This window comes from Salvia splendens, chromosome 3 (genome assembly GCF_004379255.2).
Source record: "Salvia splendens isolate huo1 chromosome 3, SspV2, whole genome shotgun sequence".
Lineage (NCBI taxonomy): Eukaryota > Viridiplantae > Streptophyta > Magnoliopsida > Lamiales > Lamiaceae > Salvia > Salvia splendens.
This window is the reverse complement of record NC_056034.1, coordinates 9,034,099-9,105,185: the sequence shown is the minus strand read 5'-3', so window position 1 is coordinate 9,105,185 and position 71,087 is coordinate 9,034,099. Positions and strand designations below refer to the sequence as shown.

The 71,087-nt window shown below is 39.5% G+C and overlaps 6 protein-coding genes across 8 annotated transcripts; all 6 read left to right on the top strand.

Annotated features, from left to right (window-relative positions):
- The first annotated feature begins 34,190 nt into the window (after positions 1 to 34,190).
- LOC121794765 lies at positions 34,191 to 38,142 on the top strand. The gene is made up of 7 exons (XM_042193095.1): positions 34,191 to 34,475; positions 34,784 to 34,914; positions 35,216 to 35,253; positions 35,350 to 36,089; positions 36,743 to 36,823; positions 37,144 to 37,206; positions 37,876 to 38,142. The coding sequence occupies exons 1-7, from the start codon at positions 34,422 to 34,424 to the stop codon at positions 37,930 to 37,932; spliced, it is 1,164 nt and encodes a 387-aa protein (XP_042049029.1). The 5' UTR covers positions 34,191 to 34,421; the 3' UTR covers positions 37,933 to 38,142.
- Positions 38,143 to 43,588: 5,446 nt separating this feature from the next.
- Positions 43,589 to 44,281, top strand: LOC121796526 (zinc finger protein GIS2-like). The gene has a single exon (XM_042195359.1). The coding sequence runs from the start codon at positions 43,589 to 43,591 to the stop codon at positions 44,279 to 44,281; it is 693 nt and encodes a 230-aa protein (XP_042051293.1).
- A 2,185-nt stretch (positions 44,282 to 46,466) lies between these two features.
- LOC121794763 (chaperone protein dnaJ 16-like) lies at positions 46,467 to 50,779 on the top strand. Its single transcript, XM_042193094.1, has 11 exons — positions 46,467 to 46,966; positions 47,418 to 47,541; positions 47,643 to 47,725; positions 47,836 to 47,947; positions 48,033 to 48,137; positions 48,993 to 49,043; positions 49,539 to 49,628; positions 49,722 to 49,830; positions 49,924 to 50,072; positions 50,152 to 50,205; positions 50,293 to 50,779. The coding sequence occupies exons 1-11, from the start codon at positions 46,830 to 46,832 to the stop codon at positions 50,518 to 50,520; spliced, it is 1,242 nt and encodes a 413-aa protein (XP_042049028.1). The 5' UTR covers positions 46,467 to 46,829; the 3' UTR covers positions 50,521 to 50,779.
- Positions 50,780 to 51,128: 349 nt separating this feature from the next.
- LOC121793876 (peroxidase 6-like) lies at positions 51,129 to 52,478 on the top strand. Its single transcript, XM_042191901.1, has one exon. The coding sequence runs from the start codon at positions 51,305 to 51,307 to the stop codon at positions 52,301 to 52,303; it is 999 nt and encodes a 332-aa protein (XP_042047835.1). The 5' UTR covers positions 51,129 to 51,304; the 3' UTR covers positions 52,304 to 52,478.
- Positions 52,479 to 54,413: 1,935 nt separating this feature from the next.
- LOC121794762 (IAA-amino acid hydrolase ILR1-like 6) lies at positions 54,414 to 63,587 on the top strand. 3 transcript variants are annotated; one of them, XM_042193092.1, is made up of 5 exons: positions 54,414 to 54,837; positions 56,899 to 57,024; positions 57,101 to 57,394; positions 62,604 to 62,720; positions 63,078 to 63,587. In XM_042193092.1, exons 1-5 carry the CDS (start codon positions 54,460 to 54,462, stop codon positions 63,435 to 63,437), a joined length of 1,275 nt encoding a protein of 424 aa, XP_042049026.1. In that variant the 5' UTR covers positions 54,414 to 54,459; the 3' UTR covers positions 63,438 to 63,587. The 3 variants fall into 3 exon arrangements, with proteins under 3 accessions (XP_042049026.1, XP_042049025.1, XP_042049027.1); XM_042193091.1 differs by having other exon boundaries at positions 63,051 to 63,587; XM_042193093.1 differs by lacking the exon at positions 62,604 to 62,720.
- A 620-nt stretch (positions 63,588 to 64,207) lies between these two features.
- On the top strand, positions 64,208 to 68,707 carry LOC121797152 (NLR family CARD domain-containing protein 3-like). The gene is made up of 18 exons (XM_042195887.1): positions 64,208 to 64,335; positions 64,413 to 64,719; positions 65,150 to 65,359; positions 65,446 to 65,504; positions 65,604 to 65,741; positions 65,947 to 66,021; positions 66,141 to 66,224; positions 66,328 to 66,389; positions 66,564 to 66,633; positions 67,009 to 67,084; positions 67,157 to 67,287; positions 67,404 to 67,463; positions 67,591 to 67,665; positions 67,740 to 67,844; positions 67,921 to 68,016; positions 68,100 to 68,180; positions 68,267 to 68,368; positions 68,464 to 68,707. The coding sequence occupies exons 1-18, from the start codon at positions 64,294 to 64,296 to the stop codon at positions 68,530 to 68,532; spliced, it is 1,842 nt and encodes a 613-aa protein (XP_042051821.1). The 5' UTR covers positions 64,208 to 64,293; the 3' UTR covers positions 68,533 to 68,707.
- The last annotated feature ends 2,380 nt before the right edge of the window (positions 68,708 to 71,087 follow it).

Below are 71,087 nucleotides of genomic sequence, written 5' to 3'. Positions count from 1 at the left end.
CAGATTCAGTCTTAGGACAAAGGTCCTTACTCAGCATAAATGTGCAGCTAAAGGAACAGAAGCAACTTTAGCACCAAGCATATTAAACTTTTCAAGAATTTTTTGCACATAAGGTTCCTGGTGAAGAACCAGAGTAGAGGATTTCCTATCCATGTGGATATTGATCCTCAAAATCGTTTTTGCATCACCAAGATCTTTCATGTCAAAATTATCACACAAAGCATATTGCGCATGCTTAATAGACTTGATGCAAGGACCCATGATGAGCATATCATCAACATAAAGCAGCAAGAACACAGACACATTATCAAGGTTTTTCACATACAAGCAAGCATCAAAGGTACTCCTAACAAAGCCTAACTTCTGCATGCATGTATTAAACTTGATATTCCACTGCCTAGGGGACTGTTTTAAACCATACGGAACCTTTTTTAGCAAACAAACATGATTAGGAAAATTTAAATCCACAAAACCCTCATGTTGTTTCATATAGATAGGTTTATCCAAATCACCATAAAGAAAAGACAGTTTTGACATCCATCTATTTCAATTCCCAATTAAAATGAGCACATAAGGCAAGCATCACTCTCACAGTACTAAACTTAACCACATGAGCAAAAATTTCAGTATAGTCTATCCCCTCTTGCTGAGTAAAACCTTTTGCAACCAACGTTGCCTTGTACCTAAGCCCCTGATGCACTATTTATTAGTACTAAGAATACTTGCAAGTATACAAGGTAGATCTAGTATAGCTAAAGGTCAGTACCGAGATATCGAACACATGGAATAAGATTGCAACTGTCTATTATATACTAAGTGTCATATACTATTTAGAGACACAGGATTTTTGGGTTTGGATTTATAAACTAGACACAAATAAATAAACAAATAACAGAAAACATAAAAATAAATAATACAAAACAGGCTAAGGAATGCAGAATTTTAGGAACCACAATCAAAAGCTAATATCCATAGGACTTCCTTGAATTACGGTCTCTAGAGTTACTAAGCTATCACAGATGTAAAACTATATCTTCTCCCGAAGCATACAATTTCTAGATTGCTACCTAGAACCGAAGTGTCATTCCTAGAACTAAGGCAACAACTCCTAAAAGCTCCTAAGATAAATTTGTTTCATTCAAAGGCTCAAATCTCTTAATTATATTGGCAAAGACGTCAACTTCTCTTCTTTCAAATTAAACTACTCATCTCTCGAGTATTGTAGTAGAATCCACATGCATTTATAAGATGGACAATCAAACAAATGTACAAGCACAAGAGAAATTAAAATAAGTACAAGAGCTAACAAGGAAAAATAATTGAATAAATAACTCAACAATTATAGCATGTTTACCAAAAATTCTACAAAAGATGTTTACTACTCATAGACAAGTAAAAACAACAAAAAATACTAGACATGAAGAAAAACAAAACAAAACCCTAGGTTGAATGATGTAGTATTCAGCATTCTCTTTCCTGGATCCACAGAGCTCCGCTCCAATGGAAGATGGAAGAATAATAATATGTGGAATACGAGATGGAAGAAGTATAGAGATGGAGAGGGTTGTAGGCTCTGAGATGGAAGAAGGTGTAGAGATAGAGAAGGATTGAAGGCTCTGAGATCTGGAAGAAGGTGTAAAGATGGAGAAGGATTGGAGGCTCTGAGATATGGAAGAAAGTGTAAAGATGGAGAAGGATTGAAGGCTCTGAGATGAATATTATGAATTAGGTTATTGGGTATATATAGGCTTGAAAAAGATTTATAATTGGTAAAAAAGTATCCTCCAAGTATTGGGAAAGATGGTAAATTCGAATTCCTCAATTAATAGGAGAGATTTGGCAACAATTTCTTTCCTTCCTTAATTTCCGCCAGCTTTTGACTATACTGCGCGACATTCGTAGAATGACCATAACTTTCTTCACAAAACTCCGATTTAGATGTTCAAGGTACTCACGCGAAGTACTTTCGAAGATGAAGAGAATGGTATGTATTAAGCACTGATTGGACTTCAAACTTATTGGCAGATGGGCTCGAACAGAGGCTGCTACACCTTGGTCATTTTTGCACCTTTTTTCTATCAATTATCAACAAACACGTCAAAATACCAAAATATATAATATACGCAATTTAAGAACATAATTTGCATGATTGAAATTTAAAACGAGCCAAATCTACGCCTTAAAACATGCAAAATCCGTGTTTATCAGTCCCTCAATCTCATCTTTCAATTTAAACAACCACTTGCAATCAACCACAGAGGCACCAGGAGGCAAAGGCACAAGGATCCAGGTTTTATTGACAAAACAAAGAATGAATTTTCTCTTTCATAGCTTTAAACTGCATATCCCATAACTTGGATTTCTGAGCCTGCTTATAAGACTAAGGCTCATTACTATCAGATTCATACACATTAAAGACTAAAGCAATTAAATTCATGCATTGACCATTTCTGTGTTAAGAGTCTTCTTCTCCTAACGAAGAGTAATCTGCAAAACACACACGAAATACCACGAATCCGACGCCCTTCGCTATAGGGTCGGCGGTTGAAAAGATAAAACTAGCGCGGAGGTCTTCTCTGTCGGCAGTGAATAGGGTTTCAAGAGTATTACGCAAGTAATTTGGGCAAATAATTCTTCATTGATAAAAAAGACGGAACAATGAATATCCCTTTTATAATCTACGGACCCTAGGGTTGGTTCGACTTAACCTCGACATCGGGAAAGAACCAACAAAGAAAACCCGACGGGGCTTATAATTAGCCCGACTCAACGTAAGTTTAAAATAAAATAAAATAAAATATCCTTTCCAAAATAACTACCAAAAATAAAATAAAAAATACCAAAAACATAAATATTAATGCAGTAGACGATTGTGTGGCTTGAGCTGGTCTCTTGGCCTCAACTGCCATCCGATCCTCGGTGCTTCCGCGAGCTCAGACATCGCTGCTTCGGGTCCCACCGTTGACTCTTCCTCAGCTGGTGTGTTCCCCTCACCTCGCCAGCTATCACCTCTTCAACGTCCTCCGTCGTCGATGGAGGTACGTCCCTAACAACTTCCCCTCCCTTAGCAATGCCCTTGTCCTCAAGGGGATATTCGGAAAACGCTTGCGTATTTCCGCCAATGGTTTCCAAGATGGAGAGTCTGTCCCATCGGACCACCTCACCAATACATGCTCCTTTGCCTTCCCATCGTGCCATAAGATTTGAGAGTCCAAGATGAAAACGAGGTGGGCAATTGGTCTGTCGTCTTTGAACTTTGCCGACAATGGAACCGACGAATCGCCCTTCACAAAAGCACGTAACAAGCTAACATGAAACAGAAACACATTATGCACACGACTGCCTCTAGTAGGCGAAGCTTGTACGCTACTGGACCAATTTTCTGTTATCTCAAACGGTCCATAGAATTTTTTCGCCAACTTCGCAGATATTGGTTTCGCCACCGAGTGTAGACGATAAGGCTGCAATTTCAGCCACACAAAATCTCCCACTTCGAACTCAACGTGCCGCCTATGTTTATTGGCCGAGGCACTCATCCTTTGCTGCGCCTTTTCCAGATTTCGACGGAGTTCTACCAAGAGTTCGCCGCGCTGCTTGATCAACTCTGCTACATTGGGCGGAGTTTTGGCTGATGGCGAGGCTGCTACCAGGAGCGGCGGTTCTCTGCCATACAGAGCGCGAAATGGCGACGTCCCTAGGCTGGCGTGATAAAAGCAATTCAGTGCTAACTCAGCCCATGGTAGGAAATTTGACCAAGTCGAAGGTCTCTCCGCTGTGAAGGCTCGCAGATACTGCTCCAATCCCTTATTCCGTATCTCCGTCTGACCGTCAGATTGCGATTGATAAGTTGTAGAGAAGTTTAGCTTTGTGCCGCTCAGACGCGATATCTCCTCCCAAACCACATTAAAGAATACCGAATCACGATCCGACACCAACGTTCTCGGAAACCTATGATGGCGGACGACGGTATTTACAAAGAGGTGTGCTACCCGTAAGCCATCAAAATGAGTTGGCAGGGCTGCAAAGTGGGCATATTTCGACATATCCCCGAGACTGGGAGGGGCATCGGTTGAAGTAGGCCTGCCGGTTTCTGTGTTGAGTACTTAGTTGACTGACATACAACACAGGCATCCACAAAATCACTTATATCCTTCCTCATTTTCGGCCAATAAAATCCCGCCGCCAATAAACGAAAAGTGCGCTCGTGACCCGGGTGGCCAGCCATGGACGTGCAATGTTGTTCCTCCAACAGCAGCTTCTTCATAGTGGACGCGGGGCTGACAAGCACCCTGCGATTAAAATAAATTAACCCATCTGCCCATGACAAATGCGTCAGCGCCGCTCCAGACCGGATCTTCTCGCTCAACTCCAACAGACCCGGAAATGACGTTGTCTCGCTGCGTAAAACCTCCAGCAACAGCGGCACAGGGTGCTCCACTGCGGTCAGCACTGCTGTGGGTCAGATTCATCACGCCGAGATAACGCGCCGACAACCTTATTTGATATGTCCTTCTTGTATTCAATCCGGAACTTGTACCCCATTAATTTCCGCACATATAACTGCTGATCCGGGGTTTGGACTACCTGCTGCAATAATTCCTTCAAACTCTTTTTGTCAGAACGAATTACAAACTCTCTTCCCAAAAGGTATTGCCTCTATTTTTGCACAGCCTCAACGATCGCGAACAATTCTTTATGATAAGTGGAAGCGGCTCTGCGGCGCGGACTCAATTTCTGACTAAAGAATGCGATAGGGTGGCCATCCTGGAGCAACACTGCGCCAATACCAACATCAGATGCATCTGTCTCGATGCAGAAAGGCCTATTAAAGTCAGGTAATCTCAAGACCGGGGCGGTGGTCATAGCTACTTTGAGGGCTTCAAACGCTGCACTTGCTATCGAAGTCCACTCAAAAGAGTCATTTTTAAGAAAATCTGTCAGTGGTGCCGCCATCACCGCATAATTAGCCACAAAGCGGCAGTAGTACCCTGTCAAACCCAAGAATCCCCTTAATTGTTTAACATTCCTGGGCATTGGCCAAGCCGTCATGGCTTCCAATTTCGCAGGATCAGCCTTCAAAAATCCGTCTGAAATAAGGTGACCCAGATATTCGACTGGTTGCTACAGAATGAGCACTTTGCCAATTTGACAAAAAACCTGTGGGAGTGCAACAATGATAATACTTCCGCCAGGTGTGCACAATGGGACTCCAAAGACGGACTATACACCAAAATGTCGTCGAAGAATACGATGACAAACTTCCGAATGAGGGGCTAAAATATACTATTCATAGCTGCCTGAAATGTAGACGGCGTGTTGGTGAGACCAAACGGCATAGCCAGGAACTCAAAATGGCCATCGTGAGTGCGGAACGTCGTCTTAAAAATATCTGCCTCGTGCATCCTGATCTGGTGATATCCAGAGCGCAAATCTAATTTTGTGAAAAATTTGGCCGACCCTAGTTCGTCAAATAACTCATCCGCGGTAGGGATCGGAAAGTGGTCCGGTACATTTGCCAAGTTCAATGCCCGGTAATCAATGCAAAACCTGAACGAGCCATCTTTCTTCCGAATCAACAGCACAGGTGATGAAAACGGGCTCTGAATCCTCTGAATGACTCCTTGTTCCAACATCTCTTGCACTTGACGTTCTATCTCATTCTTCTGGAAGTAGGGATAGCGGTATGTTCGCACGTTAACCGGTTTTGCATTTGGGAACAGGTGAAACTTATGATCGAAAACCCGTTTGCGCGGCATTCCCTCCGGTAAGGCGAAAACCTTCTGATGTGCTTCCAGGACGGTGTGAATTTCTGGCTGTAAATCCACCGGAAAGGCTGCCTCAGCAGTCAACAATATTCATGTCTTCTGCTCTGGTTCGAACGGCACAATTTCATAGAACTCATGTGCCGGCAAGTAAGAAGCCAACAACATCAAAGAATGTAAGGATAATTGCTTCGGACCCGGCTGATTTTCCCTTAACAAAATCATCTTGTCATCACGCTGAAATTCCAATGTTTTACCCACAAAGTCCGCCGACACTTTGCCCAATGACTCCAGCCACGTCATACCTAGAATAATAACCGAACCATGAAGATCTAAAATATACAAGTCCACTAAGAATCGTTCACCCTGCCGAGTTAGCTTTGTGCGGCGGGATACGTGCGAACACAATAGGGATGCACCATTCCCGACATAGACTCGAAAGGGGCGAATAGGCGTTAAGGATAACTGTAGCCGTTCCGCGATTCGTGGATGAAGGAAGTCATGGGTGCTCCCATAATCAACAAGTATACCCACTTCCGTCGATCAAATAGTTCATGTCACCTGAAACGGTATCGAGCGGCTGTTTCCGTTTAATGAGTGTAAATGTGAAAGGTCTGCGGTAATTAAGTGCTCGTCTTGCTACTGGCACTCGGGGTCATTCTCCTGAATGTCCTCGTCGTCCTCCCCAACATAGCACAAGAGCTTGACTGCGCAGACATGACCCGGAGAGTACTTCTCGAGGCAGTGCCAACATAGGCCTTTCCTCGAACGTTCTGATTTCTCCGCCATCGAAACTCTAATATGCATCACCTTGGAACTGCCCAGGTCACGAGACAGCGAACTCCCCAAAGGTGGAAGGGCCGAACTGCCCGGCTGTGTTGCTGCAGGTTGGCGAGAATCCTGGTTCGACCATTGTCGCTTCTGGTTCGAAAAATTTTGCTGTGATCGGTGCTCTTGATTTGCTGCGAGTCGCAGAGCTAACGCCATGGCCTCTGCCAAAGACTGCGGTTGTTACAGCTCTACCTTCTCCTGAATCGGTTGTTTAAGACCTTCCACAAAAATAGGGATTAATGACGCCTCGAAAAGTCCTTCTACCCTGTTCAAATACCTCTCAAACGTGTCATGATACTCAACCACCGATCCCGTCTGTACCAACTTGGCGAGGAGGCCAATATAGCTCTTAAAACTTTAAGGGTCGAACCTGAGACGCACATCCTCCAAAAATTATGGCCATGTGATGAACGGATTGTTCTTTTGATAATTAAAAATCTTCTCCGCTGCTAGAGGGCCGAACAACATCACTGCGTAGTGCAACCTATCTTCCTCCGGCATCTGGAGATGATTAAAATAGTACTCCACGCGGGATATCCAATTTGTCACGTCGGAGCCGTCGAAGTGTGGCGCCCGCATCTTCAATCCGTTTTTAACATCTCCCCTGTAACGGTAATAATCTTGATCACGGTGTCGCGGGTTGTCCCAAGCAGTAGGACGGCGATGAGTGTTTCCTCCCTGCTGGCGCGACGCCGGAAGATCCCAGCTAGTCGTGCGGCGCTGGCGGGGTTCCCGTGATGAGCCCCCTTGCCGGCGATGTGACTCGCGCGGTTGATAATTATCACGACGCCCACATCTCGGTTGTCTCCCCATACGATTTCTGAACTGCTGTCTAGGGTTAGAACCTCGGGGTGGTAAATCAATATGTAAGAACGGTAGTCCCTATCATCCGAATAATCGTCATCCTCCGAAAATTCCTCTTCCTGTAATCGTGGAACCTCTAAATTATTGACCCGACGATCCGAATTATCCATACGCATCTCCAATTGGTCAAAACGCGACATAATATGATCAAAACCCTGCTTGAAAGGGTCGGCGGTCTCCTCCTCTTGCGGACGCCTGACGTCGCGAATTATATCCCGCGGTAGGGGTCGCAGTTGGCCGCTAATTTCCTGATTGCCGCCAACAGCCGGACGACGAGATGAGCCGATCATTAATTCCTGAACGTTACCCCCGATCAGTTGTAGACGAAATGGGTTGTTAGTTTCGTTCGAATCCATGAATATTGGATGAAAGCACCAGTTTGTTAAGAGTCTTCTTCTCCTAACGAAGAGTAATATGCAAAACACACACGAAATACCATGAATCCTGCGCCCTTCGCTATAGGGTCAGTGATTGTAAGATAAAACTAGTGCAGAGGTCTTCTCCGTCGGCAGTAAATAGTGTTTCAAGAGTATTACGCAAGTAATTTGGGCAAATAATTCTTCATTGATAAAAAAGTCGGAACAATGAATAGCCCTTTTATAATCTACGGACCCTAGGGTTGGTTCGACTTAACCTAGACATCGGGAAAGAACCAACAAAGGAAACCCGACAGGGCTTATAATTTTCCCGACTCAACGTAAGTTTAAAATAAAATAAAATAAAATATCCTTTCCAAAATAATTACCAAAAATAAAATAAAATATACCAAAAACATAAATATTAATGCCGTAGACGATTGGGTGGCTTGAGTTGGTCTCTTGGCCTCAACTGCCATCCGATCGCCGGTGTTTCCGCGGGCTCCGGCATCGCTACTTCGGGTCCCGTCATTGACTCTTCCTTAGCTGGCGTGTTCCCCTCACTCTTGCCAGCTATCACCCCTGCAACATCCTCCGTCGTCGATGGAGGTGCGCCCCTAACAATCTGACGGGAGGATTAACAACCATCCTAACTCTGTCCCTAGTCAATTGTTATTGTGTAAATCTGGATCACTATTGGATTGTGGCTCATTGTCAACATTTTCAAGGTCTTGGACCTCCTGAGGCTCAAGGGGGATAGTATCTAGGTTAACAGGGTATGAATTCTACACCTGCTCCACTTTAGTGGAAACATCACTGCCCTGAGACTCCACCTCACTTGAGGGTCTCTCCTTAGATGGCTCCACCTCACTTAGAGGTTTACCATCTGAGGATGGAGAAGCAGGGGACCCAGTAGGAATCAAACATGAGAAATCTTCTTCATTGAAGATGACATCCCTACTGACAACAACCTTGTAACCAGGTTCATCCCTAACCCAGACTCTATAACCCTTAACACCTTCAGGGTACCTAAGAAAAACACCCCTTTTAGACCTTGGATCTAATTTATCAGTTTTTGAATGAATAAAAGCACTGCTCCCAAACACCCTAAGGTGTGACAGATTGGGTTTTCTTCCAGTAAAAACATTCAGGGCACTTGCCCTTGAGTGGGACAGAAGGGGATTTATTTATCAAATAACATGCAGTGTAAAGAGCTTCACCCCAAAACTTTTTTGATAAACCACTTTTAGATAAGAAACATCTCACTTTTTCAAGAAGAGTCCTATTCATCCTCTCAGCAACTCCATTTTGCTGAGGGGTGTAAGGAGTAGTTTTAGGCCTCTTATTCCCATATTTTTGACACAAAGAGTCCATTTGAGCATTGCAAAACTCAAGGCCATTATCTGTCCTAATGGTCTTGATACTTTTTTCAGTTTGATTTTCAATTAAAACCCTCCAATTTGAAAAAGTTTGAAAACATCAGATTAGTGTTATAAAAGAAGGCTCCAAACTTTTCTTGAAAAATCATCCACAATGGACAAGAAGTAAACTGCCCCAGAGTGGGTAGTGACAGAGGCAAGGCCTCAAACATCCATATGAAGGTACTTTAAGACAGAGTGACTGATATTTTCAGTCACTGGGGTAGGGAAAGAAACCCTATGTTGCTTTCTCATCACACACGTTTCACAAAAGGGTAGCTCATTTTTGAAATCCAACTCACTCAAAATTTTAGAGTCTTCCAAATGTTTTAACCCCTTTTGACTCATATGCCCAAGTCTATTATGCCACAATAGAGTTTTATCCATTTTAACCAGATTTACATTGTGATCATAACTGGTCAGAGGCTTAGCAGTACATACATATATGTAACATTTTTTCACAGCTTTAAACAAGCACAACACACCCTTACAGATCTTTATAACACCCTGCCCCCACTTACCCTCAAAACCCTCAGATTCAAGACAAGAACAAGAAAGCAGGTTGTAACTAAGATCAGACACATATCTAACATTGTTCAAAGTCGGCAAGTAACCATTCTCAAACTTTAAAAGCACAGAACCAATGCCAAGAATTTTACACTTCTTGTCATTGGTCATAGACACAAAAGCATTTTCTATAGGTTTGAGTTTTGTAAAAGCATCTTTGAAAGGACATATGTGAAAGGTGCATCCTGAATCAATTAGCCAATCATTTTTGGTAAAGAAGCACTCAGAGGCAGAATTAACAGAAAAAACATCATGGTTCATGAAGCACACTCCATCAGAACCATCGTCATTGGCCAGATTAGCAACAGACTCTAACTGGTTGTTATTGTTGTGATTCTTACCTTTCTTGGGTCTAGTACATTCTGCTTTGTAATGACCCACCTCACCACAATTAAAACATTTTCTTTTAAACTTAGGGTCTTTGATTTTAGACCTAGATCTGCCTCTGCTTTTGCCTTTTACCATTTCCAGAAGAATTACTGACTTCCCCTCTAGATTTAGACCTCCCTCTTACATTCAAAGCCTTAGTTTGAGAAGATTTACAGTTATAGTTTTCTTTAATTTCCAATTCTTTTGATTTTAAAGAACTTATTATGAGGTCTAGAGGTGCACTATCTCTGCCAAACTTGATAACTTCCTTAACATCACTATAAGTATCAGGGATAGCATTCATGAGGGCTATGCTGGTATACTTATCAATGGTTTTGTCCCCAGACATTTTATTGTCTTGGACAAGTTTTTGAAATCTGTCAATATTATCATCTACGTCCTTTGAAAGATCCAGTTTGAATTTAAAAAGTTTTTCAAGGAGGTACATCCTGGATAACATGGAGGTTTCAGTCAATAGAGTATCCAGCTTAGTCCACATCTCAGATGCAGATTCTATGGAACCAACCTTTCTGATCACAGAATCAGAAAGGTTGAGAATTATGGTTGATCTAGCTAATTCATTCATCTCAGCCACTTTGTTAGCAGGCTCAGTATTGGGGATAGTCCCCTCTAGTGCTTTGAAAACCTTCTGCTGAATCAGAATACATTTCACCTTTTGTTTCCAAATCATAAAATCATTTTTCCCATTAAAATGGACAATACCAACAGGTTGAGTCATTTTTAAAAGAAGTTTTACACACACTAAAGAACCCAACACACAAAAGGCACATCAAGCAACTCTGCTTTCACACATAGTGGACTTAAATAAGAAACAATCAAATAGTCCACCAGAAACAGATATGCAGAGATTTTTCATGCAAGAAGCTCACAGATGCAAATTACAGCAAGCACACACACACACAGGAGAACAACTCAAAGTGATCCCAGACACACTTATCAAGTCCAGAAGAGTTCCTCCCTATCTGTCACGTGTACCCCGTCAAGAGGATTTCCCAGTTCACAATCACCCAATATATGGGGGCGCAGGGGGTCACCCAAGACACAGAGGCAAAGCTCTGAGATTCACACTTTGAGAATAAGAAAGATAGCAGAACACACAACGGAAGCAAGAAAGTTGTAAAAGCACCAAGAACATGAAAACAAACAAGAGCACAGAACCTAGACCGCGGCCAGCGGTTACTACCAGCAACAAAATTCAAGCCTAAGATCTAAGAAAGCAGTAAAAGAGGTTCAGCCAATTTACCAAAGCGATTACCCTTCGTTAAGGTGTAACCGTCCTACCTCAGAGCCTATACCGGAGGCTGAGCTTTACTCTGACGAGCCCACCTCCTTATTTAGCGACCCGGCGTGCCACGGTGATCCCCCATGGCTCTGATACCACTGTAGGGATCAGACCACCATGGGTTCACTAATTACCGGGACCTCTTTTTGTACACCGCAATTCTGATATGGCTAATCACAGAGGAACAAGCCAAGTACAAAAGAAGATTAAAAGATTACAAGTAATCTAAGTACAAATTATACAACTCAGGAACCTAGCTACAAGTCAGTCTTCTACTAGACTGAGTCCACAAGCTCCATCCGAATGTATACTTGCATACTAAGTAGAATTGTTAGTAACACTAATCATTTGATCCCTTAGGATCTAAATCAATTCAGAACAATCAAAGACAGAGTCTCAAGCATCAGGATATTGCTCAGGTCGCAACAGCGACTACACCAGGCCAAGGACCTCCCCACAGCTTCAACCGACAGTCACAAGACGAGCACCGTTGAACAAAGTGGTCAGAAACCTCAGTTTCACCGACTACCGCCAATGCAACCAACTCAACACACGGATCAACACGAATCCCTTGGAACACCGCTTCACAACACAAGAACTCTCAAGAATATCTCCAATCACAACTAGATCCAATACAAGAGTTAGACCTAACCCTAGATTTGAGAAGGACACGGAAGAAGTCGCCTAACTCAAGATCTAAACCGATGAACCTCTCTAAAACCGAGAATCATAGGTGGAACAAAGAGATCGGAGAAGATGATCGGCGAACACGGCCGGAAAATCAGAGAGAGAGAGAGTAGAGAGAAGGCGGAGAGTTATCGCAAGAGAGAGAGAGAGAGAGAATCAGATGAATGAATGAGAGAGAGAAAGGTAAGTGGTGTACATAACACACAACACAAACACACTTCTCATCCAACGGCTGAGCTCCGTGATCCGAGTGGAGATGCTACGTGGCGGCCATCGGATACACAAGGTAAGTAACAAGCCAGCCATACAACGGGCCAAACTAACCAAAGATTTTTGCCTAACTAATTAATTAAATCAGACCAGCCCAATTCAATTAATAGATAAGTCCAACACCAAAATTGGTTCACATGATATCCAACACAATGCTAGATTAAATGTTTAACCAATTAAACAAAACTGGGGGTCCTCATTTAATTAATTCTAACCCAAACAAGCAATGGACTCAACAGTTTTGTGAATTGTCTTCTATAATTGGTCATGCATGAATATATAGATGCTTCAAAGAATAAAATTAATTATTGCGTAAAGCATAAATTGCAAACGCACTATAATGTTTGCTGTTCTGTAAACGGCACTCACATATCGAATTAGGGCGACTATAGAGCACTTGGTATTAATCAATTGGCTTCAAATTGAGTTTGTAAAAAATCATGGATTAAATATGCCCGGTCAATGGATTTTGACCAAATAATAAATGTGACGAGACATTTAATTTTGTGAAATTAAATGACATAGCGTCGATCTACATTTTACGTAGGTAAATGTAGTATATTCACTTTCTCAAATCCGATTTCCGGTGAGTGAGAAATAGTGGATTAAAGTTGGGCATAATTAGCTTTTAATTAAAGCTTGGAGATGGAGCTTAGGGAATAATTAACTAGTGTTAATTATCCCACATTGGAGGATTAACACATCTTTAATGTGTATAAATTAAGTGACTTTATGTTACTTAATAATTATAGTGGACCAAGATGGGTGAAAGAGCCCACACGCGCGCACACGCGCGCGCCGCCGCCGCCCGCCCGCCCGAGCCCGAGCCCGTGCCCGTGCCCGTGCACGTGCTCGTGCTCGTGCTCGTGCTCGTGGTCGTGGTCGCGGGCGCGGGCCGCGGGCCTCGGGCCTCGGGCCTCGGGCCCGGGCCCGAGCCCGATCCCGAGCCCGAGCCCGATCCCGAGCCCGATCCCGATCCCGATCTCGATCTTGATCTTGGACTTGGACTTGGACTTGGACTTGGACTTGGACTTGGACTTGGACTTGGCAATTGGTCTTTGGGTGGTCTTTGGGCTTGGTGCTTGGCCCAAACTATTCTTTTTGGACCACCGCCGAGTCAGCAATCCAAGTGGCTTGACACGTCGTCAAGCGAGGCACAGTCACGGTTGCCACGTGAGAAATCCACACGCTCCACACACGGATGGCACACTCCTGCCACACGTCTGTAACCGACGTCGGTTACGAATTGCCATGATGACAGCCATCATGGCTGTTGACCCCCTGCAGTGGACTGAGCCTATAAATAGGCCAGCCATTCCATGCATCACTACACAATTCAAAAAGCATTCTGCATCATAAGCTCTCTCCCTCTCCCTGCATAGTTTTTTCTGTCGAAGCTCTGCCCTCTCCTCCATCCAGTTCGCCGGAGCTCTGTTGATTGCGGTGCTGCATCAATAGAGACGTAGCCGTTTTACCTTTGGGGACGACACGCCAAACCGAAGAGCACTACCGGGGCGTATCTCGTCTTGCGGGAAGAGGCCTCCTCGACTCGGCTAATCACACTGGTTTAGTAGTTTCGATTATACGTTGTATTTTTAAGTTCAGTTCTTCCTTTCCTTTCTTTTGGGTTGTATTACGCCCGGTAGTTATCTTTGTAATCCAAGAAACCAACAATCGCAAGACGAGATAACTTGCCTTTGAAGGAATTTGGACTTCTAAACTGAACTAAAACTTTCGAAATATTAAACACCTTTGCTGGAGATGTCTACCGACTCCAACACCGCCGCTGCCACCACCGCCGCCGCCATTCCCTCCACCATGGCGACCACTGGACCGGTCAACACTTCATCGATTCCCTCGATGATGCCAACTTCTGGCTTCCCAGCCGCTTCATCCACCGTCCCTTGGGTTTGGGACAACCCCTTCGGGGCGTCCACTGGTTCCACCTTTGGTGGTTCGGTTGGTTCCACTTTTAGTGGTTCCTTCGGATCCTTTAATGGATCGAGTGTTGGTGCCTTCGGGCTCAATACTAGTGTTGGATCTTTCGGGATCAACACGAATGCTGGGGCCTTCGGGTCTCATGCGGGTGCTAGTCCCTTCGGGGCTGGTACGACCATGGCGGGCTCTATGCCCAACATGAATGGTGGGGGCTCTATGCCCAACCAAGTTGTTGGCTCCTTCGGGGGCAACGGAATTGGTTCCTTCCAAGGACCAACTGCGGCACCTTTGGCACCAAGAATGATGCCACCTGCCGAGAAGCCACCAAAGTTTGGAGGATCTGACTTCAAGCGGTGGTACCAGAAGATGTTGTTCTACTTGACAACATTGGGCGTCGCCAACTTCCTCACGGAGAACGAGCCGCCCGCGCCAAGCGACCAAGAGACTAGGCTCGAAGTCATGGCGGACTATGAAGCTTGGAGAAAAGGGGATTATCTATGTAAAAACTTTATTTTAAGTGCATTAGATGATAGCCTCTATAATGTATACTCCAATGTAACCACATCTAAACAAATGTGGGAAAGCCTAGAGAAGAAATATAGCATAGACAATGCTGCAGGGACTGAACAGGTTGTAGCATCCAAGTTTATGGACTACAAGATGGTCGACTCTCGACCCATCATGGAGCAAGTCCAAGAGCTCCAAATGATCATCCACTCCTTAGTGGCTGAAGGGATGACCTTGCCCGATAAGTTCCTAAGGTGCACGATCATTGACAAGCTCCCTCCAAGTTGGAAGGACTTCAAGAGTTATCTCAAGCACAAGCGAAAGCAGATGACCCTTGAAGACTTGATCGTGAAGTTGCGCATTGAGGCCGACGTGCGCAAAAGTGATCAAAAGGCTAAGGGCTTCACCCCAAATGAAGCCAAAGCCAACCTGTTGGAGCGGGGCGGTCCCTCCAACAAACGCCCTCGCCCAAACCGTCCAAACGACAAAGGGAAGGGAAAGCAGCCTTCAAAGAAGTTTGAAGGCGACTGCTACAAATGTGGCAAACCGGGCCACTTTGCCAAAGACTGCCGCAGCAAGAAGAAGAAGCCGGCAGCCCACGTCGTTGAGAAGGAGTTCAAGGACTGGGATGAGAACGACCTCATTGCAGTGGTCACTGAAGAGGTTAACCTTGTTGATAACAAGGGAGGCTGGTACATCGACACCGGCGCTACTGCTCATGTTTGCTCCGACAGGAGCAAGTTTGCCTCCTACACTGCTGTTGAAGGGAGGAAGATCAACATGGGGAATCAAGCATCGTCAGAAGTCCTCGGCGTTGGCAACGTGATTCTCATGATGACGTCTGGCCTAACTATCACTTTGAAGGATGTGCTGCATGTCCCGGACATCCGCAAGAACCTAGTGTCAGGATCAATACTAGTTAATAAAGGGTTTAAACTTGTATTTGAGTCCGATAGGTTTGTCTTGTATAAGTTTGGAAAATCCATCGGAAAAGGTTATGTAACCGATGGGCTTTTCAAGCTTAGTGTAGCAACTCGAAGTGTTGCGAAGCCATTGGCCAATAAGAATAAAGCATCTACTTCCTCTTATTTGATTGAGTCTTCAAATTTGTGGCATTGTAGATTGGGACATGTAAATTCAAAAGCCATTAAAAGATTAGTAAATTTAGATTTACTAAAGGCTAATGAATTGGATATCCAAGATAAATGTGAAATTTGTCTTGAAGCAAAAATGACTAAGTTGCCGTTTCACTCGGTTGAACGAAGCACAAAACCCCTTGAATTAATTCACACGGATGTATGTGATTTAAAGATGTTGCAAACTAGAGGTGGTAAAAAGTACTTTATCACTTTCATAGATGATTGCACAAGATATTGCTACATTTATCTTTTAAGAAGCAAAGATGAAGCAATAGAGGCGTTCAAAAATTATAAGAACGAAGTTGAGAATCAACTTGGTTGTAAAATCAAAATGATTCGAAGCGATAGAGGAGGCGAATATGTAGCCCCGTTTGAGGAGTTATGCAACGCAAGTGGTATAATTCATCAAACAACTGCTCCATATTCACCACAATCCAATGGTGTTGCAGAACGCAAGAATCGAACTCTAAAAGAGATGATGAATGCACTGCTACTCAGTTCAGGATTACCACATAACATGTGGGGGGAAGCTGTTTTGACAGCAAACTATATCTTGAATAAAATCCCTCTCAAAGGAAAAGATGTTACTCCTTATGAGTTGTGGAAGGGAAGGAAGCCATCCTACAAATACCTCAAAGTGTGGGGGTGTTTGGCAAAGGTGATGGTTCCTCCGCCCAAAGAAGTTACAATCGGACCTAAGACGGTTGATTGCATCTTCATTGGATATGCACTTAACAGTAGTGCATATCGATTTGTTGTTCACAAGTCTGAAATATCGACTATCACAGTAGGAACAACAATTGAGTCGAGGAATGCTGTATTTCTCGAAAATACCTTTCCTTGCAAAGATAAGGAAAAAGTATCAACCAATTCTGAGACAAGAATTGAAGAAGCCACTAGTTCTAAACAAGTGGAAGAAGAAGCCACTAGTTCTAAATCAACAGATGCGGAACCTGAATCGCGCAAGCGTGCAAGGCCCGATCCAAAAGATACAGTACTAAGACGTGGTAATAGAGTCAGAACACCAAAAACTTTTGGTCCTGACTACATTGCTTTCATGTTGGATGAAGAACCAACATCGATAAAAGTAGCCTTTGCTGGCCCAGACGGGCTGCATTGGAGAGAAGCTGTTCAAAGCGAAATTGATTCAATTTTGCTAAACCACACATGGGTGTTGGTTGATTTGCCCGAAGGTGCTAAACCTTTAGGATGCAAATGGGTTCTTAAAAGAAAGTTTAAGGCCGATGGAACAGTTGATAAGTATAAAGCCCGATTAGTAGTAAAGGGTTTTAAACAAAAAGAAGGACATGACTTCTTCGATACCTATTCACCTGTAACAAGGATTACATCTATCCGGGTGCTTCTCGCTATTGCTGCATTGCACAATCTCGAGATTCATCAAATGGATGTAAAGACCGCGTTTCTGAATGGTGAACTAGAAGACGAAATCTACATGGAACAACCCGAAGGGTTTGTAGTACCTGGACAAGAGAAAAAGGTATGCAAGCTCGTGAAATCCCTATATGGATTGAAACAAGCGCCATTGCAATGGCACTTGAAGTTTGATAATGTGATGTTATCAAATGGGTTTAAAATCAACGAGTGCGACAAATGTGTCTACATCAAGAGCACTAATAACGGTCATGTTATAGTGTGTCTCTACGTTGATGATATGTTAATCTTGGGTAGCAACACTCAAGTAATTAACGATACAAAGGCCATGTTAAAGAGAAACTTTGACATGAAAGACATGGGTCTAGCCGATGTAATTCTTGGAATGAAGATTTTAAGAATGAATGATGGAATCATCTTAACACAATCACATTATGTTGAGAAGATATTGAATAAATTCAAAGCCTATGATGGCGCGCCGGTTAAGACTCCAATTGAACTCGACGTTCACTTGAGCAAAAACAAAGGCGAGCCCGTTGCACAAGAAGAGTATGCACGGGTCATCGGGTGCATTATGTACTTGACTAATTGCACTCGACCTGACATTGCTTGTGCCGTGAACAAGTTAAGTCGTTACACGAGCAATCCAAGCAAAGAGCATTGGAGAGCTCTTGTGAGGGTTTTGAGATATTTAAAACACACTCAAAATCTTGGGCTACACTTCTCGAGATACCCCCCGGTGCTTGAAGGGTACTGTGATGCCAATTGGATATCCGATAATAGAGACTCACTTTCAACAAGTGGATATGTCTTTACTATTGGGGGTGGTGCTGTATCGTGGAAATCCACAAAACAGACCTGTATAGCCCGATCAACAATGGAATCGGAGTTCATTGCCTTGGATAAGGCTGGTGAGGAAGCCGAGTGGCTTAAGAACTTCCTTGAAGACATTCCATGTTGGTCTAAGCCAGTGCCACCAGTGCTGATTCACTGCGATAGCCAAGCGGCTATTGGAAGGGCAAACAATGGTTTCTATAACGGTAAGTCTCGACATATACGTCGACGACATAACACCGTGAGACATTTGATCACAACAGGGGTGATTACAATTGACTATGTGAAGTCAATAGATAATCTAGCGGATCCGCTAACCAAAGGGTTAAACCGTGATCAAATGAATAAGTTGCTAGAGGGAATGGGTTTGAAATCCACAAACTAAAGAATTGTCATAGTGGTAACCCAACCATGATGACTGGAGATCCCAAGAACTTGGTTCAAAGGGACAACTAAGCTATGAGAGTTCATGGAAAAACACTCAAACTATATCTATTCCCTAGAGAGCAATAGAGTGTTGGAGAACTTGCCTCGTGGTAAAGGCTAAGTCTATGACTTTTAATGGTTCTTAAGGATCTCAAAGAGATGGAATTCTCAAAGAGACCAAGTATGGCAAGGTACTTGACTAAGAATCACCTACGTAAGTGCGAAGTGTGGTCGCTTCATAAAAAACGCACTTATGAATCCAAAGTGGTGTCCAAGACCGCAATGGACACAAAACGTGAGAACGGATGAGGTTGAGGTGTTTAAGTGTTAACACCATTGTCTCGGTGCACGCCGTGGGGGATTAGTTCAAAGCATCGCGCTACTAAGCCGCCTGTGTATCCGATGGTGTCGACTATGGAGGGTTCAAAGTCAACAACTACCTATCCTTATGCTTATATACCTCGCGAGGGTTGAGCTTGTGTCTGCATGCATATGCATTTGGCTATTTCCACTCATGTGGGGGATTGTAAAAAATCATGGATTAAATATGCCCGGTCAATGGATTTTGACCAAATAATAAATGTGACGAGACATTTAATTTTGTGAAATTAAATGACATAGCGTCGATCTACATTTTACGTAGGTAAATGTAGTATATTCACTTTCTCAAATCCGATTTCCGGTGAGTGAGAAATAGTGGATTAAAGTTGGGCATAATTAGCTTTTAATTAAAGCTTGGAGATGGAGCTTAGGGAATAATTAACTAGTGTTAATTATCCCACATTGGAGGATTAACACATCTTTAATGTGTATAAATTAAGTGACTTTATGTTACTTAATAATTATAGTGGACCAAGATGGGTGAAAGAGCCCACACGCGCGCACACGCGCGCGCCGCCGCCGCCCGCCCGCCCGAGCCCGAGCCCGTGCCCGTGCCCGTGCACGTGCTCGTGCTCGTGCTCGTGCTCGTGGTCGCGGGCGCGGGCCGCGGGCCTCGGGCCTCGGGCCTCGGGCCCGGGCCCGAGCCCGATCCCGAGCCCGATCCCGAGCCCGATCCCGATCTCGATCCCGATCCCGATCCCGATCTCGATCTTGATCTTGGACTTGGACTTGGACTTGGACTTGGACTTGGACTTGGACTTGGACTTGGCAATTGGTCTTTGGGTGGTCTTTGGGCTTGGTGCTTGGCCCAAACTATTCTTTTTGGACCACCGCCGAGTCAGCAATCCAAGTGGCTTGACACGTCGTCAAGCGAGGCACAGTCACGGTTGCCACGTGAGAAATCCACACGCTCCACACACGGATGGCACACTCCTGCCACACGTCTGTAACCGACGTCGGTTACGAATTGCCATGATGACAGCCATCATGGCTGTTGACCCCCTGCAGTGGACTGAGCCTATAAATAGGCCAGCCATTCCATGCATCACTACACAATTCAAAAAGCATTCTGCATCATAAGCTCTCTCCCTCTCCCTGCATAGTTTTTTCTGTCGAAGCTCTGCCCTCTCCTCCATCCAGTTCGCCGGAGCTCTGTTGATTGCGGTGCTGCATCAATAGAGACGTAGCCGTTTTACCTTTGGGGACGACACGCCAAACCGAAGAGCACTACCGGGGCGTATCTCGTCTTGCGGGAAGAGGCCTCCTCGACTCGGCTAATCACACTGGTTTAGTAGTTTCGATTATACGTTGTATTTTTAAGTTCAGTTCTTCCTTTCCTTTCTTTTGGGTTGTATTACGCCCGGTAGTTATCTTTGTAATCCCAGAAACCAACAGAGTTCTCAGCTATCTGCTAAAAGCCATATACTCCATCCGTCCCATAAAGATTGTCTCACTTTGACCTGGCATGGGTTTGAAGAAATGTAATAAAAAATCAGTTAAAAAAGTTAGTGGAATGTGAGTCCTACTTTTATTATTAGTTTTATAATAAAATGTGAGTATAAATGAGTTAGTGGAATATGAGGTCCACTATAAAAAATTGTAAAAAGTGAAATGAGACAAATTTTGTGGGACGGACCGAAATGGAAAAATGAGACAATCTTTGTGGGACGGAGGGAGTATAAGAATTGCAACTTACTTACAATTCTATAAACTTATAACTAGCCACTAGGCAAGTAATTACTTGTGTTAATGTTCATTTTATACATGAACTTTCATATATTTTGCAATGTTAGCAGGATGTTTAATTTGTAATAATATGATAACATCACCCACCACATGTTAGGTTGTATTATAATTTAATTATACATGCGCGTGGATATTGATGCATTAATTGATAAGAAAAAAAAATACTTTTGTAGCTCATCATTTCGCAATTTTAAATGTGTAGTCGGGTTTGATTAGATCTGGATGGGCTTTAACCCGACCCATATGAATCACAAATAATGGGCTTCCCGCTGCCCAAACTTTCATATGGTGCGATCCAATCGTCAATGCGTCAAGAAGACTAGAGCAGAAGCGGATATTTTTCTAAATGGGCCTATTTATGACATAGAATGAGGGCCGATATACGAAAACAGCATTCTTTTTCACAATTGTATGAGCTCAAACTTTAAAGCCCACGTTGGGGTTTTTTTGTCCAAACACTCACAACTCTTCTATATGTAAACACAAATAGCTTGAAACAATCTTAAGCTCAATAATCTTCTTAGGTGGCGTTCGGTTGGAAAGATAAATAATAGTGAGATTCAATATAGGATAAGATAAGATGGGTCTTGTCTTGGACTAAATTAGTATTACTAAATTTTATATTGATGTTTGGTTGAAGAGACTATGTCTTAGATTAAATTAGTATTACTAAATTTTATCTTTGCTTTACAAAATTATATCTTGGATAATTTTGTATGATGTTTGGCAAACAAGATTAACTACATTTATCTATTCTTCAAAAAATATTCAAAATAATTAAAATGCATAATTAATTAAAATTAAAACTAATTAATTTTAAATTATTTTTATTTCATATATTTGGAATTAGGATTAATACAAATACAGAACATAAAGCATGATTATACCACAAGCATTACTACTTATTTAATTTTCACCACCTCCTCCAACCGCATTCCCCAAACATACAGTATTTAATTTCATTTAATTGCATAATTTGTTGTTGGAAAAAGTGAAAAACAACGACAGTAATTTATTGGTTGTTTTATTGCTTAATTATTAATGCACCCATACCACAAAGGCACAAATCGGTGTTGAAAACTTGAAACCATCTATACACACATACAGAGCAATCGGCGACGCACAAATAAAAAATGGTACTTGCACACAACATTGATATCACACACACACACACACACACATATAAAATCAGAGAGAATCAGCGCCACTGAGGGGGCGCACGGTGGCGAAGGAGTAGTTGGGTGAAGTCAGAGAGAAGATATCTGAGATAAATTTTGTCGCAGGGGTTGGGGTCAGACGACTTGCCGCGGGATAAGTGTAGAAAAATGACCGTTGAGACGGGCTAAGATTGAATTGTCTCGGGCTGAGTTTTGGGGGAAAATGGAACCGAACATCGGATTAACGTAAGATTATAGAAGAAGATATGAGTTGTCTTGGGAACCGAACAGGCACTTAATGTATTGCAAATGTACCAATCACACCCCTACCAAGTAAAAGGTAAACGAAACCCCTCTTTTTCTCTCTTAAGTCTCAGCTGAGATTTGGTTGGTTACTCAACTAGGGTTTTGTTTTTTGCTTTGTAAGTTTATGCAGTGGTTTGTTTCTCTAAAATTGTGATATGTGGACTGAATAGATGGGAGATCTTATTTTCTACTCCTTGGTAAGTTTATGCAGTGGCTTGTTAAGAGAACACATGCATGAGGTCAACTTTTGATCCCAATTTATACACAATAAAAAAAAAGTAAAATATGCCATAAAATTCCAACATGCGACTAAAAATTTCATTATCCTTCCATACCAAGTTGATATAGTGAATTAGTGTACCTCACCAATAACTTCTTCACAAATGGAAATAAAAAAGGACCCACATGCATAACACCAATTCAATAAATCTAATTGCACAAAATAGACGTCTATTAATCATGGAAAGTGGCATTATATCAGCGTGAACGACTCTTTTTTTCTTCAGTATTTTTCCTTTTTATTTATATTTTTCCTTGACTAGTTCAGATTCTGCAAAAGAGTCAATAATTCATCTGCTCAATATAGTCGTCGTTTTCTATTCAAATTGAGATTCAAACATATTTTTTCTCCAAGTTCAAATTCCACAGAACACGTCTAGTAATTTGTTACTTCTCCTAAAATTTCAAAGCACACAACATTGCAGAGAAATATAAAACCCACACAGGTAAATCAGAAGGCAACAGAGGTGAACCTTTTTTTTTATTTTCACTTCCACCATTGATATTGCTTCAATTCATAAATCATACACCAAATATAAACCGATAACCATGATACTAGGTTAAGAAGATTTTTAGGTCATCCGCAACGCTGTCTCTTATCCGTCTCTTAACCGTCTCATCTCTTAACTATTCATGGGTCCCACTGTACTTTTCACTCTATCTCTTGACTAAGAGACATCACCTGCAACCCTTCATTTCTTATCCGTCTGTTAATCATCTCATCCTTTAACTATTCATTCAATTTCATTTTTTATTTTTATTTCCAACAAATTCAATTAATAAAAACACACTTCATTAAATAAAATAAAATTACAACTTAAAATCCTAAAAAAAATACATAATTAAATTCGTGGCAAAATAAATAAAAAAAGATATAATTTAAAATACAATTTTATAGAAATTATAAAAACTACTCCGCCGGCGAATCATCCCCCGAAGGCGGTGGCGGTGCACCGAATGGAGGCGGAATACCAAGTTGTCCCGCCAGATACACAATGCCGATATGATGGGCTTGATATTGGGCGGGCGTCATCCGGGAAGTGTCCGCCATCGTGGCGGTGAAGTACATGGACATTAGGAAGGTGGGCGGCCCTTGGGAACCCGCCTGGCTTGATTCGTCTCGGTCCCTTGCGTCCGACGGCGCACACGGGAGGACCCCCCTGCATCGTCTGTCGTGCCCTCAACCTCCTGCGAGGCAACCTCTTGTGCAGCGCTGCCTGAACCGCCCCCACTAGACGAGTATTGGCCACCCGCCGTGTGCTTCGTGCGTTTCGAGGTCGAGCCCGTGCTGGACTGGACACCGCCGACCCACCTTTCGACGTCTTGACGGCCTCCCAAACATCAACATGTTTGAATTCTTTGTCGTTGTCGTCGAAATAGACTCGCAAAGTCGATCTCAGAATGTCGGCTCCAGTGGCTCCGCTTTGTTAATGGGCCGCTTCATTCTTGTAGATACCGCAGAATTTTTTTACCTCTCTGTCGACTCGATCAAAATGATTTCAGAGCATCTTTAATGTGCGGCGGCGGGACCCCTTCGGCTTAATCTCGTTGTAGGCCTCGGTGACCTTTTCCTAAAAGCACTTCCGGGATTGTTGATTCCCGACGATGGGATCGTACGAGACGCTGATCCAGACGTTGTACGGAGCCATCGTGTCCTTGCGGCTGTACGGATAACGGCCTACATCCTCCTCCTCCTCGGCCGCCTCCTCCTCGGCCGCCTCCTCCTCTTCCTCCACGGCATCGAATGCCCTGGAGCTTCCACCGCCTCGTCCTCCTTCCGGATTGGGTTCATCCGGATAATCCTCCCTAATTTGGGATAATCCCTGCGAATACCTCGAGGCGGAGGGATGAGCGTATGCATCCACATCAAAATGGGGTGGTTGGTTCCCCGCCGGCGTCGACGAACCGGAACCGGAACCACCCAAGACATTGTACATGCCCCCCAGTCGCCAAACGCGTTGATGTCAAACCCGCCAGAGCCGTCAGAGTTTCCGTCGCCTGACATTTTGTGATGAAACTTGGAGAGGTTAGATGAAAATTAGAGAGGAAATGGGAAGAATATGTGTGTGTTTGTGTGTATAATGAGGACGAAATAGGATTATTTATAAAGTAAAAAAAGAAAAAATAAATAATAAAATAATAAAAAAACGGTCGAAAACGGTAACATTACCGTTTGAATTTTAATTTATTTATTAAATTTAAATTTTAAAAAAATGATTTATTGCGTCAGCGAGACGAAGCAAACTCGCGGGCCGGCGAGTGGGCGTCACGCCTAGCGCCAGCGCGCGCCAGCCGTGTCGGTGGGACGGGCGTCTCGGCGAGACCGGGACGAGACGGGACGCTGCAACGCGTCTCGCTGCCGTCTCGTCTCGGAGGGACGAGATACGATACACCCGCGAGACGCGTTGCGGGTGCTTTTAGCAAACAAGCAATGAATTAGGAGAAATTACAGATTATGAAATCTGAGAAATTTTTTATGAAAAATCCGACTAGAATATCAAATTCAGAATTGGGGAATATAGTTTTAAAAAATTGGAGAATCAAATAATGAGAATTAAATCCGACTTGGGATTATATAATATTTTAAGAAAACTTTCCATATTTAAAATTAATGAATGAATTTATATTTAAGAAAGGTCCATATTTTAAGAGTATCCACTATAGGAGGACAGCCCCAATAGCCCCGCCCCTTTTTTTATCAACAGCCTCAGTTTATTTGTCCGCGCCCACAAAAATAATTGTCCGCAGCTATAAGGTGGACACTTTCAATAGCCCCAAAATTTTTTATTTCAATTATAATTAAAATTATCGGACTATACGTAATTAGAAAAAAACAGCTATAATTAAATAAATTAAAATTAAACACTAAATTTTCGTCGTATTAAAGTAATAGTAAAATTATACAACGAAAATTTAATTTATAGAAAATCACAATGTTCTTCACGCTGCACCACCTTCACTACGTTCCCAAACTTCTTCAATCAAATCGGCCTGGAGTGTGGTATGTGATATGCTCATGCGCATATCAGTGAAACGTTGGAGTAAATATTCATTACTATGTGGTACATCCATCTGTATCGGCACGGAGGCAACATCGTGACTTGTACTTACGCCATCTTCTGGTGCCCAGCGCTCTGCCGCAAATCCTTCATCTTCTATAATCATATTGTGCAATATGATACATGTTAACATAATATTCGCGACATCATCTTTGTGTCAAACTCGTGCCGGGCACCGTATAATGACCCATCGCGCTTGGAGGACACCAAAAGCTCGCTCAACATCCTTCCTAGCAGCCTCTTGTTTTGCGCAAAATATTGTTTCTTCGGTCCAACCGGTTGGCGAACTGTCTTGACGAATACGAGCCACCGAGGATATATCCCATCTGCCAAATAGTATCCCCTACTGTACTGCGTGCCGTTGGCTACGAAGCTGATTTCGGGACCCTCCCCCGGCACTCATCATTTAATAGAGGCGATGACTGAAGAACATTGATGTCGTTGCTCGAACCTGCAACACCGAAATACGCATGCCAGATCCGCAAACGGTAGTCAGCAATGGCTTCCAGGATCATCGAGGGATGTCTGCCTTTGAAACCAGTAGTGAACTGGCCTTTCCACGCCACCGGGCAGTTTCTCCACTCCCAATGCATGCAATCGATGCTTCCTATCATTCCTGGGAAACCGTGAACCGCACCATGTATATCTAGCAGTCTCTGGCACTCATCAAGGTGGGCTTTCATAGGAACTCCCCACCAAATATTTCTCGGATCCCCTAACAAAACTGCCCGAGCACTGTTAGGCTAGTCATCTCACCCATCTGTAGGTATTCGTCGAACATATCAGCCGGTCCGGCGTAGGCAAGCTGCCGAATTGCAGCGGTGCACTTCCGAAGAGTAGACAGCCCGATTCGGCCAGTGCAATCACTTTGGAGGGTGAAGCACCGGTACCGCTCCGCCAAATTCGTCGTTATATGGTTGAAGAGTCGTTGCGACATTCTGAATCGCCGACGGAAAATCTCGGGTGGATAATGGGGGTTATCCACAAAGTAGTCCACCATTAGACGCTGGTGCGCTCCGCTATGGTCTCGTTGGATGGTCCGACGACGAGTAATCGCACTAGGGATCGCGGCCTCCGCGATCTCCGCCGCGCGCGCCGCATCCTCCTCGTCGGCCTGGTTCTGCACCTCTTGAATCAGAGAATTCCACGCCTCGTTCCACAAATCGTCCATTTTAAATACCAATGGAATCCACAAATTTTAGTGAGAGAAAGTATGAGTGAAGAATTGGAATGATGTAAAAATAATGAGTGAAATTGGGTGTATTTATAGGTAAATTAAATTAAATTTTAAAAAAAATAAAAAATAAAAAATCGTCAGCCCCGCCGCAAACCGCCCCCATTATAGGCCGGCGTGCCGGCCGCCCGGCGACCGGCGCGTCCTCGCACATTTCTCGGCGGAATCCCACTTTAGGAGTCCCGGTTTACCACTTTTGGATGTCTCACTTTAGGAATCCCAGTTAGAATATTCCATAAATGGTAATAGGCTCATATTCTACTAACTTTTTTATACTCACATTTTATTATAGAACTAATATATAAAAGTAGAACTCACTTTCCACTATCTTTTTTCACCAATTCCTTTATACGGAGTATTTCTTAAAATTCGTGCCGAACTCAAATGAGATTCTTAAAGTGGGACGGGGGAGTAGTCCCGTTGACCTTTCATTTATCTAAATAACAATGAATCCTAATTTTATTCAATGAAACTCCATGCTCGGAAATTTGATGTTAATTCTGGAGACTTTATGGTTAGAGCATCCGCAGCGGTGGCGAAAGACGCCACCGCCGTCCGCGCCGTTGGCAAGGCGCAGGACCGCCGCCGCTGCAGCCGCGCCGCTGGCACGGCGCTGCTCGATGTATCGAGCACGTCCGTGCCAGCGGACGCACACGTGGCGCGCTCCCATTCGTCAACGGCATAGCCGTTGTGTTTAAACTTTTTTTTATTTTTTTTTAAAAATCGGTATTTAATTATAAATAATGCTAAAAAATAAAAAAAAAATATTTTCCAAATCCCAAAAATATGGCCGTTTTTTTCCCGTTTTTTCTGAATTTTTTTGATTTTTTTTTATTTTTTTTTCCCCAAAATCATCTATAAATACACACATTCATCATCCATTTATCACATCAAATCATCTCTCATTCATCTCTCATTCATAATTCTCATACAAACTATCAACACATTCATCCCCCACTCAAATTCTCAAATGGATTTCACCCATATTATGAAGGAAGCGGAACGCGAAGAACAAGAATACTACGAACAACATCGTGCCGCTTACGAAGCATATGTCGCGGCGAATACCCCTGCTCCTCCTCCTCAACGAACCAGATCAAATCGACGGTACATCCATCGTGACCGGGAGGGAGCCCACGAAAGGCTCGTTGCCGACTACTTTGCCGACCAGCCGCGGTTTCCGGCAGATTACTTCAGGCGCCGTTTTCGCATGTCAAAGCGCTTGTTCATGCGAATTGTCAACACATTGTCCGCACGTGTTGAATACTTTCAAACAGGTGTAGATGCAGCCGGCCGGCAAAGTATCACGGCGTTGCAGAAGTGTACGTGTGCCATCCGACAACTCGCTACTGGGCAAACGGCCGACATGTTCGACGAGTATTTGCATATCGGTGAGTCCACTGGAATCCTATGTTTAAAGAATTTTTGCGAGGGCGTTCGTTCTGCTTTTGGGGATGAATTCCTTCGAGCACCCACCACTGATGATTGCCAACGGTTGCTTCGTCTTCACGAATCAGTCCATGGCTTTCCCGGAATGCTTGGCAGCATTGACTGCATGCATTGGAGGTGGAAGAATTGTCCGACTGCTTGGAGGGGGCAACACTTGAGCGGTCACAAAGGCGGCGGCCCAACGCTTATCCTTGAGGCGGTCGCCGACTACCGCCTATGGATTTGGCATGCATATTTCGGCGTTGCTGGATCCAACAACGACTTGAATGTGCTATATTCGTCACCACTCTTCAATGATGTGATGAATGGTGTAGCACCGGCGATCGACTTCACCATCAACGGAAATATATACCGCATGGGTTACTATCTCGCCGATGGTATCTACCCAAGGTGGTCGACGTTCGTGAAGACGCTCCACAACCCGCACGACCCGAGACGGGTTCTTTTTGCGCAGCGTCAAGAGTCAGCGCGGAAAGATGTCGAAAGAGCCTTCGGGGTCCTTCAAGCTCGATTCAACATTGTGAAGGCCCCGGCTCGGCTGTGGTACGTGAATAATATCGCCGACATCATGTTCACGTGTATTATATTACACAACATGATTATAGCCGACGAAGGGCCGAGGGCGGCTAGCTTCTACGACGAGGACGAAGCCGGAAGCTCAACAGCGAGGTCTCCCCTACGCCGAGGCGAGCATACGACGGTTGGCCAGAGGATCGAGACAAGACACACAATGCGCGATACTCGAATCCACAATCAACTACAAGAAGACCTAATCAACCACATGTGGGCGAAATTCGGCAACGAGTAGTGTCATTTTTAATTTTTAGGATTTTAATTATGTAATTTCTAATTTTTAGGATTTTAATTATGTAATTTTTAATTTTTAGGATTTTAATTATGCAATGTTTAATTTTATTTGTCATTTGTAATATTTATTGTGGGTTTTAAATGAATTTTAATATTATGGAAATGTTTTTGTGTAATTGAATTTTATATTAATTGTGCTCGTCCTTGCGGAAGAGCACAGTTGTGGGTGTTGTGCTCTTGCCAGAGAGCAGGCATGAATAGTACCGCCCGGGCCCACAACCGTGCCGCTGGCAAGAGCACGGTTGTGGATGCTCTTAAAGACGTGAAAATATAGGAGTGTAAAACAAGCCGTGTCCCTTACAGAATCCGATTGTTTGGTAGGTAGGGGTTAGGACTGTAAAAATAGGGCTTGTTAAAACTATAAGAAGAATAAAAGCGAATGTGGTGATGGCAAACAATGTGATACTAGTAACTTTTAGAGTCAAACAAAAAGGTGGAAAAAGAGGATAATTTGGAATATTTAATTGTACTGGCTACAAAGTCAAATAAAATTTGCCTTTAATCTTGACAAACCCCATTATTTTACCCATTAATTGCTCCCAATTTTCCGTTGCTCTTACTCTTTCAATGCTTTATTTGTATGTTTTTAGTTTTCCTTTTTGGATAGGACTCTGCCAATACTTTATCATATTTTTACATTTTACAATTATTACTATTATATTTGATAATGTAATTCACATTCTATTAATTTATTATTTTATTATAAAATTAATATATAAAAATTTCACTAATTTTTACCTTCTATTTTCCTTTATATTTTATAAATTTCGAGTAGGGTCAACTTGTGATAATTAATTACGGACAGAAAGAGTAGATATTATATTACTATTATTTACTGATGAATAATTTGAGCTTAAGAATAGCTCAGGCATTAATTCTATCTCGCTTCACCAATACACACATTATTTTCTGCGTTGTACAGAAAATAGTGGCATCTTCATTTAAGGGATCATTAACTCGTTCCTCGTAAAAAAAAGAATAATACTAGTTCACAACCTAGATATAAATGTGATAACTTAAAAATATTGGTTGCAACTTGCAAGGTCTAGCTAAATTCGCTTAGTCATTAGATTAGCGATGACAACGATGTGGTATAATAATTTCATACATTACGGGGGTGTTCGGTTTGCAAGATTAAATGATACGGATATAACAGACGAACAGGCCAAGGACTTACCGGAGTTGAGAGACGCTACACCAACGGACAGTTCTGACGAAGACGGCAACACGATGGATGAGCCGAGAAGGTCCTCGAGGCTGTCGAAGAAGCTGAATTGGCTCGACGATTATGTTTCACGTTAGATATAGTATTTGAGTTTTTGTTATTTTTATTATTATTTTTTGTTGGATTATTTATTTTAAACTTTTTGCGTCGAGCGTATTATAAGCTCTGTTTCGGGTTTTCTTGTTGGTTCTTTCCCGGAATGATCGAGTCGAACCAAACCTAGGGTCCGTAGAATTATAAATAGGGATTCTGTAAATTGAGATCTGAAGAATCAATACACAGAATTTTCCTAATCTTTTTTTGCACTTTTCTTCCTCGACAAGAATTCTCTCGCCCAAGCCGCCGGCTGGACAAAAACGCTAGGCGCTCGACGGAAGGTTTCCGCGAACGCTCCTATCAACTCCTCGGCGAATTGTCTTCGCCATCGCAGATACGAGAGTCATCGTATCATTAAATCTCATGATTAAATATGTATCATGTTTGGTTCATAAGATTGAACCCTTCAACTTAATCCTAGATGGATAGTCTCATGATAATTAGTCATAGCCTCCCCCCTCCAACTAAAATAATCTCACAACTTAATTCTAGATGGATAGTCTCATGATATTAGTCATGCCAACCGAACGCCGCCTACATGAATACATGCTTACACAATAATAGGATAGTACCTCTGTTTCATAAAAAGAGACACTATTTTTGTTCGTCCTATGAACATAGTTCATTTCTATTTTTAGTAGTACCTTTTTTCTTTCTAATAAATTAGTGTACCACCTTCTCCTTTTAATAATATTTCACTTATTTTTTCTTTCTAGTTTTTTCCTACTCACCAATTTCTTAGTATTAAAAATCTTTGTGTTTCAAAAGTATTTATTTTTATGGGAGGAGTATTTTATCAAAAGATAAAACACACACGTTTTGAGTACCGTATATATAAAGGAGAAACAGCACTAATAATGGTGTCCTCCAATCTCAGCATAATTTCATCATTAGTACCTCACTTCCATCATCTAAAGATGACCCCTTTTTGCCTTGTTATTTCCATTGAACCACCCACCTGTTCTTCTTCTTCAACCGCAAACATCAAGCCCCTTAAATGGAGCATAACCACACATTGGAAAATGAAGAATTTTATTAAACTTGCATAGCTTCTGATGGTTTTCTTTCAATCGAGAAGAAGAAGAAGAAGAAACCCTAGTTTCTACTTCGAAATACATGAGATAAAGGTTTTGTTTCTTCAACTTACTCTCTGGGGAATTGAAGCTTCACGGTCCGATTATTTGTTTTCAGCAAAGCAAATCTATCTATTGCGTTTGAAATCGTAATTTCTAGTGTGTCTGCGTTTACTTTGTAATTAGTTTTAGGTCTATATAAATTTGGTTGGTTTACTATGAAGATTTTCTTATTGTTGGTTGTTATTCTCTCTCTAGATGGATACCTCTATTTCTCTATATTGGTTCCATGATAGCTAGTTTTTTTTGAAATCAGAAATATTTTGTGTTTCAACAATCGGTGAAATCCAGTTGATCTTTGTTGAGACTTGAGACAAAATCTTCTGAAAACTATCTATCTATCTATTCGAATTGTTGGAATATCCTAGTTAATTAGGGTTTGATGAAATATGTATATTCGTCTTCTGTTGTTTGAGATATATATAGTCATACTTTCATATTCCTTTCCTCCTGTTGAATAAAAGGCAGATTATACTTTTTTGTTGCTACAGCTGTTTGATATCAAATGAGATCTATTATAACTTACTACTAGTTACTTAATTTCAGAAAATCTATTGGTGGAGTTCTTCGTAGATCAATTAAATTGCGTTTGCTTTCATCCATCACTAAATTGCACTATAAGGAACTAGTAATGGAGAATTAATTCAGCTGTGATTATTTTAATTTTCAACTCGCAAATAAAAATGAAAATTAATAAGAAGTACGAACGCTTCAATAAATTTTTGCAAATTTAGCTCATTTACTTCCGGTTTTCCATTTGTAAATATCATCATCAACGATTAGTTGAGAAGAATAATGTTGTAGCTTTTGGAGATAACGTTTTAGGGGTCATTAATATGTAATGCCAAATATATGGTGGATATTTCTGGCAAGAAATGATTGTGCCTGCTGATTAACCGTAAGCTGGTACTAACACTAATGATTATCAGTACTAAATCCACCCATTTATTCTTGTATATTACTGATTAATTACACAAATTGTCAACCACTTCAGACCATCCACACTTCCACACGTATTATGCATATAGATGTTTTCTTTGTTAGAGCATCCACAATAGCGCCTAGCGCACCGCCTAGCCGAGCGCCGGCGCTAGGCGGTCTATTGCAGCCGCCCAGCGATTTTCGCGAAAAAAACCGCCTAGCGCTCGGCTGTTCCGTGGCGCTAGGCGGTGCGCTAGGCGATCCGCTAGGCGCTATTGCAGCATCCGGATCGCCTAGCGCACCGCCTAGCGCGAATTTTTAATTTTTTTTTGTTTCCGAAACACTATATATACGCGACTTGCCCGTCCTCACGATGATAATGAAGCCGGTCCAAGACACGGCGTGGCCGCCCCCAACGTACGGAGTGGGGTACCTCACGATGAAGACGGGCGCCTCCAAGCATATGCCGACATGCGCCAAACGGAGGCTCATATTCGACTCCAAAAGGATTTAATTGAAGAGTTATGGGCGCGGAGGACTGCACGGCAGTAGTTTTTTTGTTAATTATGTAATTTTTTTTAATTAATGTACTTTTTAAATTTTAATAATATTATTGAATTTTCTCGTATATGTATCGTAAATTAAATTGCGTATTTTGTGTGATTGTTAATTATTTGTTTTATATAATTTTGAGTGAAGTGGCTATTGATGTGGCTGGGCTATTTATGATGTGGCTAGGCTATGGCTGAGCTATTTATGATATGACAGGAGGATTTTTAGTATTGATAATGTGGCAGGAGGAGTTTGTGGCTAGGCTATGGCTGGGCTATTGCTGGGCTATTCCTATTGTGGATAGCCTTATAGTGCCCTGTTTTTATACAATAATAATAGTGTTTATACAGTATATAAGTGAAATATAATAATATAACTAAAAGTTAATTATAACATGTAAAACTTTATAGATTAATTAAAAACAATTTTCATTTTGAAAATTTGTAATTTATTTTCGGGTTGCCTATTAATTGAACTTGACATTTTTTAGATCACCACTTTTAGTTGTTTCAGACCATTACACTCTTAATTTCACAAATTTAAAAAGTCCAAGGAAGTTTGTAGTCGATTAAGAACGATCATTTGTATTTCTAAATACACCACATGTATTTTAAAATTCATTTTCAATATTGTTCCCAACGATGGACACAAATAAAAGCTTTTCTGAAAAACAAAAAAATTGAAGTGTAATGAATAATTGTGTATTTCTTTTTCGACAGAAAATTTTATACAGCATTGCTAAGATTTGGATCTACTTTTGATTCCATATTTATGAGACCTTACAATTTACATGTCTAAATAGTGTGACATGTACAAATACAAACTTACTTTATTTTAATTTTAATTTTAATTTTAATTTTAATTTTAATTTTAATTTTAATTTTAATTTTAATTTTAATTTTAATTTTAATTTTAATTTTAATTTTAATTTTAATTTTAATTTTAATTTTAATTTTAATTTTAATTTTAATTTTAATTTTAATTTTAATTTATTTGAGTAGAACTTTGTAGTGTTTACACAAATTTAGCTAGTCCAAATCGAAGCCCATATAATAGGCCCAAACGATCTATTTCGGGTGACTCGTGGTTTTATCGCCTACTCGATTTTGGTGTATTTTCAAAATCTTATCGCACGCGCTGCAACATTCACGCGCTACCCAGATCCCTACTTTCCCATTTCCGATTCGCCATTATGAAATCTCTCGTTCACTCACAGCGAAGAAGAACCCTAAATATTAAATAATCAGCAGCATCTGTTTGATTGGGGGGTTCTGGATTCTGTTAAAAGGCGCATACGTAGTTCAGTTGCCGATTCAATCTTCCGACGAACTTGCGTAGATTTTGGAGGGTTAAATGTCGGAGGCTTCTAGGTCTCGGGTTACCATCACCCTGGGACGCAGCGGGCAGGTATTTTTGTTGTTTATTGGTTGTCTAATTTCAAGCTTTCATTAATTTTCCTTTCGAGCTGTGGAATTTGTTTGGGAAAATTGCTACTTTTGTCAATTGTGATGTTCGTGATTTACGATACGGCATTAATCTTCCGAGTCGGTTTATGTGTGTTTATTACCTTTAGAACAACTTGATTGTGCATAGTGAGATGCTAATGTAGTTTACAATTTGAAGAGAAGAAAAAGGTTTAATCGAATATGCTTCTCGGATGCTTATTTGAAGCCGTTGCATTATGTGATATTATTGTGATTCTTCCTTTGCTGTAGGTTGTGAAAAGACCCGGAAGTTCGTTGGCTAGGTCTTTCACTGATGAGCATCCACTTGTAGGAAGCAAAAGGCCTGTTCGAGAGAGGCTTGGCAGTAATGTTGATTCATCTTCCGAAGATAATCGTAAAAGGTCTGTTTCTCGTGTTTATCAACCATTCACGGTTAACGGATTATGATTCGTTGTTCTTATTAGAAATTGGCAACGAATCTTTCATAGTAAACAAGTTCACTTTGCTGGGAAAACTGGCTTCTTGGTGTGCATAGTATGCAGCCTTTGGAATGTTGTAATAATGATTGGCTACTAAAAGGGACCTCATAAATTGTCAGCATGAAAGAAGAGGTCTTAAATTATTATGACACTGAAAGCTAATAAAATAGTAAATCTTTGTTTGTTAGAAACTACCTTTAATTTTTGCAATCATGTTATGCAGGCTGCGGAGAGATGGCAGGCCTGCAGATGATTTTGATGGTAACTAGCTTGTCTTTGTATTTAAGATTCTTCAATACTCGTTTGGTTTTGGTTGGTGAATAATTTTTAAATTTGGTGATTTCAATTGAATAAAAGACATGCATCTTAGTAAGGGTGATCTTCGGTACAAAATCATGCAAAAGAAAGGACTGAAGCAAAATCAAAACGGCCAGCAGAATGGTGGGGATCTCCGCAACATTTTATCAAGGCCTGCTCAACCTTCTATGAATAGTGTAGCTGCAAGGGACAGGATGCCTGAGCCAAAAGACACTAAAATGCGTTATCCGGAACCAAGAGATGGCAGACAGCACTTTACAGAGACAATGGATGGCAGAAGTTTAACACCTGTAGCAAGGAATGCCAGCATGCATATTCCTGAATACGGGGCTGGGCATGCTCCTGATCCAAGAAAACAACACATTCTGGAAATGGGGGATGGTGGAAGAAGCTATTTTGAGGCACAGAATGCCAGACGTCCTATGCCAGGTCATAGACCTTCAACTACTGTGACCAGAATGGACTCTGGGATTACTTCTTATTCTCCCTGGACATTGGACAGTTTAAGGCGAAGATCACCTGATGAATCTTTATCAACTTCTAGAGTTCTTACTGCACCAAAGAAGGATGAAATTTTGCCGAGAAGATTTGCAGCTACCTCATATGATGATTCTAGGACAAGCACATATATGAGTAAAGATGCTTTTGATATTTCAAGGCCCATGAGTTCGTCTCTCATGACTAAAAGGGCTCCACCTGTAGGGCAGATGAAGTCCATGACACCAGTGGCCTCCTCACTTCCTCGGTCTGGGAGTTTCATGCAAAAAAGTTCATATGTGGTTAGTCTTCTTACTATTATGTTTAACCCATTAGTCTTTGTGCCATTTCTGCAGATCTACTATGTAGTTTATTTAATTGAACAAGCTTTTGCTTAGATATTATGTTGGAACTGCTGTAAGCCTGCGTTGGAATCAGACTACAAGGCACCAAGAAAGTTGAAGGGGCAATTGATGATGAAAGCCTTGGATAGTTTCTAAACCTAGAACTGGTGCTTATTAACAAGTATCAGTGTTGGTGTATGATTGCGAATATGATTCAACATGATGGTCACCCACCTGTCTGAATAGTCTGCCCTTTTGGTAACATAAACATATAAGTATGCGAGTTTTCCTCTTGGAACATACTGAGGACCAACTTCGTCATGTCTGTTGTATGGAATGAAGCCGTTTAGGGCACCTAGTTTGTTAGGTTGCTCTCTATTGTGTCGCCGCAGTGTGGTTCTTCTTGAATGGACTTAAGAATCATCTTATTCAGTTTGTGCCACTTTTGTCTTCAATTGCTATAAAATTTCTTGCCCTAAGCAGTCAGAGGTTTATCATCTCTGGTCCCTTTATTAATTGATGAAACTAACAATTTCTTAGTTTTTGAAGTTTGTTATGGTTCTCTTGCAAAGTCCATATTTCTCCTCTCATTGGCTTTTTTGTACTTGCAGGTGGATGATGAAGTTACAGTTGACAGGTTCTTGCATACATTGGGTCTTGAAAAATTTACTGTTATCTTTAAGGCTGAGGAGGTACGTAATCTTTTGTGATTTCTGTGACTTCCCTGCACATTCAGTTCCCAATGCTAGCTATCTTTTTACAGCATGGACGTGGAGTCTGTTTAAGAAACTAAAATAAGAGATACAAAGAAAGAAAATTAACCTCCTCCCCTTGGGGTATGAAAAAAAGAAATGGCTTTTTACTGGAGCTTGTAGAATATTGTTGGTGACTGTTAGAAGGGTGTATGGCTGTATGCCTGTTGGGCAGCTATAACCTGTAGGATCATTTTGTTTACCAAATCAGGAAGTATGATAATCCGGTTAATTAATTAACATTTGATACTTTCCTGCAGGTGGACATGTATTCTTTGAAGCGAATGACTGAAAGAGACCTTAAGGAGATGGGAATACCTATGGTAACCTCCCTAACCAAAAAGTGCTTTTTATGTATAACAACTTATTGGTAGTGTAATTTAGAAGTGAGTTGTGTGCTTGTTCATTATTATATCTAACTGATATTGTTTGATAGTATTTCTAGTTTTTCTTTTTTATTCTTTTTGGGTGGAGGAGGGGGGGAGGAAACACATCCTTTTTTGTTACCATGTGATGAAAAACCCACTTTTAATATATGACAATGTCTCATCGCATCTTGGATATCACTCGCCCAATGTAAAAAAAGAGCCTGGTTTATACGGTAAATCTAACATCTTAGAATTTCTATATACGTCTGTGCCGAACCTTTCCAAAATAACATGCTTTATGTAGTTCTGTGTTTGTGGTCTGCTTGAACTTTTCATTGTTCTAAATGCTCTAAATGACATTTCAGTATTCTCTAGTGCATTGATTAACCATTTTTGGGCATGTGGGGCTGCTACCATCAAGACAAATTTAGACATCCATCTATTGGGGTACCATCCGGGGTTTAGAATGACATCTTGATGCTTGATTTTTGCGTTTTAGAACTATTAACACCTTATGCATGTCCCCCTGGATACGATATCATCACAAGTCTAACTGTTAACCATCAATGCATATTCTCAGTTTGTGTTTTCAGTTTCACCTATATAAGGCTTTACTAATTGCAGGGGCCAAGGAAGAAGATCCTACTCGCATTGCAACCTCGTTTGAAGCAACCAGTATGATGCGATCATGTGAAGTGCATGGTTACTTGGAGCATCACTGCCATAATTAGTTGGAGAACTTACCTAGCAGATCCCATACTTTTGTATTTGGCTTCCAAGATACTCATTTTGTTGAGCATTGTTCATACACTGTGATACATTTTTCATCCTTTTTCCATGTAACGGATTCACTTGGGTTGATTTTGTATTTTGATACTCTCCTCTGATGCATATCCCCAGCACCATGTGAAAATGCGGTATGTGCCACAAAGCTACCCTGTTTTGCTGTTACCCAGTAGAAGGAGAACCGAGTTGTGCACTGTCCCTATATTTTGACCAAACTACAGCAACAGTAATTTCTCAGAACTAGTTGTAGTAATTGTTTTTGTAAGATTTTTAAGGGTCCCAACACAGGCACAAGAAGATTGGTGATGCAGAATCACAGCTGTATAATCACCTTTATTACATATGATTTTGATGAAGTGCGTGTGAAAGTGCGATTGAATGTTGTGAAAAAGGAGTATTGGAGAAGTGAAAGAAGCTGCTTTTAACTGTTGCTGAAAAAGAAGCTGCTTTTAACTGTTGCTAAATATTGTGTGTAAAGAGTGAGTATGGAGTTGACATCTTTGCATATCTTATCTCAAGATAGAAAGACTAGGAATCGTCACTATTTTTCTACACCTCACCTTTTTTCATTTCCATCTCTATCCGATCGTTTTGTAAAATGATGACGATTGAACTGTTGCTGCAAAGTCAGACGAGAAAAGAGTTTTCATTTAGCGCTTGAAAAAAATTGTGGGTCTGTCTAGTTAGTTACAACTACGATAAGAATCATTTAACTTAGCATTTCTCGTTTATTTTGGAAGTTAGCCATATTAGACTTTTTACGTTTGGAAATTCATGCACATTTGAACTCCACCCTTGTTTTTTCAACCATAACTCATGCCTTATTTAGGAAATATCATGGAACCTGAGGAAAACGAAAAACGGTGGTGATTATTGTTGTGTAGAAATTGCAATTAAATATTTACATGGATTTATTGTGACCAAGTGATAACATTATTTCTGTTTGAAGATGAGTACTATTTTGTTGAGTGATTGCAGTGGGTACGTACCGGCTTATGTTTCACTTGGTAACATGTTGACTAATTCGAGTGGATAGTTGATAGATTTGCACTTGTCATGCTCTATATTAAACACTGTTGTATGCACATTCTTGCATAATCCAATTACCATTAGACACACACATACACTGATACGCACATGTGTGTGTGTGTGTAAGAGAGTGAGAGATTGGATGGATTTTATATCACATTAGTACCCTCTTTATTATCAAGATTGATTGAATTAGCGAATATTATAGTATACAGGTAAGATTTATGTTTGGTTCATGAAAAGGTTTGCAATATATTGGGAAAATTTTCCTATTATTTTCAGAATAAATAAAAAGTATTATATCTCTCTAAATAATGTCGGTTCTTATTTCGGAGGATAAAATTGGAATAAGAATCAGAGGCATTAGAGCACCCACAACCGTGCTCTTGCCAGCGAGCACGGCTGTGGGCCCGGCGCCACTTTTTCTGCCTGTTCTTTAGCAAGAGCACAACACCCACAACTGTGTTCTTCCGCAAGGACGAGCACAATTCAATTTAAAATTCAATTAAACAAAAACATTTCCATAATATTAAAAATTCATTAAAAAACCTAAATAATATTACAAATGACAAATAAAATAAAAACGAACTTTGGGTTTGAGGAGGGGCCGGTAGCCACCCGGAACGCCCGAACTTTGGGTTTGAGGAGGCGCCGAATATTCCGTTTCCGGACTAGGAAACGGTTGTGAACCGAACCATTCGGGGTTCCAACCGTGGGAGCACGGGGGGTTATCGCCTTGGCCGGACATTGTTATGTTGTAGGAGTGGAAGAAAGATTGAGAATGGATATGGGAGAATGAAGATGAGAATTGTCTAGTTTGGTGTGAATTTTTGGGTGTGAAAGTAGGGGTATTTATAGTTGAAAATGTGTATTTTTGGGGGGAACAAAATAAATAAAAAATAAAAAAGTGGTAAAAAATGGATATATTTTTTTGGGAAGTGAAAAAATATTTTTTTTATTTTTAATCGGTTTTTTTAATTAAAAACCGATTTTTAATAAAAAAATTCAAAGGCAACGGCTATGCCGTTGCCCAATCGCTGCTCGCCACGTCGCCTGCTCGCTGGCACGGACGTGCTCGATGCAGCGAGCAGCGCCGTGCCAGCGGCACGAGCGCAGCAGCGGCAGAGCTCGTCCGTTCCAGCGGCACGGACGGACGGACGTCGTCCGTCCACCGTTGCAGATGCTCTTATGGTGTATAACTGTAATCACTAATGGTTCCAAAAGATTAAAATAAAAGGTAATTAAATATAACACGATCAAATTAATAGGCCTATTTTTTTTGTCTATATATAGAACTATCAATCGATATATATGTGCATCATGTGAACTGATTTTTGAGAGATAGACGTGTTAGTAAAAAAAAAAAAAAGGGGTAGAGTTTTGACAGGCAAATGGGGAAGGAATTTCAAGTGCGTTTTGCGATTTCGAACATCTCCACACAGGACAAAACCTCAAACAGTTGATTACCAATTTAACATTAATAACTAGATTATTATTTTAAATTGACGACGTCCTCATCTAAAATGTCCTTCGTTTCTTTTATTTTCTTAATTTATCACAAAAGATTCTCCTCCCATCAACTTTAATCCCTAGTTTTATTTAGTGCAGTTAAGTGTCAATCTTGGCTTTCTTAATTTCAAATTTCATCCTTGTTGATAATTAGCATTAATTTTAAACGTAATCAATAATAATAATCGTAGAAAAATTCAATACTCTGTACCTGCATTGACTCGAACACCAACTACAAAAATTAGCCAATAACTTTGCTTGATTGACGAGTGGGTAAATGGATATTCATTTAGATAACAATGCGCCAATGCAATAAAAGATAATTTGAAGTTGTTCACTTGTTCTTACATATGTAATGTATGAATATAATTTAGTAATTTCGGTATCAAGTTACTGTCATGAATGGAGAAATGTACTATATGAAAATTATATAATTAGAGATTACTACGTATTTCATAGAGGTCGTATTGAAAATAGATTGAAGTACGCTATTTTTAAAATTCTTAAATTTGGCCGATTGTATTATTCAACTTGAAGCTTACAAATAATACTACTACTACTACTACTACTTAAATACTACATAGTAGTATATATACCCATAAATCCTACTGTGTTATTTTTACTTTCAGATTTCTTCAAAATAAGATTGTTTGCTAATTAATTTAGAATAAATCCTACTGGGAGGGCATAACACTATCACTTTTATGTGATGTACCATCTACGAACACTAAAGTTAAAAGACAACCATGCACCAATTATTTGACGATATTTGATTTTAAAGTTTCAGAATGCCTATAATTAAGAATCTTGATTAATAAATCATCTTATAGTGTTTTAATTACCAAATGATATTATATTTTACATCTATCTTGGGAGGGAATAATAATTAGTTAGATCAGTTATAACAATACAATACTACTCCTACAATTTAATCTTGGTAACTTATTCACTAATTAATTACGTGAGAAGGAAATTGAGTTTGGGAAAGTAGGACAAAAAAACATACTACTATATGATGCAACTTTTCCAAAGCGATATACTTCTCTTCCAAGCGATAAGATTACATGTATAATTAACTACTTCATAAATGCTAATTATCAGCAAAGACATGATTAGTTTGATGTTTGGACGGCTTTCATCAATTAAATTCAATCGAACATATCAATGCTATATCATATCAAATCAGGATCTTCCAAAACTGACTCTTAATATTTCTATTTATTTGTTACTTCATGTTTTTTTTTTATTTTACCCAAAACGCTATGATACAATGAATATGAAAATTAGCTTCTTGGGGAGGAGGACCACAATGGCCCACCTTTTTCTATCAAATTAAGATTAGATTGAGGAAAATGAGAAGAAATCAATCAAGAGAAAATTGCCCACCCTAACCCTAGCTACCTCTCCTTAGACTTCCCTAAACCAAGAACAAATGTATTGATAGAAAATATAATTGAAACAACACTTGATTGAAGAGAATAGTGAATGAGAAAATGCAATTGCCAATATATTATTGATTATTAGATTTGATTAATCAAAAGAATTGGTGCAACCGGCCACGGAGAATATCAGTTCACTGTATATATGTAATTAATTAAATAGTGAATACTGTAATTCAAAATGATTGAGAATAGCATGCCTATTTAGAATTTCTTCTCTAAAGCCGGAGCGAAAAAAAGCAATTGGGAACAAACTAGAAAAAGGGTGAATAAACACTAAATAAACAAAGTGGGAATTTAAATTATAATTGATGAGAATGAGAAGATTTATCGGTGGAGATATAGTCCACCTTGAAGATATATTAAGAGACAATGGAATAACAACACAATCTAAATTTATTTATATACATGCCCCCAAAGCCAAACCTATGTGGGTCCAAATGTCAACAACTGTCCAACCCAAATTCATTTGATTAATACAAGATGATGACTGGATTCACCTTAAACATATGCTTTTGGGGCATAAAATATAAGGTTTTGCTTGCTCTAAGAAGATTTGCTCAGATTTGGTTGAAGACCTTAATCATTAAATTATATATAATTTTTTCTTACATCATTGCTCACTTCTTGATATTCCTTTGTTTAGCGAACTACTCTAGCTCTAACCCACTTTTTTTTTAATTAATGCATCCAAGATTATATTTGCCATTAATTTTCTTTGATTTATTTATTGCGGAATTAGAGTGTGGATTATCATGACGAACCTTCGGTTAAGTGCTGAATAATCAAAACCTACAGTGATAATCAATCAATCAATAATATTGTAATGTGTGGACTGTAGAGGATGGGACTTGACACCTGAACATATTTAGTTAATCAAGATTTTTCTAGTTTGTTTATTAGCTTTGGTTAGAGAATAAATGATTTATCCATGAACCCACTAATTAGTTGGTCAATCAAAGTAATATTTTTTAATGAATTTTTTAGTAGAGTGTGGTAGATTTGTTGCAAAGCTAGATCGCCATCCTTCCAGGTGATTGCATCCCCATCTTTCTTTTGACTTTTTCCCCCATTAAATAATTATATTCACGATTATTTTAATAAAAGTTAACCCATTTTTCCACCTCTCTAAGCATGGAATATTTGTGTAAATTTTTTTGAATTTGATCAAGTGGTACCATAACTGTACACTTAAAATAATTTATTTAAAGTGGTTACGAAACATGGAATTCTTTCTTAAATTAGACACACATGACTGAATCCTCTTTGGTGGGAAGAAAAAAATTAAAGCTTCAAGTGTACCGTTTATTAAACAATATCTTTGCATCAGACAAATTAACTTCCCTTATCTGACTATTCCTTTTTTATCCTTTATTTTTTGTTGACCTTTCTTTCCTATACAATTATTAAAACTATTCCTATTTTGGAGATACAATGCATACTCTATAACCACTAGCATATTACTTTGCTATATAAGAATGGGCACAACATTATCATTTTAACACACACCTTCCAAAACCCCAAAAAAAAACTCTCCCTTCTCAAATTCATCAATACTATTTCAAATCAAGATCATGGGTAAAAATAGTGCCTACTCTTCCTCCCAAGAAAATTCCAATTGCAATAAAAAGCTAAAGCTATTTGGAGTCGAGCTCGATCAATCTGATCACGATGCCAACAACAACAACAACAACAACAAAGGATGGTCAGAGCGCGACGAGAGTGTCAACTCGTCAGGCTCCTCCACTGTGACCGACAAAGCGGGCCCCACCGAGGGCGGCCCCGAGGCGGAGGACAGGAAGTTCGACTGCCAATACTGCTTGAAGGTGTTTGCAAACTCCCAAGCTTTAGGAGGGCACCAAAATGCACACAAGAAGGAAAGGCTGAGGAAAAAGAGGCTGCAGCTTCAAGCAAGAAAGGCCAGCATCAATTGCTACATTCAACCTTTTTACTACAACAACAATAATCAAAATAGTTATGGATCAAATTCTGCATGGTTTTACGATCCATCATCCCATCCTCCCGAATTTTCGGCTTACGAGGATCAGCAGCCGCAGATCAGCTTTAGCGGTCCCGAGATCTCAAGATCATGGGCCGGGGTTGACCGTGTTTCACTTCATCAAGACACGCGTGCGTTTAATCTCACGCATGCTTCAACGAGGCCCCTCATAATCAACAAGGGTTCATCCTTGCCTAATTCAAATAAGAATTGTACCAGGAAGAATTTGGATCTTCAATTAGGGTTGAGTTTGCAGTCTACAATTTGAATTTATACGTTACTTTCTTTCTTTCTATATCTATATATATAGGGATAGGGCCTAATTCTTCTTCAAAATTAGGGGTGTGAAAGCCCAATATTTATCTTTTAAGTTAGGGTTTGCAACTGTGCAGCTCTTTAATTTGAAGAGGAATATGATTAATTAATGAAAAAGATGCATCGTTGCTTATGATCAAGTTTTGAATGCCATTTTTTGCTTTGTTATGATTATATACGATCGTTTTTATTTTATGTTATGACGCTATATTAATCTATATAGCAATGGAGTATTCTTTATTTAACAATATGGAGACGCAAAAATAATCAGCGAATTTTTTTCTTGCTTTTATAGCTGGTATTATTTTAATAATGGATGGAAAACACACGAGAGATGTGAATTCGTAGTTACCCCATGTCTTAATATGGAAGGAAATTTCAATTAAATGTTGCCTATTAAAGTAATATTATATTATATTATATTTGTGTGTGAAATAGCATATGGTATGTAATTGATATATGCCATATAGCACAACAACAATAATTAATAATTTTTCAGAATAGTTATAATAATACATGCTTAAAAAATAAGGTTGCTGGTAGTTAAGCTACACCCATCAGATCATGAAGCATTCTCCGATCACACTATATATGTAAGACTATTATTTATGCATCCGTACAACATTCGACTTGGTCTGGTTTTAATATTCACGGAAAATAAGGAAAAGGTAGACTTATAAGTATAGGCTATAGCATAACATATAAATATAAAAATTTCAAAACTCTGATTTCAAACGATTGAGATATATATCGATATAATTATGATCCAATCTCTATCTAAAAAAAACTCATACCGAGACATCCAAGGTATGAACTTAGAGATTTAAGGTCAAATCCTACAAATCTCATTTTCCCCAACAATAGAGATACGTACAGTAAATTCATTTTGTGGTTTTGTTGGTGCATATATATCAATATGTCACTTGATATTGATATTGTTTTTTAAAAGATTAATAATTGTTCCTCATTTACCTTTTTGGTTGGAAGGAAAACATTTTATCAATCAAGCCGGATTTATCGTCAATAAATTTAAGATAAGAGCTTTGTGATTGCAAACTGAAACTAATACGTCCCATGTGATACATTTAGTGCATGCCATCGATAGCAACTCTAGTATGTATATATACTTACCAATTAAAGAAAAGGGAGCAAATTGACAGCTACTTTACAGGCCGAATGAACTTTTTTAAATTGTAAAATTAATTGGAACAATATTTAATTAATGATTGATTTCTTGGGACCAATATTTAATTAATGATTGATTTCTTGGGCCTATATAATTTATTGGCCCGTTTATATAGTAGTCGAGCTAACATGTTTAATAGGCCAGCGTTTGCGTTAGAGGGCCTACGATCAATCAAAGTGGCCCAATCATCAAACCACTTCTACACTTTATTGTACTAGAGTAGTATTCAATTATTTATATAGACAGGTGCATTTATTGCGAAATAAATTGTTGTATTGAATTATTACTAGTAGTATAGAGTTTTTTTCTATTTGTCACAATACACAAAAAAAAAAACTGGACTTCACTAATTAACCCTTAATGAATATTTACTGAAACATAATATAGAAATATTATAATAAAAACAACTCTATCAAATTTATAGCATTTTATCAAATATGTCATGATATTAGTTGCAGGCATGATTTTTCTTCTACCAATTTTCAATTGATCTTTGCCCCATATTTTTATTGAATTTCAATTTCAAGTTCTAATATTTAGAATTTCCATGAGATTTTTAAAAAACAAATGAAAATAAATTTCATGATATTTAGGCTGTAGCATAATTATGAGACAATTAGCGATCGCGATCGTATGAGTAATGAGTAATTAAGAGGTCAAAAATCAGTCACTCTCATCACCACACCAATTAATTACGATATTAATGTCTTACCTTTTTCTCATCAATTATGCTTACGAATCCGATCTACTTCACTTATCTCCATATGCATTCACCAAATCATCAATTAATAAATTAATTACCTTTATTAAAAATTCTAAAAAACAAGGTTAATATTATAGTACTAGAAAAGTGAACCAGGGGTTGTATGCGCCAGGATGCGCACGATACTCTCCACACGGCGCATGGTAGCAAGCGCTAGCAATAAATTTGAATTTTAAACAGCTACCTCATATTATATCAAAAGAAAACAAGAAACTAAAAAACAGAAAAAGCCACCTAATTTACCCTCCATTTTCTCCAGCTATTGAGCTCTGTTGCTTAGGGTTTTCTTAAAAAAATTATCTCCTCCGATTAAAATCATGCATTTTGTCTCAATTTCTCTGAATAGTTTCCAATTTGAAATGTTTTAAAGTCAATTTCTTCATTTAGGGTTTTCGGACATGTGTGTTTCAGCTCAATATCTCCATTTGAAATTTTGAAAATTTTCTCATATTTCTTAGCAGAATGAGGGTATCCGTATAATGGATTCAGGATTCGACCTTTGGTTGGGTTTTGTTCCTCTTTGATTCATTATTTTGTTTGCATATAAAGAAAATGCCGGGGCAAAAATCTAAATCTGAGAAAGGGGATGGGGAGAAGCAGCTGCGGAGAGACCCCTATGAGGTTTTGGGGGTGAACAGAAATTCTACCGACCAGGAAATTAAGAGTGCCTACCGGAAGTTGGCTTTAAAGTATGTTAACTTACTCCTCTGATCTTCGCTTAATGTTGAAATCCAGCTATAAATTATTGAGTTGTGCTTTCTTTCACCTCTGTAGTTATGTTTTGATATGAATATCAGCTATTTAAGATATACTGGATGACATATAGCATTATTATGTTTCTCCATTGCCTAATTTCCATTTTCAACATTTAAATTTGGTAGTGATTCAGGGTATGATTTATTTTATTACAAAAAGTATGATGTTCCGTTTGTAGCCAGTAAGACGGATCATGAAACATGCAGGAAAATTGGTCTTCTCTCTCCCAAACCATTCATCTAACAAATAATGATGAGATGCTCTGTCTCCACTGTATTGTTTGGTTCCTATAGATCCAATTTCGTTGCTAAATGTGTGTTGTATGCTGAGAAGCATTTCTCAGGGTCGATTATGTGTTGGTTATGTTTGTATTACAAAATGTAGGTACCACCCAGACAAAAATGCAAACGATGTTACAGCTGCGGATATGTTCAAAGATGTCACTTTCTCATATAACATTTTGTCTGATACGGATAAAAGGCGGCAGTATGACACAGCAGGTTTTGAGGTTAGTGTTTGTGAACTCAACCCAGCCTAAGGATTTAATGTGAACCTTAATTAGTTGATTGTTTGAACAGTCTTGAAGTTGTATGTCTTATCCTTTTTCAGGCTGTCGAATCAGAAAGCCAAGAACTGGAACTTGACCTTTCAAGTTTAGGAACTGTTAATACGATGTTTGCTGCAATTTTTAGGTTGGTTGGTATTTATAATGAGTTTGTTTATTATGTTTTCAATCTTGTTGTGAACTATTGGATTATATTTTTGATTTACCTAAATAAACTGTACTTCATTGGGCGATCAGTAAACTCGGAGTTCCTATCAAGACTACTGTATCGGCCACTGTTCTGGAGGAAGCACTAAATGGGGCAGTATCAATTCGTCCACTCCTGCTGGGACAATCTTTGTGCAGGAAGGTATAATCATCTCCCTAAATTAGTAAGCAATATTATACTTATATTTTTTTCTGTTTAAACTAATACATTCTTCTTCTCCCAACAGGTTGAGAAGCAATGTGCTCACTTTTATTCTGTAACCATAACAGAAAAGGAAGCACAGGCCGGACTTGTTTGCCGAGTTTCTTCATCAGATAAGAGCAAATTTAAGGTATATATATTCTAGTCAGTTTACAGCTTTGTCTAGAGAATGGAAAATGTTGTTCAGTTTTTCTTAAAATTATTATGCAACATCTGAAAATGATTATGACATATCCTAATATCTCAGTTGTGCTTTATATCATTCTCGTTCAATTTTGTTATTGAGAAATTGTGTCTTCTCATCCGTTATAAGTGGAGATTCTTGGAAATGGGAGTTGCATTAGTTTTTTATACAGAATTAATTTATTATTAGCTTTTGTGTGTAGCTAGTTAATACTATTAACTAAATGTTAGATGCTAACTCTATGCAGCCTTAGCTTGGGCTTTCTTGGGCATTAGACAGCATAATGCTTATTACTGTTTGTGCTGAAATTGCATAATTGTATTTTATTGGAATTTTTTGGCTTCAAACTCATTTTACTCTATAAATAACAAACATAATCCAACAATAGGTTTGTATTTATATTTGTGAGAAGACGTGAACTGTGTCCATGTCTTCTGAAATATTTTCATCTTTCCTTCATCTCATATGTTATGAAATACTAAAACTCATATAATTAGGTAAAAATAACAGCAACTTTTCATGACAAAGTAGTATCTTAGCCACGGCCACCATAAAATAAATACTACTACTACTACTACTACTAACTTCTATTAAATGTGGAGAGAAAAATATCCTTACAAAATGCCCTGGTCTTCCATTCATTTGCGGTGACAGGTCATGCTATTGGGTAACCTGTATTCTTCCAAAATTATGCTAACCAGTTTTTAATTTGCTTTAATTCTCCAGCTCATTATAACCTTTTCCTGTGGTGTAATAATATGCTTCCTGCTGCTTTAATGTATCCATGTTGGTCTTTTTCAGCTATTGTACTTTGATCAGGAAGAGAATGGTGGACTATGCCTTGCTTTACAGGTTTATTTCTCCTAGTTCTGTGTAGACCTTTTTAATCAGATGTATAATTCAGTCTCTAATCTTGCAGTTCCCCGGGAGAAGTGTATTATTACTTTAATAAATAAATAAATAAATAAATAAATTTTCATTGGTTTCAATAAATGTGATATGAACCCCTGGGAAGCTTGCCACATTTATCCTGATAAAAAGACTGCCATATAGTTGTATTATTAAAATGAAATAGTTTTATTAATATTTTTCTGAAATGAAATTTATGGTACTTATTTTTCTCTGGATTGGTTATTTCCATGTCCCTTTCCTGGAATACATGCTCAGAATAAAATCAAACCTCTCCTCTTGGACTACTTTGGTCTTTCGGACTAGTCATTGGTTTTTGGTTTACATGGCACTAGGCTTGCACTTTTGTCCATTTAGAATGTGGTATTTTCTTGCAATTTATTTTTGATTTGGTGTTCTATTCTCATAACTTTAGTCGTGCTTAATTTTTGTTTATAGGAGGATAGTTCAAAAGCAGGGAAGGTTACATCTGCTGGGATGTATTTTCTTGGGTTCCCTGTTTATCGAATGGACCCTGCCCATAACTCTGTAAGTAAATCGGGTATGCTCAACTGCATGCGTGAACCCTCCGCTTCTATTCTTAATTCATTCATAATTTCACATAACTTCTACTGATTTCAGGCGACTGCTGTAAAAGATCCAGATGCTGCTTTCTTTAGAAAGCTGGATGGATTTCAGCCCTTTGAAATAACTGAACTCAAAGCCGGCAACCATTATTTTGCAGTTTATGGTAAGACTTGTCCTTGAAATTTGTTTCCATATCTATCTTTACCTGAAAGAGACGACTGCTCAGGTCTGTTGGGCTTTTCAAATTATTTTGCAGGTGATAATTTTTTCAAAAGTGTAAGCTACACTGTAGAAATTCTTTCTGCTGAAATCTTTTCTGAAGAGAAGGAGGACCTTAGATCTGTTGAAGCTCAAATATTGTCAAAAAGAGTGGAGCTTTCCAAATTTGAAACCGAATATAGAGAGGTTTGTTGTTAGACTAATCTGAACTCGCACTTTATGGCGAGGTACATGGGAACTTACTTCTGTACGTTATTGTTAACAGGTGCTCGCTCAATTCACCGAGATGACAAGTAGATACGCTCAAGAAATGCAAGCTGTAAGTAATGCCTGAGTTAAAACCACTACTATATGTAGGGAGCAACACCTGTATCTTAGTACTATTTGAAAAGTTGTGGTTCTGCAGATTGACGAGCTTCTCCAACAGAGGAACGAGATACATGCTTCATATACAACTGCTCCACAAATAAAGCGCAGCAGTAGTAGTCGAAGCAAGAATAAAGCCACAGTGAAGGAGGGTGATGATTGCCAAGGGAAGGATAAGAAGCAGTCGAGAGGAGAGAGGTCGAAAAAGAAGAAATGGTACAACCTTCACCTAAAGGGAGACAAAAAGAAGCCTTGTGGAATGGATTGAGTAATAATACTATTACTTGTCTCTCATCAGTCTGTTTCTTTGTATGGTCTTCCAGCTGAAGATTGTCTTGTATTATATAGTATATTGAACGAGTTTAATTCATTCTCTTGGATGCATTTTTATCTACTCCTTGTTAAAGGTTGCTACATAGCAATCGAGATGTAAAATTTGTCATTTGTCACAGGTAACATAGAATTGGAAATTTTGTCACGTTGGAATATTACACAATCTATCTATCTTGTGCTTTTGAAGACCCTTACCATTCTGTTGATGTCCCAATTTTATGTCGAGTTGCCTTTGGTGCACAATTGGAAAATTCAGGCAGAAGCGTTGCCTTTGATGCCACAATTACTTTAATTCTATATTTTCATTCAACTTTAAACCAAAATATAAAATACCAGTATTGGATTGTGAGGAGAAAGTTGAAACAGACCCTTCATTCTCAAGATTTTTTTCGACTAAATTTTAGTATATCCAAAATCATCTCAAAAACAGGGAGTACCATCTTTCAAATGGAGTAGTTAGTTAAATTCGTTTTTTACAATAATATATTCGACACATTTGAAAAACTACTTGTTTCCTTTCGAAAAGTACCAATGTCTGTCAGATTCTTAGAAAAATAAAAAAAAAAATAGTGTAAGTAAATAAAAAGAAAGAGATGGTTGGTTGAGTTGCTGAGGAAAGAGATGGGTGAAAAAGAGCGAAATTCGGTTGTTAATGAATTCCCTTGAATCCATGAGTTGGTAAAAAAACAATTCACCACCACTATCTTCAACACCAAACAATGTCGCCACCACTCCTCCTCTTACTCCTCCCTTTCCTCGTCCTCGTCCAATCCCGCCCCAACACGCTGCAGCCGCGGCCGCCGCAGCTGAAAACAGACTTCTACGCGAAGACGTGCCCCAACTTCGCCAAGATCATCCAAGATGTGACCACCGACAAGCAGCTGGCTGTCCCCTCGTCCGCGGCCGGCGTCCTCCGCCTCTTCTTCCACGACTGCGTGGTGGGCGGGTGCGACGCCTCCCTCTTCCTGATCTCCCCCTCCTCCTCCCACGCCTCCGAGCGCGACCACGACATCAACCACTCCCTCCCCGGCGACGCCTTCGACGTGGTCATCCGAGCCAAGACCCGCCTAGAGGTGGAGTGCCCCGGCGTCACCTCCTGCTCCGACATCCTCGCCGAGGCCACCCGCGACCTCATCACCATGGTCGGCGGCCCCTTCTACCCCGTCCCCCTCGGCCGCCGCGACAGCCGCGTCGCCCACGCCAACGACGTGGAGGGCCACATCGCCCGCCCCAACATGTCCGTCACACAGATCATCGACATCTTCGCCGCCAAGGGATTCTCCGTGCAGGAGATGGTCACGCTCTCCGGGGCCCACACCATCGGCTTCTCCCATTGCACCGAGTTCGCCTCCCGGATCTTCAACTTCAGCGCCACGCAGGACCACGACCCCTCCATGAACCCTGCCTACGCGGAAGGCCTCCGCAAGCTCTGCGCCGGATACAAGAAGGACCCTACTTTAGCCGCCTTCAACGACCCCATGACGGCTGGGAAGTTCGACAATGCGTATTATGTGAATCTGCAAAATGGGTTTGGTCTGCTGGCGAGCGATCAGATCTTGGTGTCGGATCCACGAACGAAGCCGTTCGTGGATATGTACGCCAAGGATGGGACCAAATTCTTCAAGGATTTCGCCAAGGCTATGGAGAAGGTGGGCATGCTTGATGTCAAGACTGGGGATCAGGGGGAGGTAAGGAGGAGGTGTGACACTCCAAATTGATTTTATTTCATTCTACTGTTTTTGGCTTCTTGTATTTTAAATATATGTATAAACATGATGAAAAAGCAAAAATACATGTTTGTTTATCAGAGACATGAAGTACGTAGTAAAGACTACTTAAATATGTACACATCACACGGCAATATATCTCGAGCACTAAATTTTCAGTCTTCAATTTTTTTATAACAAAAAAATTGCTCAGGTCAAAAAAAGCAGTAAGCAAAAGAGTCATTAACAAATACTCCATGATTATATATAGACGGGCTAAGCAAAGTATCACCATATCCCCAGCTACATTACAACATCCGAGACAATCCTCAACAAATAGCCACACCAACCATTCAGCCAAAAACAAGACACCAACACCTAAAAACAAAAGCAAAATAGGGAAAAATGAAACAAAACAAAAAGCAACAAAAGAGCACACCTCATAAACCTCTAGCTATAAAACAAAAGCCACTGCTGAAATAAAGATCACATAAAATATTATACTCCATCCGTTCCTTCACAGTTGAGTCATTTAGTCATTTCCATATATGGTAACTTTTTTCTCTTTCTTACTTTACTCTCTCTTATTTTAGTCTCTCTACTTTATTCACTTTATACTTTATTCTCTCTACCTTTTCCTTTTTCTTACTTTTTTATCTATTTATTTAATACACCCAACGTTCCTTTCTAAAATTCCGTACCGAAAAGTTTCGCCTCAACTATGAAGAAACGAAGGGAGTAGTAATAATTACAGTAAAAGAAATATTTAACAAAAATAATATGTGAACTAAAAAAAATATAGATTCCTAAAGTATTTAATAGTTTGATTTGGTAATAAGAAGTAATATGATGGAATTGATAAAATAAAGAAAGAATGGTTAAAAGAAGTAATATGAATTGATAAAAATGTTCTCAAATGAGGCTTGATCTATGGACTTCTTAGTTAAAAGAGCAACAACATAACTACTAGGCTACTAACTTCAATATACACATTTATTGAAAACCCATATTTTTCTACACAGAGGGGGTAATTTTGCTATTTCCGACTCAACCCTAAGGGATATTTAGGCTCTCTGGGACTGGGGGCCGGGAAGGGGCGGTCGCCCCCTGGATCCGCCAGTGGCGACCAGCTACCATAGACCCCGACGTGAATTTTCTATTGTCGCCCTCCTTCCTCCGTTAGCTTCCGATAAATTTTATTTATTTCACCCCCCGTTTTAGGATCATGGATCCACCACTGTTTGAAATCATCCTCTGTCATGAACACCTAATTTCTTTTATTTTCAAAGGTCTCGCCAACCTCTAATGCTTTTAGGGGTACGAATGCATGCAAAATAGTTAGAATTACTTATCTCGTAGCGATTACTAATTAATAATCTTGTAAGTATTGCATGCGCATTAATTGTGATTATTAATTTCCGTATATTGTATTAAATCAAACATGAGAATTTAGACGTACCCAGCTGCTTAATAAGAACAACTTTTTTTCAACTAGTTGAATTGTATTAAGGTCATTGATTTATAATTAAATTATAGTAAACGATACGTATCAGATGTAAAATAGATTTTATATATGTTAGTTGTAGATTTAAATTAACTACTAATAACTGCCGTCGGCGGCATGGTGCACGATTTTTGCATTATTTATTTGTTTATAGTGTAAAAACTCATTCATAAATATTCAATTTATGTACATGGGGACACCGGACACATAAAGTTCCAATATCCCGTTAGCAAATATCAACTCGTGAATTATCGACCTCAAATTAATATATAAGTTGGCGACAACAGTTCTAGAATCACACCATCTGTTGTTTTCATACGATATTTGCACGTTTTTGTTCTGAAAATTTAAAATATGTTCTTTCTCCTCCAATTATTAATCCACCATCCAAATAAAATTTTAAATAATATCTAAAACGTCCATCATCTTGCTGTCTCATTTTCCTCCATAGATTTTTTGTTTAATAAATTGTCCAAGCAAATCTAACTTCTTTCTCCCCAGTCCATAGCTACCAATCAATATCATGGTCCCCCATTTTCTTCTTTTTTTTGTACTATTAAATTCATTAACAGTACAATACAATTATAAAAGAAACTTGAGAAAGCTTTATATGGCATAATAAATCTCACGTATAAATTCTACATATACAATTAGCTAGAAAAAAATGGGAGTGGTTAAAGATCTCCAAATCTCGATCATTTTCAGTGCTGTATTGCTCTACTCATGTATACAGATTTGTAGCAGCCATGTTTGCAACCCTTTTCTCCAAAAACACAACTCTTCCCTTTCCGGTGTGGTAAACGCTATGGCGAATTCAGCGGAGACGAAGAAGTGGATGGTGAAGATAAGGAGACAAATCCACAGGAATCCAGAGCTTGCTTTTGAAGAATTTGAGACTAGCTCTCTCATCAGAGATGAGCTGGACGGAATGGGGGTTCGGTATCAATGGCCGGTGGCTCGTACAGGTGTCGTCGCGGCCATAGGTTCGGGTTCTCCTCCGTTTGTGGCACTTAGAGCTGACATTGACGCTCTGCCAATCCAGGTATAACTTGATCAGGTGGTCCTAGGTAGTTTAATTAGTTTGAATTATGGAGTATAAGACAAACAAGCCCTTCATTCTTGGAAGGACTTGGAAAGAGGTCGAAAACACGAATAGAATGCGGATCAAGTTATATGGAATGATAACCGAATCGACTGGATCAGTTAGCAAATGTCGTTGTCACTTAATCAATGCAATCTAGCTCTCGCCCTTTCCGCCTTGCCAAAGTAATTTATAACTCTCAATTTTGCACAACTTTAACAGTAAAGCGGCAAGTTCAGGGTCGATCCCACAGAGAAGTTGGTGTGTCGAGTGTGTGAGTAGTGAACAGGGGGGTTGGCTGCTGCCACACTTTAACTTGAGAATTTTTAACTACTGGTTTTAATCTAGACAGAATTAAACTAGCTAGCTTGATCAATGGAAATTTAACTATTGGATCAAGTGAATTGCAGGTAATAACAGAAAAGTAAATGCGCAGATTAAAAGCGAAAATAACTTTGATTAAACTAAAAGCTGAGTACAACGTGAAATTTAAACTAAGCTAACACTTTGGAATCTAAGAAAACGGTAAAAACTGAGAAAAATCTCAGCGGGAAACTTAAGATAACGCTAACAGAAATGAGTATTCTGCAGCGCTCCCTTTCGGTCGCCCTTTAAACTAAGCTACTAACTAAGCTAGAGAACTGAACTAAACTAAGCTAGAGAGCTGAACTACGCTAAATAACTAAGCTAAGCTAAACTAGACGGAAAGTAAAGTCCCGGATGCCTTCTTGTGGTAGTACACCCTCTATTTATAAGCTCGATTCGGCCGCCAGCTGGATAACGATCTTGACAGAGAATATTCGCTCATTCTGAGAGTGAGCGACTCATTGATTGCTACGTGTTGTTATTCTAGAATGACGACGCTTTTTGGTAACAGATTCGTGACTCAGCTCCGTCCTTGCGTCTCATATTCCAGCACGTGTCCCCTTCTAGAACGTCGTCCTTGATAACAGAATGGTGCGCTATATCCAACTCATTTCCTCACGTGTTCTTCTTCTAGAAGCCAGCGGTCCCCACCTAACTGCTTGATCGCTCCCCCTTGATCAACTCTCCCGATTCTTGGCCTTTTATCGCCTTTTGTACTTGCTTGATCAGTTCGGCCTTGCTGCCTTGGTTAAGTGGTATTTCTGCACATTTAACACTTGTTTTGCGCGATAAACCGATCAAGTAGCATGTATATCACCCTTAAACCGATGCATGAAATGAGTCTTATCAATTCTACCTAATGCAGCTACTTTATGTAGTTTTTGTTGATTAGACAGTTGTTGGTTTGGTATCCATGGCCCATTTACTTTGATTAATTCTTAGTATAGGATGAATTCGTAGAAATAATTCAAGCTAATTCATTTTACTTTGATCAATTGTTTAATTTCGAACATGTCTATTTCATCCTTCAAATAATCAATCATATTTCATATCACTCAAAACAAACACCCTTAATGGTATAGTTGTACCTTGCAGACATTTGAATAGTACTGTATGCGTATGTGGTATAGAATCAACAGCTGAAGATCATATGCACTCTAAATTTATCAAAATATCCGCAGAAAAAAAAATTAAGACAATTTTATTCTTTTCAATGCTATAGGAGATTAAGAAATACAGTAAATATTTAACCCTCCATGTTAAGTAGAGAGAATAAAATAAGAGATATAAAAAAAGAATCATAGAGAAAAATTATACTCCGTACTATTATTACTTTTTGTCAAAAATATAAAGGCATGCGACTCTAACGCAGAACTGAGGGAGTAGTATTTATTTCAACTTGTAGTGGTATGTGCTGATTAGACTGTAATTTGCGTTGCATTCTCCTTACAATAACGTGATAATATAATGATACATTATACTATGTCACGTCACATACGAACGTTACCAAGTTTCAAATCATTCATTAATTTCCATCGAATTCTCATAACCAAAAAGAATCTAGGATCTCTAATTTGTAAAAATATGGTGCTTTAATTACAAGGTTTTTTAAATTAAGAGTCGAGTTAATTAAAAGTCGTAGCAATAAGCATGTAGGAATTGAGAGAATGGGAGCACAAGAGCCAAGTGAAGGGCAAGATGCACGCATGCGGCCACGACGCCCACACCGCAATGCTTCTCGGCGCCGCATCGATTCTGCACCAGCTCCGCACCTACTTGACGGTAAGAACTCAAACACATAAATTAAAACACTTTCTTTAACTGCGAGAAGCGATGGGAATTAATTTAGATGGCGCAGGGAACGGTGGTGCTGATATTCCAACCGGCGGAGGAGAGCGGCGAGGGCGCGAGGGAGATGGTGAAAGAGGGCGTGGTCGACAACGTCACCGCTATTTTAGGGCTGCACACCGTGCACGGCTATCCGCGCGGCGCCGTCGCTTCCCGCCCGGGGAAGTTTCTTGCCGGCTGCGGTAGCTTCAAGGCTGTGATCGGCGGCCGTGGAGATGCAGCCGATCACATCTTAGCTGCTTCTGCTTCGATTATAAGCTTGCAGAATATTGTGTCTAGAGAGACTCACCCTTTGGACTCTCAGGTACTACTTTCTACACACTTCCCCAATTAGAATTTCCTTCTCTTTGTGTATTTTTGTTTGAATGCGATTTCTTCTTAATAAGATCATGAACTAGACTCCATTGGATCTAGGATGAGATCGGGAATTGCAGAGAAGAGGAATGAGAAAAGATATTTTTCTCACTTTTACTGAATGAATGAAACAGTTCACAAAGATCACCATATATACCGTGGTGTATCAGTGTACAAAAGATACGAAGCACATAATCAAAACTCATAACTAAAACATAACTAGCTAATACTAACTAACTTGATCTCTTGCCTTCCTTCCTTCATGAGCTGAATATACATAAGTCAAATAGGCCCCCTCAAGATGGACGGTAGACGGTGGTGAAGTCCATCTTGGAGATCAAAGTTGCAAAAGGACCGGCTGATAATGGCTTGGTGAAGATATCTGCTAGCTGGTGAGAATTGTGAACATGAACTGGCCTAATCACTCCCTCAATTAGTTTATCAAGAACCGTGTGACAATCAATGTCAATATGCTTCGTTCGTTCATGAAAAACAAGATGTGTACTTATGTGGACGGCTGCCTGACTATCACAGTAGAGGGAAACAGGCAGCTGCACTGATATACCAAAATCCTTCAATAAGGCTATTATCCAGACCACTTCACAGCAGGCTAGAGCCATGGCTCTATATTCAGCCTCGGCGGAGGACCGTGAGACAGTGTGTTATTTCTTAGAGCGCCAAGATATCAATGAGCTACCAAGAAACATACAAAAACCAGAGATGGACCTCCTAGTGTTTGGGCATGCAGCCCAATCAATATCAGAAAAAATGCTGACTGTAGGTGAAGTCTTGGCAGAGTAAAACAAACCGTGGCCTAGAGTACCCTTTAGATATTTCAAAATTCGTTCACCTGCTTGCATATGGCCAGTACAAGGCTTAGAGAGGAATTGGCTTAGTTTGTTCACTGCAAAGGTAATATCAGGGCGGGTGAGATAAAGATACACCAGGCGCCCAATAAGCCTTCTATATGGAGTTGAGTCAGGTAGCAAATCTCCAGCCTCTGAATGTAAAGAATTCATTGTATCCATATGAGTAGAAGCAGGTTTGCACCCCAGCAAGCCAGCATCAGAAACCAAATCAAGAGCATATTTGTGCTGAGACACAAAAATGCCACTCTCATTTCTTGCAATTTCTATACCAAGTAAGTATTTTGGAGAACCAAGATCTTTCAACTTGAAATGTCATGAGAGAAAATCTCTGAAGCTGGATATCATGTGCTCATCACTACTTGCCACAAGAATGTCATCCACATAAATCACAACCCCAAAGTATATCTCTGAAGCTGGAAATCATGTGTTCATCACTACTTGCCACAAGAATGTCATCCACATAAATCACAACCCCAAAGTATGAGCCATCAAAAGAATGTTTATAAAAATATGAGTGATCTGATGGTGATTGAAGCAAGCCAAATCCAGAAAGAACTTGGGAGAATTTCAGATATCATTGCCTAGAGGCTTGCTTGAGGCCGTATATGGACTTCTTTAGTTTGTAGACCAACTGACCAGAGCCTACAGGTGCATCTTTCACAACTAGACCAGGAGGGAGAGACATGTATATTTCCTCTTCAAGATCACCATAGAGGAAAGCATTGTCAATATCAAAGTGAGCAAGGTTTCAGCCTTTAATTGAAGCCAAAGCTAACATGAGCTTCACTGTAGTCAGCTTAGCAACTGGAGAAAAAGTATCATGAAAGTCCACTCCTGCTTGCTGAGTAAAGCCTTTAGCTACTAACCGAGCCTTAAACCTTTCAACCAAACCAGCAGTTCTGAATTTGATCCTATACACCCATTTGCAAGAAATGGGTATTTTGCTAGGTGGAAGAAAAGTGATCAACCAAGTATTGGTTCTCATCAGTGCCTGCAGCTCTTCTTGCATTGCCAACACCCACTCTGGGTGTTGAGTAGCTTGTTTATAGGATGTAGGCTCAGTAAGGACAGAGAGAAGTATGATGAATTTTAAGTAAGGCTGAGAGAGTTTATTGAGAGAAAAGTAAGATGAAATAGGATACTGAGAATTTGTGGAAGAAATCACTGAATTACAGATGTAATCAGTTAAGTAAGTTGGAGTTCTTACTGTTCTTCCTGGCCTTGTTGGCTGTGGTGCAAGATCAGAAAGTTCAGAGGAGGTTGTGGCAGGATGGTTAGATTGAGGTAGAAGAGGAAGAGATAAATCAGTGGTGTGAGGAGAAAGTGGGGCAGTGTTTTCATTGTGAGATTTGTCAGTAGGGAAGGAAGATTGAGGCTGATGTGAAAGAGGAAAAAAAGATTCATGGAAAACAACATTTCTGCTGATAAAAATATCATGTGTCTCCAGATTCATGACTTTATAACCTTTATATTCAGAGGGGTAGCCTATGAATATGCATCGAGTGGCTCTTGGAGAAAACTTATTCTTGCCTTTATCCAAAGTGGAGGCAAAGTAGAGACACACAAACACCTTTAGAGTGCTATAGACAAGAATCTTATTGAAGAGAGGCTGAAATGGAGTGATGTTTTGAGGAAGAATTGAGGAAGTTGTTCTGTTTATAAGGAAAGAAGCAGCAAGTATACATCCCCCCCCCAAGAATTCTATGCCTAGATGAGATTGGAACAAAAGGCTCCTAGCAACATTCAACAAGTGTTGGTGCTTTCTCTCCACTCGAGCATTCTGTTGTGGTGTTTCCATACAAGAGTGCTGAGTGATAGTCCCATAGGAGGAGTATAAAGAAGTGAGGTTAAACTCATGGGCATTGTCACTACTTATGATTTTAAATCTTTTTGAGAACAGAGTAAGAATTGTGGAGAAAAACAGTGTTAGCACAGAGTTTACTTCAGATTTCTGAGTGAGAGGAAAGTCTAAACCAACCGGGAAAAATCATCAACTATAGTGAGGAAATATCTATAACCAGTGTGTGTAGGAGAGGAGAAAGGCCCCCACACATCACAGTGTAATAAATAAAAAATGACAGATGAAGTGTATGTGGAATCAGGAAATGGCAGTTTCTTTTGTTTTGCAAGAGGGCAGATTTGACAAGTGGAGGAGGAATTATTTGATGGAATTAAAATATCAGACAAAATGACGAGTTTATTCAAGGATGGATGGCCCAAACGTTGATGCCAAACATCAAGGCTGTCAGAGTTAATTGAAGCAACAGAACTAGAAATACTGGAAATAGCACCATTAGTATGAGAAACATCGAGATTGAGTCTTGTTTATTTCACTACTTTATGAACCTGGAAACTCAAAGATGTAAAGGTTGCCAACTCGGTTACCCCTCCCAATCACAGTCTCCGTTAAAGCTTTCTGGATTTAGAACCCATTGTGAGTGAATATGACAATGCATGAAGAATGTTTGGTGAGTGCAATGACTGAAATTAAATTGAAAGAGAATGTAGGCACTAGCAGGACTGATAAAAGAGTGATGAGAGGTGTAAGCAAGACAGTACCTAGGTGTGAGACATGAGCAGTGTTGCCATTAGGAAGATTCACAGAAGCATTTTGGATAGGTGCGGCTGAAGTTTGGATAGGTGCGGCTGAAGTCAAAAGAGATTGATCATGGCAAACATGGTGAGTAGCCCATGTATCTAGTATCCAAGTAGATGATCTAGAGCAAGAAGATGAAATGGAATTTATACAAGGAGAGAAGAAAACTGTACCAGAGAAGTTTGAAGGTTGGGCTTCAGAGTCAGATTTGTGAGTGATGGCTGGAGCTGAAGTGTGGAGTTGACTTCGCAAGAGAGCAACAAGCTGCTGATATTGATCCATGGTTGGAAAATTCACTCCATAAGGCATGAGAGCAGGGGATGCAGAGGAATTATCTTCAACACAATTCACAGATCTGTGCTGATTAGAATTCTGATTGCTAGAAGATGAACTAGCATAGAATGGTTTGCCTCTTCCCTTGCCATAACCTGGAGGAAAACCATGCTTGAAGAAGCATTTTTCAACCGGATGATTTGTCTTTCCACAATGAGAGCACAAAAACTTATTCAAACCCCTGCCATATGATGTTGCAGCATTAGTGAATGGCTGTTCACTAGGAGCTGAAGGATGAACAGCAGGAAGAGCTGAATTAGAGAGGTGAGATCCAGAGTTAGAGAAGTGAGATCCATCAATATGACATTGTCTCTCTTCCTGAATTACCAAGGCAAAGACCTTAGAAAGAGAAGGAAGGGGAATCATAGCCAAAATGTGAGACCGGATCTGAGAAAAGAAAGAGTTCAATCCAATAAGAAACTGCATTGTGCAGTCATCTTCCTGTTGTTTATTCCATCGTGTTGCACTGTTACAAGTGCATCTACCACAAGTACACCAAGCAATTGGTTGAGAATTTTTTAATTCATCATAAACGATCCACAAATTGGTGAAGTAGGTGTTCACATCGGCAGAGCCTTGAGAGAGATTCATGAGCTGCTAGCGAAGCTTATACAAGCGAGCTGAATCACCGAGAGAAAACCTATCCTTCAGATGGGACCAGATAGAATATGCATCATCGAGATACATTATGCTCGGACAAATCTGAGTAGAGATAAAATTACGCAACCAAGCAATGACCATGCTATTGCATCGGATCCAAGCTTGGAATAGCAGATCATCACGAGCAGGACGGAGGATCGAACCATCAATAAACACCAATTTATTCTTAGCAATAAGAGCCGTAGTGAAAGATCGACTCCAAGTAGTGTAATTAGAACCATCGAGCTGCTGTTTAACAAGAATCATACCAGGATTATCACTAGGATGAAGATAATAGGGACTCGAAATATCATCGGCTGCTTGATTGTTGCGATCACCACCACCACCTCGATTGCCCCGACCATTCATCGTGAAACAGGAGCGAGAAAAAGTATCGATCAGAAAAATGAGGAAATGCGGAAGAAAATTGTCACTGATACCATAATAAGATCATGAACTAGACTCCATTGGATCTAGGATGAGATCGGGAATTGCAGAGAAGAGGAATGAGAGAAGATATTTTTCTCAGTTTTACTGAATGAATGAAACAGTTCATAAAGATAACCATATATACCGTGGTGTATCGGTGTACAAAAGATATGAAGCACAGAATCAAAACTCATAACTAAAACATAACTAGCTAATACTAACTACCTTGATATCTTGCCTTCCTTCCTCCATGAGCTGAATATACATAAGTCCAATACTTCTCTTTTCTTGAGGTGGTTTCTGTGACTATGGTGCACGCGGGAGATGCAACCAATGTAGCCATGATTGCGGGAACGTTCAGAGCATTCGGCATAAATAGCATGTATGCACTTAAGAAAAGAATTGAAGAGGTAATTATTTCTAATTGTCATTTAAATTGTTAGATTAATTTGGTTAAAAGTTATGGCAGTTCTATGAAGTTTGAAATTAAATATACTATTAAATTAAGTCCTAAGTAATTTTTCGTTTTTCTTTTTTTACTATAGTGAAACAATGCCGCATTTTATATAAAAATTGAAACTTCTTGATTTAATAATTCGATTTTAAACTTCATGAAACTCATCAGAATTTGATCAATTTTTATGCTTTAAATAACTATTAACTTAAAATATATTGTAATATACTAGTAGAATAAAAAGAAAAGAAAAGTGGGACGCTTCCAAATGCTTTTTTTTTTCTAGGTTATAAAAGGTCAAGCTGCGGTGCAGCGGTGCAGCGCGGAGCTGGAATTTGACGGAGAAGAGCATCCGACGCTTCCGTCGACCATAAACAACGAGAAAATATACGAACATGTGAAGCAAGTATCATGGAATGTTGTTGGGGAAGACAAGACGATTTTGGCTCCAACGTTTATGGGGAGTGAAGATTTTGCAGTATACTTGGAGAAAATAGAAGGATCATTCTTGTTGTTGGGAGTTGGAAACGAAAAGGCAGGATCTGTTTACCCACCTCACAGCCCTTACTTCACGGTTGATGAGGATGTTCTTCCCATTGGAGCCTCAATCCATGCTCTTTTTGCTATTTCTTATCTGCTCAACCTAACTACCCCTTGCCACTTACTAATTTGATTTACTATTATTGTGATCTTCAACTATTTTGCTTCAATTATTTCAGTTATGCATATGCTTCATCAAATAATACTAACAATTGTCTATTTATTTTTCCAACTTTGATTCGCTCTCTTCACATGAATGAAGTGATGCTAGCTAGAAGCACAAGATATATTATAGTAGTACATATTATACTAGTAATTCGATTTTGCACATTTATAAAAACACATAGAGGAGTTATTGGTGTTTGTATATACTACAAACTTTGTGTGCATTTCGATTTTGCAGATTAGTTTTTTTTTTTTTGAGCAAATACACGAACCTACATAAACATTGTCTATGGTTTCCAACAACCAAATGATCAACGGTGATTGATCACATAGTTTTTTTATCAGGATAATAAAGCCTATATAGGTACACGATTCAAATTATTTCTTAAACAATTTTATGTGCAATGCCACTATTAATATCTCTATTCTAATAATATTATAAAAAAATAAAATATTTATAGTGAGATCATTATGAAATTTACAATTTTAGTAATTATGAATTTGTTTAAAAATTTATACTTTTACTAATTATTAAATAATTAACCCTAAATCATTAATTGACTTGAAAATACTAGTAGAAGTTATAAGTGTAACAACATAATTAAACAATCATTAATTTTTTTTATTTGATAGGCCCAAATAATTGGGCTAGTAGTGTAAGCCCACTTAATAAGCCCAACTTTGGTAAGAGCAACTGAGAAATGTTTGATGATTGATGTGTCGTCATCTTCATCTACTTCTTCCTCTTCAAGCGCCGTTCCATTAAATTCTATCCCTGTCTTCAACAGCTTCGCTCCGCCCAAAATAAACATACACCTAAACTAATGGTCTCTACTTCTGCGCTTTCTCTCTCTTCTCATCTAGAGGTACGCCATACATCTCCTCACTTCTACTTTAGTTAATCTTCTGAATTTTGTTTATGGTTTGATTTCTGCTATCTCAGATTAGTTTCGCTTTTAGAAGCAAACACACAACTCAGCTATGGACCCTCAGCTCCACCAACAGCTCTTCGCTAAGGCGCAGGGGGACGGATTTAGGCCGCCATTTTACTCTAGTTACCATCAATTCCGAACCATTAAGCTCTAGAAAATTCGAAATCAGAGCGGCGGCGGCCGGCGGGGGCAGTTCCAGGCGTAGCGGTAGTTCTCGTAGGGTTTACCAGGAATCTCAAGCGCAAACTCCCATTGCTCCGGTCACACAAGCTGCTTCCTACATTCTGCCTGCAGGCGCATTCGTAATCGCCACTTTCGGTATGCCTTTCGCGCGTTATGAGTGTTTACCTTTTTTTTACTGAGGTAGATGTTTTCGGCATTTATAATGTGTGTTGCTGGTTGTATTGGATTCCATCATAGCTTGCATCTTTTTGATTATTTGATTTATGGAGAAGGATACTTGTTTTATTTGTAGAATTTGGGGGAAGTGTAGGATTTAGGATACTTTGACCGATTTGCTTGCATTTGATGTTTTGTGGCAATATGGTATTTATTATTTGAGTTAACTTGATTTTTGTGCTGCTCCTTGTATAGCAGTATTCAACGCATTATGCTCGATTGGAGATTTTATCAAATAGTTAGTGTAGTAGCCACTGCTCTAGAGTTGTCATAATGTAATTTGTGTTGACCGTCTGAGGGAGTTATGTAGTTCTCAATTGGTAACTAATCTGTGCTTTCCAGCTGACAGTTTTATGGAAATTGGTGGAGAAAATTCTAGTGCCAAAATTGACTAAGTCTGTAGCAGAAGAGGATAAGCCTGCCTCTGGGGAGAAGTGGTCTTTCTCTCAGGGGATAAACTTTTTGTCACCTTCTGGTGCCAAAGTTGAAAGGGAATCCAGAATGAGATTAAATGATTTTGCCAGGGAGCTTAGATCATTTAGCAGCATTGACATGTCAGGTATTGGAATGTTTATTCTGTGTTCAGTTGATGCTGAATTTTCCACTATGACAAACCATTAGTCTAACACTAGACGGTGCTATTAGGTCGCAACTTTGGAGATGAAGGGTTATTCTTCCTAGCTGAGAGCTTGGCGTATAATCAAGTGAGAGTTTATTTAAACTATATCTTGTTCAGCTATAAATCACCTTGGTAGATTTCTGCCATTTACCACTCCCTACTTGTAATCTTGTATCATTTGCAGACTGCAGAAGAAGTGAGTTTTGCTGCAAATGGGATTACTGCTAAAGGAATAATGGCTTTTGATGGGATATTACAGTCAAATATTGCTTTGAAATCTCTCAACTTATCAGGAAACTCTATTGGAGATGAAGGAGTGAAGGTAGACTTACATAAGATAGCGCTATTTGTTTGGAATTATACAATTATTACATGTTAACTCTTATACGGATGTAAGTATATAATTACTCAATTTTGTTAATCTATTGAATACTGTTTGACCTAACCTCTTTCATGGTTCAAAGTTTTAGTCCCACTCAAACAGTTTTTATTTATTTATTTTTATTTTAGATTTTTTATTGTTGCAGTGTTTATGTGACATTCTGGTGAAAAATTCTGGTATTCAGAAGCTACAACTTAGTAGCAGTGCATTTGGAGATGAGGTTAGCTTACTTTTTTAGCCTTCGAAGATTTATTAAGATTCAGACATGTTCCATCATGTGAATACCTTGGTAACTGTCATGAAATAGCCTAATTTATCGTTCTTATTTTGTATGTGTAGGGAGCAAAAGCTATTGCTGAGATGTTGAAGAAAAATTCAACCTTGCGTATCATTGAACTTAATAACAATCTAATTGACTACTCTGTATGAAATTATATCTTGTTGTACTACACACAATCTCAGTTTGGGTCAATACATTGAGTCTTACCACTGATTCTGTTTGTATTAACTTTGGAAATGGAGGTAGGGATTTTCAAGCATTGCTGGAGCGCTTCTTGAGAACAAGACTATACTGTCTATATACCTCAAGTAATGATCTATTTCACCAAAAGAATGCTTAATATTTTTTAACGAATGCATAAATATCAAAGAACTGATGCCTGTTTATCTTCTCTTGGTATAGTTTTCTGTGAACATGCATTTTCTCCTTTAAGAAGAAACTTGTCTTCATTTGTGTAAGTATTTATTTTTGTTCTATTCCAGTGGTAATTATGGCGGTCCCCTAGGGGCATCTGCACTGGCGAAAGGTCTGGAGGGAAACAAATCCTTGAGGGTATATTTTTATAATTTTTCTTTGTTCGTATTGTCTCACCTTTAAAATTATGTCAGTCGTGCAATAATCTAGAAACAAGAAGACTCATGCACTGTAAAGATGCAACACCATATTCATATGAACTTTGTTCCCCTGGAAAATAAACCGCCTAATTTGCATAGACACGTGTTTGTTCCATGGACACATCATGTAAAAAGTGTGGTTGCTTGCTTATTTCTTGATGGAAATAAGAGTGGCATCTTATGTATTGCTATTAGTTACTGGGCATGTGATTTCTGTGATGAAATATTACAATGGGCTGTAAATGTGCATGACCAGTTTCCTTAAAAATTTTAGATTCATTACCAAGGTCAGTGTTTCACTGTAATTATCTAGGAACTCTATTTGCAAGGGAACTCTTTTGGGGACGAAGGTGTCATTGCTCTAATGTCTGGCTTGTCTTCTCATAAAGGTCAGTTGCAGCCACTTTCCATTCCTTCTGATGCGTACTGCAGCAGATCTGGCTTTTAATATGTTCATGCAGGGAAGCTTACCGTCTTGGATCTTGCAAACAATTCGATTGGTGCACGTGGAGCCTCTCATGTTGCTGAATATATAAAAAAGAGCAAGAGTTTGCTGCTGATTAACCTTTACATGAATGATATTGGGGATGAGGTAGTATTTCCAATCTGCTACTGAAAAAAAATGTAGTTGTGACCTCATGGTTTCACCCAATTCTTGCCAATTTTGATACAATATGTACTAATTGTTCTCTTATATATTTGCTTTAGGGAGCTGAAAAAGTAGCAGAGGCTTTGAAGGATAATCGTTCAGTTACAAATGTTGATCTAGTAAGTAAATGGAAGTATGGAACTCATTATGATCTGTGAAGTGACTCTATCCTCGAATATGTATGCTTGACCCCTTGTTCTCCTGAGTTTTTGTGATACTTGAATAACAATTGTGATTTACTTGCAGGGCGGAAATGACATCCACGCCAAAGGGATCAGTGCAATTGCTCGAATTCTGAAAGATAATTCTGTTATTTCTGCTGTGAGTTTCTCACCTTTTACTTCTCAGTATCTTAGATGCGATGTACATAATAAAAGCCATAAGTTCTGTTCCAGTTGGAAATTGGTTATAATCCCATCGGACCTGATGGTGCAAAGGCTTTAGCCGAAGTTCTTAAGTTTCACGGGAATGTAAAAGACCTCATGCTTGGTTGGTGTCAGGTATGAACTTATATATAATAGTCTACCACCCTTTTTGAGGATGTATTCGAATATACTGTATGGACAATTTTTACAGATAGGTGCAACTGGAGCCGAAGATATTGCAGATATGCTGAGATACAATAGCACCATTTCAAGTCTAGATCTCCGAGCCAACGGGCTCCGAGATGAGGTTTGGCTTATTAATGCTGTCATTCATTGTTCTTAATATGATCCCATACATGTTATCCCAACTAATAATCTCATGATCTGCAGGGCGCCATATGCCTTGCTCGCAGCTTGAAAATCGTGAACGAATCTTTGGTGTCGCTTAATCTTGGCTTCAATGAAATCAGAGTATGAAATACCTCTTCGAATATTCTGACTACATAGTGTAGGCTTGTGTCATTATTTTATAGCACCATTTCCCCCTCCTGATTCAGGATGAAGGGGCTTTTGCCATTGCTCAAGCGCTCAAGTCGAACGAAGATGTAAGGCTCACATCATTAAATCTCATGAACAATTTCCTTACCAAATTGGGACAGGTAATTCACGTTACATATTCATTCTTTTGAAATGGTCAAAGCTGTTCAATAATATATCAATAGGTAGCTTGAAATAAACCTGAAAAAACCTGCAGAGTGCAATCACAGATGCAAGCGATCACGTATTGGAGATGAATGAGAAGGAGCTTACTATTGTTTTCTAGATAGGAACATATAATTCTTTTTCCTTCTTTTTTTTTTTGAGGTTTCCATTTGGTGACGGTCTTAAGATATTAATCCATACTACTAGATAATACCTTTTCGACAAAATTAACTGGGATTATTTCAGTAGGGAAAACTATAAATTTTGACCACTTTATATCATTTTATTTTTGCTTCTTTATTGGTGTAATTTATGATTTTGCATGATTAAGAATTTACCAATGGGTAAAAGTTAGTGTTCTTTTTTCATTTTGGGGTGTTCACAACTATTATTTCCTTCCATTTTAGTAGTAACATGGGCAATTACTTTTTCCCACTTTCTCCTGTAGTATTGCTAGGGGAAGGTGGGGGGAGTAGTTTTTATCAGAGCCACGATAACATTTTTGTTGATTTCTTGGTTTTTTGGAGAAAGATGAAAATATATTGAAGATTTGCCATTTAAATGTGGTACATGTCAGAATTGGGGCGTAGAGTGTAGGCCTTGGTCCCCATGAGTATGGGGTCATCTAACGAACATTATATCATGACTGAGAATACATGCACCACATTGATTTTTTCAGACCTAACTCCAGCTGTTCGATGCTAAAGTAAAAATAAGTTGTAGTGTTTTTTTTATATGGAAAAAAATTAGAGTATTTCTCTTGAGAAAATCTCCCTCAGTATCACTGAAGTTGATCCATTTTTGATTTGTCTCAATCAAGATAACTTATTACTATAAATAGAATTATATATTTTTTAATTTTTTATTTTCTCTCTTATTATATTCTCCTTACTTAATACACAAAATAAAATTATATAAAATCTTGTACCACCTAATAAACGGATCACTGGAATAGAGGGAGTACAGTGTTTTTGAAATTTATTGCACTGAAGAGTTTTGTGATTATTAATGGAGAGCAAATTTTGCTACTCCTTTATTGCACTGAAGAGTTTTGTGATTATTAATGGAGAGCAAATTTTGCTACTCTCTCGTCTCAAGTTAGTTGAGTTGTAGTATCTTTTTTGGGTTATTTTAAGGTAGCTGAATAATTTTTTTTTTGATAAAAATATTATCTTCTCTCATATTTTACTCTCTCTTCTTCTCTTTTACTTTATTTTCTTTCTTATATTCTATTTTAATCTTTAACATTATTTTTTAAAATTTTGTTTCAAAAAGTACCTCTAACTATCAAGAGACTGAGGGAGAGTAGTTGTTTTATACTCCCTCCGTCCCCCAAAATTCGTCATCATTTGACCCGTCATGAGTTTTAAGAAATTTAATAGAAAGTGGGTTGAAAAAGTTGGTGGCATGTGAGTCCTACTTTTATATACTCCATCCGTCCCGAGCTACTCGCTCATTTCCTTTTCGGCACGGAGATTAAGGAATGAGTGTATAGGAAAGTCAAAAATGACGGCTATAGGTGAAAATTTTTACTAAAAATGGAAAGAGTGCAAGTAACTTGGGACGCCCGAAAAGGAAATACGTGCGAGTAGTGCGGGACGGAGGGAGTATTAGTTTTATAATAAAATGTGAGTGTGAATGAGTTAGTGGAATGTATGATCCACTATAAAAAATGGTAAAAGTGAAATGTGACAAATTTTTAGGGACGAACGAAAAAGGAAATAGGTGACAAATTTTCAGGAACGGAGGGAGTAGTTTATATAGATTTGGCGAGAGCATCAGCAGTGGCGGACGTCACAACGGAATTCCCACCGGCGTGCGGGAATTTCGTGGCAGACGTCCGTCATTGTGCGTGGCATGCATGGATACGAAATTCCGTCGAGGAATTCGCTGTTCTGCGGCGTTCCGCGGAATTTCGCGGGGAATTCCGTGCGGACGTCCGCCATTGCGTTGATTCCCGCGGAATTCCTGTTTATTGCATTATTGTGGGAAGTCCGTCGGGAATTTCGCGGCGAATTCTGCCACTGTGCAGTGGGAACTCTGTATGATATGGCAGTGCAGTGAAAAGTCCGTATGACATGGCAAGAGGTGTTTTAGGGAATTTCGCGGAGAATTTCGCCGGGAGCTCCGCGCCATTGCTGATGCTCTTATGAATATCATGAAACAATACGTCATTTGAGTTGTCTTCCATACATAAATTTATTTGGTATTCTGAAATAGTTGGTGCGATTTCAGAAGATTGTAATTCCAAAGTAAAGTAGTAGAATCCAGCTCACTGTCAGCTCACTGTCAGTTTGTAGAGCTGTCCTATCGAATTATTTAGGCCCATCCCCACTCAAATAAGACTCTCTCTTTTATCCATTGCCCTTCATTTAGTACTTCCAAATTTCTTTAATAGGAGTATTTAAAACATCATAAATATAGGGATAAATTTTAGAGACTCTCTTCACATACAAATTTCTTTAAATTTTAAAACATCATAAATATAGAGAGATACTCTATTTTCTCCGAAAATCGTCAAATATCTCACGTTTCCTTACTTATCTAGATGTATCTCAATAAATTATTTATTTATTTTAATTAATTTTAATAAGTAAATCTCATAAGTATCTAAGTAACTCATTTTACTCACAATAATTATAAAACTAATACTTCATCTATTTCCATCTAAGTTGA

Bases quoted from the DNA above. Each gene is read 5' to 3' on its own strand.
- LOC121794763 (XM_042193094.1), top strand. From the start codon at position 46,830: ATGCCGGGGCAAAAATCTAAATCTGAGAAAGGGGATGGGGAGAAGCAG. The intron at 47,542-47,642 runs GTTAGTGTTTGT...ATCCTTTTTCAG, and splicing joins ATGACACAGCAGGTTTTGAG to GCTGTCGAATCAGAAAGCCA. The intron at 48,138-48,992 runs GTATATATATTC...GGTCTTTTTCAG, and splicing joins CAGATAAGAGCAAATTTAAG to CTATTGTACTTTGATCAGGA.
- LOC121794762 (XM_042193091.1), top strand. From the start codon at position 54,460: ATGGGAGTGGTTAAAGATCTCCAAATCTCGATCATTTTCAGTGCTGTA. The intron at 54,838-56,898 runs GTATAACTTGAT...ATAAGCATGTAG, and splicing joins TTGACGCTCTGCCAATCCAG to GAATTGAGAGAATGGGAGCA. The intron at 57,025-57,100 runs GTAAGAACTCAA...TAGATGGCGCAG, and splicing joins AGCTCCGCACCTACTTGACG to GGAACGGTGGTGCTGATATT.
- LOC121796526 (XM_042195359.1), top strand. From the start codon at position 43,589: ATGGGTAAAAATAGTGCCTACTCTTCCTCCCAAGAAAATTCCAATTGC.
- LOC121793876 (XM_042191901.1), top strand. From the start codon at position 51,305: ATGTCGCCACCACTCCTCCTCTTACTCCTCCCTTTCCTCGTCCTCGTC.
- LOC121797152 (XM_042195887.1), top strand. From the start codon at position 64,294: ATGGTCTCTACTTCTGCGCTTTCTCTCTCTTCTCATCTAGAG. The intron at 67,288-67,403 runs GTAGTATTTCCA...TATTTGCTTTAG, and splicing joins TGAATGATATTGGGGATGAG to GGAGCTGAAAAAGTAGCAGA. The intron at 68,017-68,099 runs GTTTGGCTTATT...CATGATCTGCAG, and splicing joins CCAACGGGCTCCGAGATGAG to GGCGCCATATGCCTTGCTCG.
- LOC121794765 (XM_042193095.1), top strand. From the start codon at position 34,422: ATGTCGGAGGCTTCTAGGTCTCGGGTTACCATCACCCTGGGACGCAGC. The intron at 34,476-34,783 runs GTATTTTTGTTG...CCTTTGCTGTAG, and splicing joins CCCTGGGACGCAGCGGGCAG to GTTGTGAAAAGACCCGGAAG. The intron at 37,207-37,875 runs GTAACCTCCCTA...TACTAATTGCAG, and splicing joins AGGAGATGGGAATACCTATG to GGGCCAAGGAAGAAGATCCT.